This window comes from Coffea arabica, chromosome 6e (genome assembly GCF_036785885.1).
Source record: "Coffea arabica cultivar ET-39 chromosome 6e, Coffea Arabica ET-39 HiFi, whole genome shotgun sequence".
Classification (NCBI taxonomy): Eukaryota; Viridiplantae; Streptophyta; class Magnoliopsida; order Gentianales; family Rubiaceae; genus Coffea; species Coffea arabica.
In genome coordinates this window covers 16790152-16861036 of record NC_092321.1, presented here as the reverse complement: position 1 = coordinate 16861036, position 70885 = coordinate 16790152, and the positions used below count along the sequence as shown (strand labels likewise).

The window sequence follows — 70885 nt, the reverse complement described above, 5'->3', positions numbered from 1 at the left end:
GAGATTAAACTTTAGGGATTCTTTTTTTGGGAACCTACATAAAAAAGGAAGTGCGTTTTTAGAAGAACTAAATGAGTGATTTGATCTTCATCTCAGACCTCTATTACTCTCGATTGACAATCCACATGTTAGATTCTTCAGGCATCTGACCTTTTGTCTTCTCAGTCACCTTTAAACTACAAAAGGACAAACATGGATAAGAAAAAGCGAGAAGGGTAAATATGCTGTTAGCTTACTGAAGAAAGAATTTTTTTACTCAGAATTATACAAATGATTCTATAGTCACCAAGACAATTATTAGTATACATATGTAACACGATCATTTTGTCTTGATGTTAATACGTGGCTAGGGCATTCTTATGTAAAGGTGGACACTACCTACACCATTTATTTACTAGATTAGCAGTGTCCATTTTATCATTTATATGGAGAATAGAACTGCATGCCTGGGAACTGCACTTAACCAGCTGTAAACATCCATTTGGGGTGAAAAGCTGAACTTTTTGCTTCTGGGTGGTTGTACTGTGGTGACGGGGGAGAATGATGTGTAGCTCATGCTGATGAGTAGTTGTGGAGTCTAGTTTCTCAAGCTTTATCTGGATATTAACCTATTTACTTGGAATGGAGGGAACTTGGTTGGTCTCATGCAGCCCCACTCTTGTTTTGTCCCTTCTACTTACATGATTAATTACTTATTCTTTTAAATAACTTCACTTTCAAATTGAGCTATTTCTTTATTACTAGTATACCCACTTTCTTGAAATGGAATATATACAATTGCCAAAATGGCATAAAAAGTTAATTTGGGGGAGTTGTGTACTTTGAAAAGTCTTATATTGCAAATTAAATATCTTAGATTTCTTGAAATGGAATATTTTACATTTTCAGGGTACTTTTGAATTTCTACACTTCCAGTTTGGTTATTTTAGTGATTGAGTTAGTGTGTTAAAAGTCTTTACCCCTGCAAACGAGAAGTTTATTGAAAAACCTCAAATAAGCTTCATCAGAAAGATCCTTGCAAGCCTTCATCACAAATATACATGAATCATGATAACTTGGAGTTCTTCAGTCTACTTTCTGATTGCATGTGTCTGAATGACATTACTGTTATTAAAGTTTGGGGTTGATTTAATAAGGTTCGTGGAGAAGATGTTAATTTTTTAGTGCAACTCTTGTAGATTTTCTGTAAATAGGGATTTGAGTAGAGTAATGCTCTGAATGTCAGCCTATGCCTCTAGCCTGGTTTATAAAGGTGGATGTTTGACTCTTTCGATTTTAACCAATGGCTAAAATCAAATCCAAATTAGTTCTAAATGATAGATCAGAGAAAATTAAGGACAAGGAACGGGGTAAGAAATTAGTTTATCTTTCGGGAATGGATATAGTAAATGTAGACCTTTCCAAAGCAAGTCTGGTTCCAGGTCAGTGACAGATGTACTCACTGTTTGTTTGGAGCCATTATCATGGAGGAAGATGACTGAAATGAGTGTTGTCTGCTTTCTATTTTGTCTCATTAGATAATTCTTGAAGTTGTCGTGTGCAATTTTCTTTCTAATTGTAGCACTTATTTTAAAATCACTTGGAATTTGTGCCTTGGGTAATTTAGTGCATTCCTACATGGATCTCTTTGGTTTAGTTATTCTGATATTGGGCATATAGACAAACTTCTATGCTTTGTGACACATTATTAATGTTGAGACAATGTGGTCATAATGCCCTGTTTCATTGGTAAGTAGATCTTATACTGCGTACTTCAAATTTTGATATGATATATGTCCAGGTTCAGCACCTGAATATAGAATTTTTTTTTTGGGATATTTCTTTTTTGGTGGGAAGTGGAGGGGCTGAGGGGGGAGCGAGGGGGGGGCTGTGGGAGAGAGAGAGAGAGAGAGAAGAGAATCACCAACTTCGTATTACTATCTTGTTACTTTTGACTGTCGTGCGTTGTAAAGTTCTGGCATTGCCCATAATCTTTCAGAAAGGTGAGTTTTAGATTCTGCCTCTGAAGAGAGATACTTTTCTTAGTTCTGGATAAGTCTAGATGTGGGATAGGTTGAGATTAGGAAAATATTTAAGTGCCAAAACTTTTCTTTGTTGTGTTTTATTTTTCTTTCTAAGAATTTTTTGTTTGATTCTTGTGTTTTATTGTTGTTTGCAGGGAAGAATGATATTCCATTTTGTGACCTGAAAGTGCACCATGATCAAAAGCAGCAGATAAACTCCCAATGGTTTATTTTTTAGCTTTCTTCAAATTTGTGTACCTGCAAATGGTCTCTCTTTGGACTACTGAATGCAGGTAAGTCTCGGATTGTTTTGGCCTTTGATTTCAAAATGATAAGATAAACCCCCAATTCATCACTCAGTTGAAAACTCCGAATCCTGACAATACCCTCATTCTCTAAATTTGTCTTTATGCTGTAACATGGAATTCATCCGGAATCAGATTGATACTTTCTGAAAGCTAAAGGAGAGCAAGTGCTGACTGTATCAATCCTTGAGGGAAAACGGTAATGGCTTTGTAACTTCCCTGATACTGCTAAACAATTTAGAAGATCGGTCTGAGAGAAAAAGGTGATGCCTCTGGTTTTTCTGTAGCTGCTGGTGATTTATCAAACACGGAAAGAGTTGCTTTGCAACTACTACTTATCATAAGCCAACTCAATAGATTTGCTGATAACAGTTGGGGGTGTTGCTACCACATAATCTGCTGAATTGCCTCCTGCGTGCGGTTGAATTATAACCACAGAAAGTGTGGAATTTCACAGAATCCTTATATCTAGAATGCACTGTCGTGAATAATAATATCCATATGCAGTTAAATCACCAGCAACATTATGGCCCGGTCAAATATCGAGCTCCACGGCAAAAAGAAACCAACAGAGTACCAAAAATCATCAAAATTTTATCCAGATGAGTCACACTTCCACATTCTTAAAGTTTATAATGGCATTTTCTGTAAAATGGCTAAAAACCGAAGCAGAAATAAGTACGTGCGACTTCTATAGTAACTGAGTATGTTTGCAATCACAAGGGAAATTAAATGGCTGAAGGTGGGAAATTAAGAAACTTGATCAAGTCACTTTTGTTGAGTTTAGAGTACCTTTTGAGGTTGCGTTCCTTTGCCATGGCTCTGAGTTGAGCCATCGACAAAAACTCGAGATTCATTGTGGCCACGGATGTTGTACAAGAGAGTAACTTGAGAGGCTTCTTAACTCCAAATTCATTCGCTGCATGAAAGTTGGAGATCCGATCGATTTCCTCCTTGACCAAACCTTTCAGCCTGCCCTCTTGCATCGTCCGAGTGACTTGGAGATTGCCCAACTCTTCGCCTTTCTTGATCAATGGGGGGAGCACAGATTTCTGCCTGGTCCCTGGTGACTGACAAGCCGAAACAACATTGCAACTTTTCTCTCCACTGAAGTCTATACGAGTCTCCTCTTTTATTTTTTTGTTCATAGAATTATTCTCATCAAGGATCCTCTTGAAACTTTTCATAGTGGGGGGTTTGTACCCCATTTCCATACCAAGGGACGATTCTGGAAGTAGTCCCAACTCAAACATGGGGAAGGGCCTGTCTCTGTGTTCGGGAATCCCTGACTTCAAGGAGTTTGACGTGAATGATTCTGCTCCAACTCCTTCAATATGATGTGTTTGATTCAACAGTTGTGGCTTCTGTCTCTCCTTCAGCAATGGCTCTTTGGTCGTGCTATTGAACACCTCTGAAGATGATTCTCCAAGTGCCCATTCGAAATCAAAAAGCCACCAATCTTCTTGCTTCATTAGGAGGGGAAATTCGGCTTCTTTCGAGTTGGTTATATCAACCTCTTTAACCTTCCGATCTACAGGATCTGTCATGCAAACTGAAGTGATATCTGAAAGCTGGAAGATGCTCTGAAAAAAAAAAAAAAAGAAAAGAAAAGAAGATGCAACACGGTTTCTTAGTCATATAAGAATCATCTCCGAAATGAAAATTTACCATGTAGATATTGAATCCTCCTCATACTTTGTAGGGGGGAAAATTTGTGAAAACCCAAAATCCCATTTTTGCCAAAAGTCTTTATTCGTTAGGATTTTAACAAGTAATTTTATGGAAAAAAATTATTTCTTTATTGAATCAGAATACAAAAGCAATAGACAAAAAAAAATTCAAGAAAAGATAAAGAAAAAATACATTAACGCACATAATTTCATTCTGCAAATGGTGCATATATTCTACATCCTCGTTTAGATATTTAAATGTGATATATCGATATTTCGACCAACACTGAGAATTTCAATTCTCAAGCAGAGTAACTAATAGAATTCAGAAGAATTAGTATTAATATAGTAATTATAAGATATGTTTATTCACAATATAATAACAGGTACAACTGATAAGTCACGTCTCAGTGAGTTAAACGATATGAGGGTGCTCGAAAGGGATACATTACTGTCGCCTCCTCAGCTTGAAAAAAGGTATAGTACATGCTTACATCAAACTAAAGAAACCAGAAACCAAGAGTCTCACAAATGATTAGGCCTAACTTGTTTATCAGTTCGAGTACATAAGAAACATCTCATACCATATCAGTTTCTGTAATGGTGGTTTCGGCGGGATTTGGAGATGGCTTCAACTTAGTGCTTTTAATTCTGAAATTCTGTACTGTGACTGCCCCGCTTGTTTCTTCAGAAAGATTGCAGCCCACTGTTCCACTGCTTGAACCAGCTATGTAGCTCAAGGCATTCGCACTGGTATCCATCATCATAGCAGTTGCTTCCTGTTTGTTGTATGAGAGCAGTAAAGTCAAAAGAAATTTGTACATTTATAATAATTGATTCCTAATTTGACGACCGATTGGTAGGTACCTTCTGAATGTCTGGGGTATACATCCTCTTCTCTGACTCGGTCGTTGAATCATGTATTCCGCTTGAATCAATCTCCATCATTTTTCTCTTGGTGGATGCTTCACTTGCATGTTCAGAAAGATTTGGGAATGAGTTGATGATTGTGGTATCTCCATTCTGATCATTGTTTGGAGAAAACCAATATGAAAATGTAACAAAGAGAAAGGATATCTTGTAGTCTACACGAGTCACAAGTTAGAATTGCGAATTCAAATCTAGCACTTGACAGATTTCGCAGGGCAGCCATGCTAGGAACTGCAAAATAATGCAAAGAGGTTGTCTTTACCTGGTCTTTCTCTTCCGCATCCTCTGAAACTTCCAGATTAAAAGGTTCGGCAATCTCTTCCAAGGATTTAGCAACACAGGCTATTGCTTCAGCATTGCTCAAGCCGGTCTCATCTGTGGACTGGAGAGCGGTGAGCTTCTCACAAGAGGAAGCGAAAAGTGATTGTTACTTAAATGAGGTCTTAAAAGAAACAAATAATACACACAACAAATTCCAAGCACCAAGTCGACATCAAATGTCCAGTGATACATATCGGCAAAGATGGTGTATTTGACATCACATTTGCCAGCAATACCATATACAAATAGTGCAGAAGATGTTAAATTAAAAGAACAAACTACAATTCAACTAGCGTACATCACGTTGGCATGCAAAGTCATGATTATAATTTAAATCCGCAATAGCCCATACCATTATTCCCCAGAAAACGTGATGAACAAGAGGAAGCGAAAAGTGATTTGTTCACCTGATCTAATTCATGTAATCGATGAAGCTGTTTTACTTCCTTAATGCTTAAAAAAATGTTGATTGGTCCTAGAGCAAAAGAAAAGGTTTTCTTTCCCTGAAAGTTACTTTGAATAAGTTCTCAAATACCTCACCCGATAATACTCTTTCAGTCATACATCTATCTGGCTTTTGAGATGCTTAATACCAGTGAACATGGTAGGAAGCATTTAGCAGCTAAGGTCTCAAATATCTTCAGGTATTGGATAGGAAATTTATACATATTCTGAAAAGTGACATGACCAGAAATAATCCAGAACAGGTTTTCAGCCGCTTCACTTCACATCAACTATTGCACTTATTTACAAACAAGAAAAACCAGGGGATAGTAGAGGGTAATATGAAAAACTATGTCTAATCAATTAACCATGCCAACTTGCTTAGTGGGGCAGCAGAGCAACAGAATAAAATTGAGGTATTACACAAACCTGCTTATCTCTGTTTGGAAAGTAGTACTTTTCCAGAAGAGCTTTTAGTATTTCACTCAGTTTCGGAGCAGGTTCTCCATGTTTGTGGTGAGGGACACCCATTTCATGTTCCATTTGTAGTGTTTCATCCTGACCAGGATCTCCATTTGTTTGGAAATTAAAATCCCGCTCATGTTCCGCTTGCAGGTTTTCAATCTGAGCAGGTTCTAGATGTGTTTGGCAAAGAACACGCATCTCATGTTCCAATTGTATTTTTTGGTTCTGAGAAGGTTCCTTACATGTTTGGATGTGAGAATCAAGGTCCTTCTCTGTTTGTAGGCTTTCAATTTTCGCAGGATCTCCATCTGTTTGAAAACAAACATCCAATTCATCTTCTGTTTGTTGTTTTTTATTCTGAGCAGGATCTCCATCTGTTTGGAAACAAAAGTTTAGTTCAGTTTCTGTTTGTTGTTTTTCATTCTGAGCAGGATCTCCATGTGTTTGGGAACTAGACGCCTGTCCTTGTTGCTGTTGCACTTTTTCATTCTTCAATCTCTGAATCGAGATATCTAGCGCCTTGGTCCTCTCTGTCAAAGTATCAAAGCATATCTTAGCCCAAGCATCATCTTCCAAAGCCACTTGGGCCTGAAGAAATATAATTTCTTCCTCAAGTTCCTTTATCTCGGCATCAGCCTTAGGTATCAATTTTTTCAGCACTTCGATACAACACCTTTCATTTATAGCTTCTTCTTCCATGACATCTATGACACACATATAATGGAAAAGAGGGGACCTTAAGTCAGTCTAAAAAAAGTCCCTAAAGAAACTGATTAGCAAACATTGTAAAGGGGATAAACTTACCGCACCCCACACCAGAGGAGAAATCAGACTGCCAATTTCCTTTAAAATCAGCACTGTCAGCTGTAACCAAAAATTACACAAACAAAACTAAGAAATCAGCTTTAGTGAAATAGAAAATTTCCATCTTGCAAAATTCGAATCTATACAGAGTTCCAGTAATTTTTTCAGTCTAAACAACCACCAGTAGTAACTTGAATCATTTAGCTAAAAAAATAACAAGGCAGAGCAACCTTCACAAATTGGTGGATCCCAGAGAGAAGAATCCATAGTCTTAGTCAATTTCGACCTGCAATATGAGTACGAAAATATGATGATAAAATATTTTGGTGATACAGAGAAAATGTTTCCAACAGATATCTGTTGTTGAATCTGTAAATAAAGAAATATCAGTAGTATACACATCCAGATTTTTCAAAGAAGAAAGATGATTAAAAAGCCATCTCAGCATTAACTTAGGACAAGATAGTTCATCCCACGCAACAGTGATCCTGCTAGCATGCAGATTATATTATACCTTGATAGCATGAAGATTATACATCCAAGTCATTGGCCGGCATTCCCCTCCTGTCTAATTTTCACAGTTGGAGAGTCTAATCTAAAACTGAGTCTTTGGTTAAAAGCAAACTTTCATGCTTTCCATTGTCTCATTCTGAGTTCTTCTAGATGGAATATTTCTGAAACATTGCAGTCATTTCATGAATTCTCTTATAGTGTTTCCACCATTAATTATGATACTCAGCATATACTGAGAAAAGCTTTGTCCTCTGGGTCGTGAGGGCTAGTTTACCATCTCATGCGGCAGTTTGGAAACAATAGATATGTAAGGCAAGTCTCATCCAAATATTCAGATATGGTGAGCAACCTCAAGTTATCTTCTGAAAACAGCAAAGATAAAACAAAAGCAGGTCTCACAGCTAAAAGTTGGAATAAAGTTGTCTAAATCCAGCAGTATGTCCTGGTTTATGTAGCATGTTAGGAGTTTCAGTTTTCTAGAATGCTTCTTTTGTTTTTGTGTTTGAATGTTTTTTTCAGTTGCATACAGTGTTGAAGCTCCAGAAGAAATCATGTGAAACAACAGCATCTTAGATTTGGTGACCTGTTTACTTCTGAACATAGCTTTCATTTCCTCCATCTTACATATTAGTTTACTGGAATGAATTCCCCAGGTATCATTTCAACTTTTTCATTTAGTACTAAATGGAAACTAGTAGTACCATACTGTAATTGGAAGAGCTACTAATTGAAGAACACCTCTAATTCCCATATGTTTAAAACAAATACTGAATATTTAGGCAGAAATATCATCTAGCAAGAAAGGATATGGGGAACAAAATGGATGAGTTGTTAACAGTAACGGAGAAGGTGTTGATCAACTGCAAGAAGTGTCTACCCACCCCAATGGTACCATTGCTCTGTAGCATTAGGGAAGAAGATCCTTGTAAGTTATACACTTTCCCCAGACTTGTTCCATTAGGAATTTTGGCCTATAAACCATCCCAAAATTATTCTCCTTAAGAATCTAATTAGCGAGCTCAATACTGGATTGCATACGCAAAGATGAAATATTAAAACATGGCAAATGAAATTGACTTTTGCGCATCAGCTTTCAACTTTTTTCACATTAGATTGAATGGTAAATATGTTACGTACATGTAGCATTGTATAAGGGAACAAAGAAGACATGTACATAAATACTCAAATAAGGCGGCTGTCATTAGAAAAATCATTCCCTTAACAAGAATAGACGGGAATTACACAAAAAAGAGGAAAACAGACAAAACGTACAAAAGAAGAACTAATTCATCCATAGCCACAGCAAACGCTCTAACTAGACCTTTGTCTATTAAGGATGCAAAAATTAGAAACAAAAAATAAGAAAAGATGACAACAGTTACATGACAAAAGATACCAGAAGAATATCAACAGAAATAAGAAAGAAATTTGTTTGACTTTTACTAGAATAAGGCCATGGATGAGTGGAAGAATTCGACAGTCAATTGAAGCATCCCCACATTTGAAATCAATATTACCCCGATCTAATTTTTTTTATAACAAATCTCATCCCTAAAATATCAGAAAATTGAATAATTTAAGCCAGATAAGTTAATTCATTTGTAGCAAGTATAAAGGTGCGCACACAAGTGATACATTATATGCATATGATACATCTTCTTGCATATGCATTGCCAATATATATGTGAAAATTCTCCACCATCTCTGAAGCACATAAACATGCGCGCACGCGCAGACACATTACAAATATGCACATTTAAAAATTTTGTCACCTTTTTAATTACACGTAGAGAGACATACACTTGTATCTCTTCAAGAACTCAGCAATCTTCCAAGCCCACACACACACTCTCTCCATATAATAAGATGTGCCAATAGCCTCACCACCATCTCTAATGCAAGAACAGAAGCACACATTTACATTTTTCCAAGGACCCAACCATCTTTGATAATTGATACCCACGCATATGATAAGAATACATGGCAAAAAACTCCCACCATCTTTCATACACACGCACACTTAAAAACATTTGTATCTAAAATAGACATAGAAAAACAAAATTAAAGATAAAAAAAGATAATTTTACACCTGCACTTATACATTTGCACATAATTCACAAGCATGCACAAATTTAACTGCTGGAAAAAATCAAAATCCGAAAAAGCAAACGGTAAAGGCAAAAAAAAAGGCAGAAAATCCCCAATTATATCAATCATCTAGGCAGCCTTGATAGCATAAACGCAACATCAAACAATTCAGCAATGCAGAACTATGATTACTCATTCCAAACTAAAGAAAACAACAAAAGAATTCGCTAGTTCGAAGAATTTCATATTTCACTCACACAGCCACAAAAACAATCCAAAAAAATCCCATCTTTCCTCGCCCACTCCAACAACAGAGCTCTAATGAATTACTAGCAACAGTAAAAAGCTGAAATTTTGCGAAGTGAAGACCAAAGCATTGTACCTGAAAATGATCGAAAAGACGACGGAAGAGCTCACACACAATCACGCACTGAAATTTGGGAGCGATTGATGGTGACAGCAACGAGGAAGGGGAGAGTTTATCGGGAGAGGACAGAGCGGCTGTCTGCATGCAGAGGAAGTAAGAAGTAAGCATCAGTGGCACTGTTGTGATTATTGGTAGATGGAAGGGCACTGTTGTGATTATTGGCAGATGGAAGGGCACGGTTGGCATGAAAATCTTGTCCGTATGGGAGTTAATGGTAGATGGACCCAGTTGGATTTCTATGACCATGACTTCACCGAGTTTCTTAGTAGGATAATGACGCTTACACATATTTTTGTTGGCATTTTGTTCTTTTTCAATTTTGCTCTTATTTTATCTTAATTTTTTTAAATATTTGTTAGTTTGAATTTGAACCTATTTTGCACTCAATTTTGTTGGATTTCTAAATATTTTCTTTAGTACTCCTATTAAAAAGGATAAAATAGTTCGAATGCAATGATTAAAAAAAAAAAAGAAAACATATCAATCTTATCCACATAGCTATAAATTAATTATGAACCTATGCCATTTAAACTTCTCCAACTAATATATTAGAGTAATTTTTATATACACTGTCAGTGTATACACTATCACGGTTGGATATATGACACGTGAGTAAATTTTAAATTTCAAATTCAAATATTACACATGTGCCATATATCTAATAATAGTGTATATACTGATAGTATATATAAGATTAATCCAATATATTATACACAACTTCATTGTATTCACATTTCTCCAATTCTCCATTTCTAGGATTGTCCTAAACAAATAAGATTTTCGGGTTTCAGATTATGAAACTCATGCCTAACTCACACATATAGTGGAATTTTGGGCCAAATTCAGTTCAGCTCAAACTTACAATTAGATATAATTGTATATAATCAATATTAGGGAATTGAAGGAATGTGAGGGAAAGTGAGGGAAAGGAAAGGAGATGAATTGGAGAGCTTTAATTTTTCTTGTCCGGACTGAATTTTGAGCAACGAAAGGAAATGAAAATGGTTATTTTTATGACCAGAAACGGAGAGCGAAGGAACCAAATTAAATGAAATAATTTAAATTTTCATTTTTTTTAAGTTCTATCTAGTAACTAATGCTTATTGAGGAGGCCTTTATTTAGTAATTAAAATTGAGATCCCAACAATTAGAGGTCGTCTGGTCAAATTCCCCCCCCCCCTGCCCCTTCTCCCTTCTTAAGTCCCACCACTTTCCTGCTGAAAAAATTTTAGAAAAATATGACGCTTTCCTTTCCTTTCTTTTCCTTCCCTAAACCAAACAACAAATCTAATTTATTCTTACTTTTCTTTCTATACTTAACAAAAAAAGAAAAATAGTGGAAACCACTTTCCTCTAGTGGCATTTCCTCTTCTTTTCTATTGGTAACCTTTTGTATCCTTTTCATTTGCTTCCCTTCCTTTCCTTCAATGCAAATAGAAATGAGAAGGTTATCACGTTATGTCAATGGGCTGTCTAGATTTCTTTTCTTTTTCCTTTTCATGCGTTCGATCAATTATCCTTTCACTTATAGTATTAACTTCCTTGCCACCATTGAAGTTGGTGAATTGATTTACATAAAATTTCTTATATTGGTAGTCTTGCATTAAATTACTAGTCAACAGAGGGAGGATAAGAGTTTAAAAAAATCACTTTGTTGTCTTTTAATTTATCAACTGCTTTAAATTTGAATTTTCTTCATTAATAGTCATTTTTGATCTGTCAACACCGAGGTTGATAACTATCATATTTAATATCAATACCAAGGTTAACAACTAAAACTTATAAGATGGTGGGTTAGGGGTGCAAATGAGTCGAAATTAATCGAGTAGCTCAAGCTTACTTAGTCAAAATTCGAGATAAAACTTGCGTTGACTAAGTTTGAACTCGAATCAAAACAGTTCGACCTACTTGATGAGTCAAACTCGAATTTAGCATCTAAAGCTTGAAAGCTTGTCGAGCTTAATTGATCTCATCAAGCTTCACATATATATACATATATATATATATATATATATATATATATATATATATATATATATATATATGTTTTTTTTATTTTTATTAATATGAAATGTTTATTTTGCCTCTTATTTAAATTATATAAAATATAAATTTATACTTAATCGAGTTTAATACCAGAGACACACACAGAAATATATATATATATATATATATATATAGGTGTATATAAGTATGTATGTGTGTGTATTGATATGTAGTTCTTTAAAATAAACTTTCTATATAATCACTTTACTATTAACATTTTCCTACAATGTATTTTTTAAAGTTTTCTTCAAGATAGAATTAAAAACTTCCACAGAGAAAAATGTACTATATATAATTTTTTGTGCCATAGTATCTTTTGAAATATGTAAAATAAACTTTCAAATCTTTAACCTCGAAAAAAAAGAGTTATGTAATAATTTAATAAATTTGATATCAACAAAATACATATACCTTTTGTTACGCTTGGAGCAAATATTGTAATTTAAAAACATATTTATAGCTTGTAGGTTAATTAACACGTAATTGTTAATTTTTATATTTAAACTTATATTAAACATTATCTTTTGATGCTTAGTTTTTCACAAGTGATTTTCAGTTTTTTGTTGATAATGTTTTGTTACACATACCTTTTGTTACGCTTGGAGCAAATATTGTAATTAAAAAACATATTTACAGCTTGTAGGTTAATTAACACCTAATTGTTAATTTTTATATTTAAACTTATATTAAACATTATCTTCTGATGCTTAGTTTTTCACAAGTGATTTTCAGTTTTTTGTTGATAATGTTTTGTCAGCATGTTTTGTTAATATCAAATTTATTAAATTCTTACATAACTCATTTTTTATTCTTTAAGGTTAAAGATTTTGAGGTTAATTTTAAATATTGCAAAAGATATTATGGCATATGGGATTATTTATAGCACATTTTTAACTATAAATGGTTTTAATTCTTTCTTAAAAAATACAAAAGTTACATTATAAAGAAATATTATAGAAAGTTTATTTTGAAGAACTATATATATGATACTTTTCATCAATAATGTTTTAGCATAAAGTATGTTAGTTGTAAATATTAAAATTATATTATAACTTTCTTAATAGTTCAATATATTATATATAGAGTTGCTAATTATTAAAGCAAAGTGTACATTTGTTTTGGCTGAAAGGAACAAAGTGTGAGTAATACTAAGAGCAAAACTAAAAGAAAAATTTTCACATATTTTGAGGACCTATTATTTACTAGGGTAAGGGCGCAAAGTGTTTTTTTTTTTTTTTTTGGTTTTATTCAAGAGGACAAACTGACAAAGTGCGACTACCCGCAAGCTCATGAGAGCAAAATGTTATAACCCAAGTTACAATTTTAATCCGGTGGTGATGCACCTGTTTGGTCCGGTGGTGGTTCAGTCCCCTCTGGATTACCCCTGGACCCCCTCCCATAGTGTAGGATAGATTAGGATATACTATAGTTGTCGTTTCCGAAAAAAAAAGTTAAAATTTTAATCATTTGAAAGCACCATTATTATTATGGGATATAAATTGAGGAAATGATCTCCTAAAATGACCATTGATTTTTCCTTTGTTGTTGCAAGGTCCTAGTATCTTATTTTACAAAGAAAATAAAAAATAGATCATAATTTCTGAACCGAGCAGTAATGGTTGAGCCTGGTGTAGTCCAAACTCGATTGACATTGCAAACGAGTCCAAAATTGAGGCCGAAATTCATGTGAGCTCTGATGAATTAAGGCTCAGTCCAATGACTATAGAGCTAGGCAACCTAAGCTGCAGTAGCCCAGCCCTAAAGGAGGTGAAGGCTAACCATATACTGTGAACTATTTATTTTTATTCGCTTTCTCAGTTGATCATATGTTAAATTCTGATTTTGAATAATCAATTTTTTTAAAATGTTAATTGCACTTCATTTTTTATTAATGACACTTTTTTAATCATATAGTCTAATAAATAATAATTATATGATAAAAATGGTAATGAGAGTACCATTAACAAAAAGTGGAGTGCCATTACCAATTTTCTTTTTTTTTTTTTTTAATGTTCTCATTTGTAAAATCCAAAATCTATCAAAGAGTAACTTTTTCAGATAGCTGATTATTTTATGTAATTACTTTCCAAAATTGACAGTTACAAAATCTACACCAAAAGAGAACAAGGCCTATACCCATATTATAGCAAAGCTTTTAGGACCTCCTCCTAACTTTACCTTTAACAATATATCCAATAGATGGGAAAAAGAAAACAGTGCCATATTTATCTATAACTTCTACATTTTTATATAATATATATTTCAAATCCATAATTACTAATAAGTTTCAATTCTTAAAAACTCTGTAAATAACTCTTACATGTTCCCATGTAATAATTGGTTAAATAACTCTTTGACCTGGTTGCCATAGTTAATAATTGAGTTAATGACATTTACCTCCCCTAAAATTTTGGCAAAATTATCATATGGACTTATAATTTGACGACCAAATCACAGTCAAAATCTTTAGAAATTAGAATGGCAGAACGTGTATCAAGTATCCCATTTGCATCTGAGGAATTCTAATTAGATTATTTACATGCATGTTTAAAAGTTCCCAAGTACCTTATGCAATTTGACTTCCTGATGTCTACTTCCTTAGGGTTTGGAAAAATTACAGGTACGTCCAAATGATAGTCCCAAACATTTATCAAAGTACCTCTTTTGAATAATCAATAGATCTTAACCAATTAAGTTGTGGAGTAATGAATCAGAATTCTAGTCAAATTTTCAAAATGCCCATGAATCCCTAATCCACTTATCCTACTATATTCTGTCATCTCCTTACTAGCATACTCTTGAGTATAACCAGAACCCAACTATCTGCTGTGCCTCACTACTTAATCACATCACCACCCATTAATCTAGTTCAGGGCACCATGCCTTGTCTTGTACCACCTTAAGCATTTAACATTCTCCTGAAGAGTAAATGTAGGAAGAAGCATAGGACATCCCAATGTCTTGAATTTAACTAGCACCTTGATGACAAAGTTTTCAGCTCCACCACTACAAGATTTACTGTTTTCAGTTCTATAAATATTTTACAGCAGCACAAAAAAAATTAATCAACATTCTCTGCCACCCTTTCAATACTGAAAATGATATATGCTGCGTGTCAAAGTTCTGTTATAAATCATTTAAAAACTCCTGAGCATCAAATTCAACAAATAACTGATGAGAGAAGAGTCAGTAGCTGTGTCAAATAAAATTTTTACCGCACTATAATCAGCACAAATAGCCCCCTTCTTCTCGGAAAATCACCAGTTTTGCCCAGAGTGGTATACATGTCTACAACCTATTTCTATTTTCCATGCTCACATTGCCTTTTCCTTCATCTCTTACAATGTTATACCAAATTAAGATGCTTTGGTATATAAAGCAGTTGTAGAAAGAAGAACTAAGGGCTAAAAAGTATACGTCAGTGTACTTGCTGTCCGTTGATGGAACCCCAAGGTAGTTGCTGTCAACTTCCCCTGCCACATTAAGTAATATTCACCGTTGAGTACAAAGAACAGCTAAAACTGAGCTAATTTTTTTCTCCCTGCAAATTGTACATTTTATCATAGAACCATCTCCATCAAATACACGGTAAGTCAAGTCATCCACCCAGATGATTGGCGCACAAGTCATAGCCCAAGTTTCATGAAACCGAATTTCAGAAAAAAGAAATGCATTAGACCACTAGTGATGAGCATTCTTATCAATTTGCTGATGAATTCCAGAACAAGTGTGTCCCAGAAAGAAATGAAATAACAAGATGGAAAAGGATATGGTGTAAACAAAAAGGAAAGGAGAGAGCCATTCAGGATATCTCATCAAATCGGAAAAAAAGTTTGAACTTAAATGTCAAATTAACAACCCCCCTCCCCCCCCCCCCCCCCCCCCCCCCAAAAAAAAAAAAAAAAACCCCTGAACCCGGAAAAATTTTAAAAGAGGCAAAAAAATCGCATTAGATTCATTATAACTGATAATTGACCATTTTATGCAACTTTTTCATCAATTTATTGTGCTTGTGACCAGGAAAACTTGGCTTTGTTCAAGCATTAAGTCCTAAAATAAGTTAAGAAGATTTAATCAAGATACTAGTCATGTTCTACCAAAAATGGAAATGAAATTAGTCAAAAAGGCAGTTTCGCTCTGACTAACCTGCAGAGTATGGGATATATAATTACAGGGCTAGTTTTATAAAGCATCATTCAGGATTAGTTTAACAATTTTCCAGTCTATATACATTATGTTTCGATGCTACAACGTCAGAACCATCAAATATAAAACTGTGCAGTTTGACATTCTTTCTGTTGGGTGGTGAGTTAGAATCTGGATAGTATCTAATCAAGCCTTGTAGACAAGCCTCTCCATGCAATAATCACATAGTAAAATGTGCTTTGAGATAGAACTTAATTTCTACGCTAATGTTAACATGCTATTCCTTTGTGGTGTGAAAACATTTCTAAATAATTAGCCAATGCTGACTAATTTTCATAGATTGCATCCAAAGACAACCATGGTTCCATAAAATTAAAGAGACACCTATCAGAAGGGCTACTATAAACCACACATATATGACAATAACTTGAAATTTATACATTGAAGTACCTTTGAACAGCTGCAAAAATGAATGAGTTACATAAGACGCCCAACATAATGAGCTCGATGATATTTTGATTTTAGTTGTGGCCACTGCACAAATAACTGATCAGCCATGCGTAGTTTGTAAAGAAGCAATGCGCTTAAAGAAAGCCTCCTCACTCTTGCAATGCTTTCAACATAGAATATATATGACCATCTAATTCCAAGAATCTGAAAGTAACATAGAACATAATTAAAGCAGACTCCATCAACAATCAAAACAGTCAAAGTTAAGTGGAAAATGTAGAGATAGAGAGACTTAAATCCTTAACCACCTTCTGAGTTTGCAACTCTGCGCCATCATATTAGTAAATTAACAAGAGGAAGCTACTGACCTATAACTGTATTGTTGTACTAGTAAATTAACAAGAGGAACCTAATGATCTATTAAGAAGTTGGAAAAGAACGTTGAGGTATGGGACACTTGCAGATGAAGGACATAAAACCTTGAAGATGAAAGCAATTGCGCAAAGAGGTATACAAGTTCCAGGTCCATTGCACAAAATCTGCAGAGAGTACAAATAACAGAACCAACAACGCAAAAGGGTAAGAGGAGACAAAGCCAGGACTTCACCAGTAGTTTATAGAGAGAGTGTCGTGTATAAGGTATATGAAATACCACATGAGGTCTGATCTTTATCATTAGCCACAATGCATGAGCCAAAGCGATTAAGGTGGTTCCAACAGAGGTTATATATGATTGACCGACCTCTCGGCTTCGGTATATCTGCATGAATTTAGCAGATCCAACCTCTTCAACTCCTCCCTAAAACAAGAGAAAGCAGTTAAAGAATGCCTTCGTTGGTTCTTCTTCTACTAGACAGCCTAAGTAGGGGAAGAAATCTCCATAGCACATAAACAAACTAAAAGGACCCATCAAAAGTAGCCCAACTCTCAGGTACAAACTTAATGTGTTCATTAAATGAAGAACATATGATGGGTGTTTCATCCCATGAAGACACAAGAATTAACAGAAACATGTAATTTTCTGTTATTAACTACAGAATCTAAACTAAGCACACTAGAAAGTGTTGTATATCAAAAGCTGGATGTAGATAGATTTGACCCAACTACTAAGAAACAGGAACAAAGATAGTGCATTTGGACCTTTGAGACAAACAGAGTTTTCAAGGCTATAAGAAAATCATTTTAAAACAAAGCAACCTGCATGTATAGTTGCAATTCTTGTGGAAACCAAACCTTTATACTTGGATTTTGGAGCCAGGAGGTTGATTCTGATGACCAACTGTTAAATACTGAAAAGAGGCTGTCATTTATCACATGAATGATCCAAACAGATGTTTATATGTCCAATCCGTTCCTTTTCATAAGCTTTACTGGATCACTGATGTAAAATTAATGATTTATCCGATTATCTTTTGTCAATAACAATAGAAGATTAATTCTCTATGCTAATAAATAGTTCAATCTAATATAGATAAATACAACGATTCACATCCTAGATTAGTTGTGCTTGAGTATCCACAGAATACAGTCCTACTAATAATGATAAATTCAGTAATCAAGAACTCAACAGCACAAAAAAACTCAACAGCACAAAAAAAGAACTCAACAGCACAAAACGGGACAAAATACCTCATTGAGCCAAGAGTTTTCAAGAACTTGTGCCTTTTGAAGGCTCATGTTATCAGTCGCAGCGGCAATATAATACCTAGGCGTAAAACTATTTTTCTGAAGCACGTTCAACAAATTAATCATCTCTGCTGTATGACCACCTACCATCACAAATTCATTGCAAGTAAAAAATATTTAAAAAAACCCATTAATAAAAATGGAAAAATCAACAAAACCCACAATCCAAAACTCAAAAATAGATCAAATAATAAATGATATGCATACCCGAACCCAGAACAATGAGGGTACTGAGGGGCTTTTGCTGTGACGAGGCACTACGAGGTTGGCTGCTCCGATGTATAATGTATAAAACCCGGATCAAGATCAAGGTAATAAACCCAATAATTGACAAAAGTTCTAAGCTTGAAGGTGTGATTGAGAGACAATAATGATTGTTGCTATTCTCCATAGGTACAGTTTACCCAACATCACACTGAAATTAGCTAAAGAATCAGCTAATAAAACTAGGGGAAAATTCTTTAATTGGAAATTTTAGATAAAGTAGGTTGAGCAGGGTTGACAAGAGAATTGTCAGGATGGAGAAAAATTAAAGGGTTTTCCTAGGTTACCATGGATAAGGTAAAACGACAAGTTGCAGAGAGTCTTGAAGAAGAGAGGAACAGGAGGGGAAGAGAGCGAAAAAGAAATGAAATAGGACTGGAATTTGACGAGGGAGTGTGAAGAGAAGATGAGGGAGGAAGAGGAAGATCCCGTAAACGGTGGTGGCTAGTGGGTGCTGAAAACAGCGAACCAAAATGAGAAGGAAGCGAAGCCAACAGATTTTGTCGAGGGAACGTCTAAGCTTCAGGCTTTCAGCAGCTGTGGTGGAGTGGTGCCTAACAAAATAATGGGGAAACTGGACGAAGTGTTACAGTTCAATTGGGACTTTCCCCGCTTTTATATACTCGTTAAACGCGATGCGTGAGGCTGCCCAGGTCTTAGGTAGTATTATTAATTGTTAGCATTTCTTTAATGAGACCATTACCTGTTGATTTACTTTAATGGAAGCATTAGTATTCAACATACACTGGGACGGTTTTAAGGATAAAATTATATTGAAAATCAAGTCTGAGTGGATTGCTATTTTTAAGAGTTCTTGAAAAAAAAAATATTGTAACAATTTAACATATACGAGCTAAGAAAGTGATTGAAAAATATGCTTATGAAAAACGTAAAAAATTTTCTCCGAAAAATAAGGGCAACTAATCAAACTGTAAGCTAGTTGATGGGATTCAGTGCAAAAGCAAAACTGATATATATGATAAACTCCAGGATGACTCAGTTAATACATTCAAGAATGTGCTATTACAAGGGCACTAAATGCTACTGGAAAGACTGGTAAAGTTATTTTCATGATAAGAGTGGAAACATGTACTTAGATAGATATAATTGGACCCATCAATATAAATAAACAGAAATACACAGAAAACCCAGGCCTACAAATTGGTAAATTGGAAACCCAAAGGGAGCCGGGGGAGGGGGAGAGGGCGGCAGAAGAGGTGGGTGTGTTGTAACAAACGACCAGAAAGTTAAACTTATGACCACATCGATTTGAACATGCAATCCAACTTGTGTTCTCTGTTTTACGGAAATGACCAAGAAGGAAGCTATGAGAACAAAAATTTCTGAGCTTTAATCTGCTTCGTCAAATGTAACCTTGTTGTTTATTGTTGTCAAAAATTTCATCTAAAAAAGTAGTCAATGGTAAGGAAACCGTTCCATTGATTTATGATCCAATCTAATGGTGAATGTATGATGAAAGTACAAAAAACAATGGATCAAGTGGCTGAAATTTATACGAAAGACAACCTTTTGGAGAAGTTCTATAAAAGAAATGATTAAGGCCCGGTTTGGAGTTGCGTGCTTTTGATAAAAAAGTATTTTTAGTTGTTAAAAGTATTTTTAAAACTTTTGATGAATATCATCTCATAAAATTAGAAATAGAGTTTTTGGTGGTCAAATTTGGTATTTTTTGAGTAGTTTTGTAATTTAAAAAATAGAACATCAAATTTAATTATTTTATCATATATTATGAACCAAATAAAGAAATGAACAATTTTAAAAATTTTCAAATTACACATTATTCAATACAATAAATATTTATTAAATTATATCTCTAAACAATATATTTAAAAGCACTTAAGCATTTAATAAGTATTTTTATTAAAAATTGTACTAGAAAAGTACTTTTCAGTAAGCTAACGCAAGCCCCGAGATCGGAAAATTAATGCATCTTAAACCATGAGCTCTGCCTTCAAAAAGCGCGTAAATATATCATTTGTATCTAGAGAATAGAATACTCTGTTTAACCACTTCTGAAAAAGGAAGAAGAGAAGCTTTTTATCACCTTCTTCTTCAAGCTGGTAATCTCAACTTGATCAAACGATATGCTATTGTCAACTTGTCTGAGTCCTCAAACGAACACAAGATGTCCATCTATGAGATCCTTTGTAACTGTATTCTTGTGAAAGGAAGTTGATGATAATCTTTAGGTTCTCCTCAAGGCTAAGCTTGAGGTTCGGTTTGTTTAGTTCACAGGTATAAAGGGTTAACTTATGGTAAAGCAAACCGCAAGGCAATTACTGGTTACAGACCAACAAAATCAACCTATAGCTCTACCAAGCAGAATCCCAAAGGAACTGATTTTGCAGATTACTTTCAAGTAATCTATATTTACCATGAGACATTTCTAAAGTCTAAACAACACTGCCAAAAGGATCAGAGCCCACCAATAAACCGAACTATCATAAACCAAAGTAGAAATTACATCTCATAAGCGAGCGCAATCAAGGCAATGAGAGAACGCTAATATCGATAGAGAGTAGGAGGCTGTGTTTTTTATTCTCAAGCCAACTTGCATTTCTTGTCGAGCAAATAGGCGGTATGAATGGAAAAAATGAAACTTCAAAAGACCAAATTCCAAGGTCGAACTATCATACACTAAAACACTGAAATTACATCTCACAAGGAAGCACAATCAAGGCAATGAGAGAACGCCAATAGCAATCAAGAGTAGGCTATGGTTTCTCTCAAGAAAACTATCATTTCTTGTCACATCTCGAAGCATATAAGGTAGTAATTCAATGGAAAAAAACAAAAAACTTCAAAAGACCAAACATGAAACTTTATTATATTATCGAATAACACCGCCATTAATTCCCATCACAAACATGGAACACCACCACCAAATCCCTAAACTATACATTTAAAAAAAACACACATACTTAGGAAGCTATTAGGGCCCATGGCTTGGACACGGACAGAAATCAAGCAGACAAACACAAAAGACTGCCAATTTCAAGAGACAGCCTTCAACTGCATATAGATGCAGCACTCAGAAACCACCACGCAGACGCAGGACAAGGTGAAGGGTGGATTCTTTCTGGATGTTATAATCTGCCAAAGTCCTTCCATCTTCCAACTGCTTACCAGCAAAGATCAATCTCTGCTGGTCAGGTGGGATCCCCTCCTTGTCCTGGATCTTAGCTTTGACGTTATCAATCGTATCTGAGCTCTCCACCTCCAAAGTGATGGTCTTTCCAGTCAGAGTCTTAACAAAAACTTGCATTCCCCCCCTCAACCTGAGCACCAGATGGAGCGTTGATTCCTTCTGGATGTTGTAATCTGCAAGCGTGCGGCCATCCTCAAGCTGCTTACCAGCAAAGATCAACCTTTGCTGGTCTGGTGGGATGCCCTCCTTGTCCTGAATTTTTGCCTTCACATTATCTATAGTATCTGAACTCTCCACCTCAAGAGTTACGGTCTTCCCTGTCAACGTCTTGACAAAAATCTGCATTCCACCCCTCAATCTCAGCACTAAATGAAGAGTTGACTCTTTCTGAATATTATAGTCAGCAAGAGTCCTGCCATCTTCAAGCTGCTTGCCAGCAAAGATCAGCCTCTGCTGATCCGGAGGGATTCCCTCCTTATCCTGGATCTTAGCTTTCACGTTGTCAATTGTATCTGAGCTCTCAACCTCCAAAGTGATAGTCTTTCCCGTGAGGGTCTTCACGAAGATCTGCATCCCTCCCCTCAACCTAAGCACCAAGTGAAGGGTCGACTCCTTCTGAATGTTATAATCAGCAAGGGTGCGGCCATCTTCAAGTTGTTTTCCAGCAAAAATCAACCTCTGCTGGTCTGGGGGGATGCCCTCTTTGTCCTGAATCTTTGCCTTGACATTATCAATTGTATCAGAGCTTTCAACTTCGAGGGTAATTGTTTTTCCGGTAAGGGTCTTTACAAAGATCTGCATGCCTCCCCTCAGGCGCAGAACCAAGTGAAGGGTGGATTCCTTCTGAATGTTGTAGTCGGCAAGGGTGCGTCCATCCTCCAGCTGTTTTCCGGCAAATATCAGCCTTTGCTGGTCCGGAGGGATGCCCTCCTTGTCCTGAATCTTGGCTTTCACATTATCAATTGTGTCAGAGCTTTCAACTTCAAGAGTGATGGTCTTCCCGGTGAGGGTTTTCACGAAGATTTGCATCTGCAGAATTTGAAAAAATCCAAACCTAATCAGATCTGATTATGAGATATTCTTCAACCAACAAATGCATGAAAAAGAAATCACTTGAAGAACCAAATTTCATAACCAACTAGGGGGTCAAATAATAGGTATTATGGTTCACTCAAATACCCCAAGCCTACATCTGCATAACAACTACAACACCAAAGAGTTAATTCTTCACATAAGAAGCGGTTTCAATCAAATTCCTGAACCCTAATAACCAAGGCAAAAAAAAAATCGACCAATTCCACCCTTTCCTATCCTCTCTGTAGGAAAAAAAGGCTTACAGCTTAATTTACTAATAATCAACAAAAACTCACAGCAAAATAAACAAATCAGACAAAACCAAAAGATTAAAGGGGAAAATTTTCTCGTTCAACCAGAGTAATCAAATCAAATCAAAACGGATCCGTCAAATATAACGAAAGTTTAATTTAAATTCCAACTCCAGCTGCAATCTTAATTGACCATCCATCTAAAAGTCAAGCATCATCTACATAATCAACAAAAATTCACATAACCGAGAACCAAGCAAGATAATCGATGAAAAGCAAATACCTTGCGAGAGGAAACAGAAGGAAGGCGGCTTTCGATGGAAGATTTGATGAGAGTTTTAGAGGAAGAGATGTAGATTGTAATGAAGATGTGAATGATAAAGCAAAAGGATTATCCGGTGTTATTTATAGGAGCGATCACCGACTCCAGACGCAACAGGTTCCTGTGAAGAGTTGGTCAGTCGTGACGCCTGCGTGCCAATTTGTTAGTTGCCTGCTTTACCCTTACCAAACCCACGCGGTTAGGGCAACTCGTCTGCTCCACTTTTTCCACCTCTTTTCTTTAGTCCTTTTATTGAACGAGTAGGACTCTTGTCCCATTTGCCAAGTGAATTTTGTTAGGTGCTTATCTAAAATTTTATTATAATTTAATGTAAAAGTTATAAAAAAAATTTAAAATAGATACATTTTTAGATATTTTAATATATATAATTTTAAATTTTTGAAAATTTTTTTAAAATTATTGTAGATAAAATTGTTAAAAAATTTATAACAGATAAATTTGACTAAAAACTTACTTGCCAAACAAACCGTTGTCCTGTTTCCAACCTTTCTAGTATAATAATCCTTTTTGGGGGGAATTTGGGTTAGTTTATAAGTCTCCTGAGGAATTTCAAGAGTTGCCGGCTTTTGTGATTTTCTCGGAGGAGTTTAGGTTTGTAAATTAACAAAAGTCATTCATTGGCTTGGAAAAAAGTATAATAATCCTTTTTCTTATTTGTTTATTTTGTTAGGAAAGGGTCAAGGCAGCTGGTCCTTTCTCTTTTTACCTCTAACTTGTTCTTTTCTTGAGTGAGTGACGATGCTTATTATAAAAATTTCCTAACAAAATAAACAAATACAAGAAAAAGGATTATTATACTAGAAAAGTTGTAAACAACAGCTCAACGCGCCCAAGAAAAGGACAAGTTAGAGGGAAAAAAAAAAGGCAAAAACTTGAGTCAACCGGATCCACCAGCCACCTGTAGACCTAGAGGCTAGAGGTATGAGATTTGCCACGTCATCCGCATAAAATTATATTCTTGCAATGACCCCGCCCCTTGTTAATTCAGCCTCAAGACACCAACAGTAGTGGTGCTACTTCTTGATATGGCTCAAGCAACTTGCCAGATGAGTCACAGCCGTCAGACTCTTACTTTTCTGTCTCAATTTCGTTATTACCACGGTACCGCCGTCACCCTCTAGCGCCCCTTTCGGTGTAGGAAGCAGCGTTTGCACGTAACGAATCTTCTGTTTCACACGGTGTCATTTTTATTTTATTTTTGATTATATTACTATCATTTTACATAAATATTATTTTTTATTTTTTTTTATTTTTTTAAAATTTAATAACTATCAATTGAATAATACACATAATTTAACAAACTCAAAAAATCAAAATGCACAAAAAATGAGATTTTTTATGTATTTTATGCTGTATTTTTTAATTTTCTATTATATATTACTTTTTTTAACCTGTTGTATTTATTTTTCACTTAATTGATAATTATTGGATCTTAAGGAAACAAAAAAGAAATAAAACATGATGTTTATGTAGGAAAAATCACAATATAATAAAAAGTGAAACAAAGAGTGGCACAAAGTGTGAGACAGAAGATCCGTCGCGTTCGTATTGCCCCTTTTGTTCAGAAACTTCTCTTAGTTCCATTGAAACCACCAAACCTAGACCCACCGCCTTCGTTTTCCACTTTTCCTCGGTGTTTTCTTTCTTTCTTTCTTTCTCGTAGCACCTACGGTTAGGATTTCAAAATATTTTTAAGCCATATAAATTTTGAAGAAACCCCACTTGTACACCTAATATTATTAAAACAAATCTGACCATAAATCACAAGAAAAAGAAAGTATCAAAGATTGGGGGTTTGGAATTTTTTCTTCTTTTTTTTTTTAAAAAAAAAATTGATTTGGAGATGATACAAAGCGAGATGGAATTTGTGGAAGAAAGCAGGAAGAAATGTTTGCGTTGGAAAAATAACCAAGAATAGAGATATTGGTGACAAAGGTTAACCACGGTTAAGCCAAGAATGAAAATTGTGAAAATTTGAATATTTATTATGTGGCAATTTGTGTAGAGTGTACCACTCGCTGTAGACCGAGTCTACACAAGTTTTTGCCAAAAAAGCGGCACATGAGTTTATACATGGTTTTGTCCAAAAAAAATAATAATAAGGACCAATTGCCTTTAACTTTTTCCCAACAAATGAACATCCTCCTTAAATTTCAGGATTTCTCTATCGCTTAGAACATATGGTGATTTTCTGTCACTTTTTGGTTGGTGAATTCTTTAAAAAAAAAAATTAAAAGATGATCCACCTCATTTAAGAATTCCTTCTACTTAATTTTAGAGATTCCTTTCCTTCTATCATTCAGAACATAATCCGTTGCTTTTGATAGGTGGATTTTTTTTTTGATAGGTGAATTCTTTTAAAACAAACTAAAAGATGATCCACCTCATTTAGAGATTTCTTTTACTTAATTTTAGAGATTCCTCTCGCTTGAAAATATCTTCATTTTTCAATTCTTTTGGTAGGTGGATTCTTTTCAAACAAACTAAAAGATGGTTCCTTAATTTTAGGAAATTCTTATGTCTTCCGCTTGAAAACGTCATGATATTTCCATGTTGGTGGATTTTTTTTATCGCGGGGTAAATCGTATTAAAATTTAAAAAAGATGTTAATTTTTTGTCAAAATCTCTAATTTGGCCTCTTGATTGTGGATCTCTTTGTGTTTTGCCCCTTGATCTTTTAATGCCCACTAATTTAATTAGTAATACTCTTGAGCGTTTCACTCATACCCTTCTATGAAACGTATGTTGACGAATGACTTGCATATGAATGTCGCAGAAAACTTAATGCATGACAAACAATATCCATCATGTATGACAAAAACTTAATTCGGTAATTCATTATACTTTTGATAACTCTAATCAAGTGGTGATGTCATTTTTTCTTATTTTTCTTGCAAATATGTATGAATTTTACACCATAATTATGTTAGTGGATAAGAGAATCTTGTTCTTCAATTTTCAAGGAACTTCAATGGTTTAATGCTCTTTGTACACCGACCTTTATTCTTCAATTGCGCCCATGATTTAGAGTTTCACCAAAAGCTTTTCAAAACTTCAAACCAAAAATAAACAAATAAATAAATAAGGTTGAAGATTATTAAAGAAAAAAAAAAAAAGATCACTAGTTAACTGAACCCTTTTTAGAAGAATATTGAGGACAGTATGCTTTAAACTTTTCCATTTTCCAAACGCCCAAGCTCGAGGTTTTGCCTTGCTGGACTTTTATCTAGTTTACCGTTTCGAGTCTGTGCCTTCCATTGCACAGGCGATGTTACGGGCTTGTAAGACAGTTCATGATAGAGCAAAGCTCAAGGCAGCTACTGGGTGCAGATTACTTCCAAACCTGCTGGAAGCGCAGACAAGATATAAAGCTAAGGAGCATAAGCTATTCGTCAAGCTATAATTGCATTCAGAGAGCATTAGACAAATCCTAGAACACGGCTACAACTGGTTCTTTAAAAATTTGTTTATGCATGAAAAATGATCATAACCCAATAATGAATCGTTAGTTGTGTGATCCACTAATGAAACCAGAAAGTCCTTCATAATGAAAAACGATCAGAACCCACCAATCAACTGAAGTCAACATATTATTAATAGCGATGAACAATGAGCTTGAGTCAGGCATGTGGTGGTTTGCTCTCAAGAAACTCGTATATTCAGTCATGTCAAACTGTGAAAAATGCTAAGCATAGGTCGTAATGCAAGGGAAATACTTAAAACAAAACAGAAATCCAGGGTAAGAATATTTAGAAAATTCTAAATTTTATTAACAAAACAAACAACACTGGCATCACTTCCCGTTACATACATGCATGGAATAACACCACCAGCAAACCCTGGAACGATACTAAATTAAAAACTTTTTAAGAAGCCATTGGCCAAAGGCATAAACACCAAACACAAGTCAGCCAAGCAGGCTGAAACAGGAGGAGCATTTAGAAGCCACCACGCAGACGCAGAACAAGGTGAAGGGTGGACTCTTTCTGGATGTTGTAATCGGCCAAAGTCCTTCCATCTTCCAATTGTTTCCCAGCAAATATCAACCTCTGCTGGTCTGGTGGGATCCCCTCCTTGTCCTGGATCTTAGCCTTCACATTATCAATGGTGTCCGAGCTCTCCACCTCCAATGTGATGGTTTTTCCAGTTAGAGTCTTAACAAAAATTTGCATTCCTCCTCGCAACCTGAGCACGAGATGAAGGGTTGACTCCTTCTGAATGTTGTAATCCGCAAGTGTGCGCCCATCCTCAAGCTGCTTACCTGCAAAGATCAACCTTTGCTGGTCTGGGGGAATGCCCTCTTTGTCCTGTATTTTTGCCTTCACATTATCAATTGTATCTGAACTTTCCACCTCAAGAGTAATGGTCTTCCCTGTCAAAGTCTTAACAAAAATCTGCATTCCACCCCTCAACCTGAGTACCAAATGAAGGGTGGACTCTTTCTGAATATTGTAGTCAGCAAGAGTCCTGCCATCCTCAAGCTGCTTACCGGCAAAAATCAACCTCTGCTGATCCGGAGGAATTCCCTCCTTGTCCTGTATCTTAGCCTTAACATTGTCAATTGTATCCGAGCTCTCAACCTCCAAGGTTATAGTCTTTCCGGTGAGTGTCTTCACGAAGATTTGCATTCCTCCCCTCAACCTGAGCACCAAGTGAAGGGTCGACTCTTTCTGAATGTTATAATCAGCAAGAGTACGTCCATCTTCAAGTTGTTTTCCAGCAAAAATCAACCTTTGCTGGTCCGGAGGAATACCCTCTTTGTCCTGAATCTTAGCCTTGACATTATCAATTGTGTCAGAGCTTTCCACTTCAAGGGTAATTGTTTTTCCGGTAAGCGTCTTGACAAATATTTGCATGCCTCCCCTCAAGCGCAGAACCAAGTGAAGGGTGGATTCCTTCTGGATGTTGTAGTCAGCAAGGGTGCGTCCATCCTCGAGCTGTTTTCCAGCGAAAATCAGCCTCTGCTGGTCTGGAGGGATGCCCTCCTTGTCTTGGATCTTGGCTTTAACATTATCAATTGTGTCAGAGCTTTCAACTTCAAGAGTGATGGTCTTCCCGGTGAGGGTTTTCACAAAGATTTGCATCTGTAAAGATCAGAGAAAGCACAAATCCAACCCTAATCAGATCTGATTATGTGAAATAAATCCTCAAGCCAAAATTGCAACAACAACAACCACACAGAAGGTTAAAAAGAGGACGTATCAAAGTAGATAAAAAGTACCTCAAGAACGTAAATTGCTAGAACGAATACAACACCAGAGGATTAATCCTCATATAAAAGTGAACTTAATTAAATTCCTCAACCCTAATTAAAAAGGCCGAAAGCTCAATCAACCGTTGTTTATCCAAAAAGGGCTTTCAACTTTTATTAAATTCTGCAAATCAACAAACTAGTAAATCACCAAAACAATCCTAGAGTATAGACAGATTCAAAAGGTAAAAGGGGAAAATTTTCTCCTTCAACCAAAGCAATCAAAATAGCTTTTTTCAGATATAAAGCAAAAGATTAATTCCAATTACAATTCCAACTCCGACGAAGCCCCAGGTTAAAAATATACCAGAAATATATTTTTGAATCATCGAAGCACCATACACAATCAATAAAACAATTTCACATAAGAAAGAAGGCAAATAATCGAAGAAGAAGAACCAATTACCTTGAGAGACGAAACAACGAAGGAAGGCTTTTGATCGAAGAATTTGAGAGAGTTTTTCAGAAGAGGAGATGCAGATGACGTTGAATGTAGCAGTATGAACGACAGGGTGATGGGATACTTATATAGTAGTATTGGGTGACCGATGACCGGCTCAAGAAGAAACGGATTCCTTGGATGAGTTGGTCATCAATGGCGTCTAAGTACCAATCACGTAAGGTCGCCTACACGGTAAGAATCGGACTTCCCTTTTTTTTAATATACTAAAATCTTTTAATGCGGGCATTTTCAATAAAACTTTATGCATAAGAACGCAGAACACATTGTGGTAGAAAGGACTGCATTAGCTAGTTAATAATAAGCATTGATATAATTGAAAGCGAGTTTATGTTTTGTTTCCTATCCTTCAAAAAATGTAAGGACTTTGCGTCATCATTGTATCAAACAATAAAAATCATCTTGATTTTTTTTTCATTTTATAAGGAATTTTAAGTGGTTTAATCTTTTTGCGACCATGGTACATTGGCTTTAGGTTTTTAGCCAAATTTATTAGCATATAGTACTATATACGATGTTATAAGATAGAGAATTTCAGTCGAAACGTGAACTAGACCCTTTAATGAAATTCCCTAGATCAAAGTGATTCATGTAATAAGTAATCGAATTATAGAAAAAATATTTGAGTTGAAATTCGAGTGCTAGCTTTCATTGAATTCTTAAAAGCTGTTCTCAAGTTTATACTACCTTACTCCAACTTGATCTCAATCGAGCTTAAGCGACGTAAATTAGAATTTTATAAAGTTTTACGCAAGGGATATAGTAGACATCTCAAACTAACAAAAGTTCAATTTACGAGCTTTCGAACTATATTAATTCAATGATATATGTAGACATCTCAAACTATGAGTGTGTTTGGATTGTAAGTTATTTGAAATATTTTTACTGTAGCACTTTTTGTGATGTGATGTATGTGAGATAAAAAGGTAATTGGGAAGATAAAAAGGTGTATTGAAAATTGTAATGGTGATGTCAGCAAATATATTTGGCCAAATAATTGGCTGTCCAAACACACTCTATATATGTATTTGAAGTTGAATTAATTCAACGAGCTTTCGAATCTCAGGTATTAGGTTCGAACTAAAACCCATCAAACTATTAGAGTTGCTCGAATTTGAGTATGCATTTATCAACTTGAGCTCAAAAAATACTGAGTCTGAATTTTGACCAAGTAAACTCGTGAATAGCTCAATTGAGCTAGACTAGTTTCTACCCTTTAAAATTACTCTTTTTTTTTTCGTGACCCCTAAAGTCATTCTTAGTTGACCTTTTGATAGTTTGAGGGCTAAATAAAAATCTCAATTAAAAGTTCAGGGCCCTTAAGAATTGATAACATTTTCATCAGTAATATTTGCTGCTGCGAGCCTGCGACTACGAACCGCACCAAGTAATCCAGAAGGGATAAGAATAGTTCAAAAAGCTGGCACAGAATGGTTGGAGTATGAGGATGCTGGCAAAGGAGAGGAATCCAAAAGCACACTGGAAACAAGTGAAGCAGATGCAAAGGTACGGGTGGAAGGAAGTGGGGAAGGGGAGCATGTGGAACTCCAGATAGCTACAAAAAGATCTAAAAGAGGGCCACAAGCTAGGAATTGGTATTGTAGCTAAGCTAAATGGAGATCTACTCAGAGCTGAATGGGCTCTGGTGGAGAGAAGCTCACAACTGGAGACTCAAGATGAAGCTGAAGCTGTGAGATTGGCCTTGATGAAAGCAAGAGAGATGAGATGGTAACGGATCAAACTTTCAAGTATGAACGAACATCTTATTGCTTTGATAAGATCGGGAGCCGGAAATGATTCCAATATGGTTACATTGGTGGAAGACGTATCATTGCACTAGCTAACTTGTTTCAAGTGTGATCCTTTTGGGTAGGAAATACCAATAGTATGAATCATTATAATAGGCTTAACCTTTATGCTTTAAACATAATCAGGGATGAAGAGAGAACTTTTGTTACTCCTTAAGTGTCGTGGTACACTTTGTATAGCTGATTGAGCCGTTTTTCAAATACTGTAAAACCTAGTTTATCAATAAAATCTTCTATCGTTTCCAAAAAAAAAAAAAAAGAAGAAGAAGAAGACTACGAACCGCACCAAGTTGCGCAAGCTTGCTCGCAAATTCTTGAGAAGGGACAATAGTCTGAGCTTGGACTCCGTTCTAGGTGCAGTCCAAATAAAGAACGCTTCCCAGCAGCACCTTTTATTCCTTTAATTTTGGGCATTTGGCCCATGATTTAGTTCAAACAGAAGCTCTTTTTAAAAAAAAAAAAAAAAAAGTTTAAGATCAGAAAATTAGTGCATGTAAACCAGGAGGTCTGCCTTTAAAAAGCGCGTAAATCTATCGTTTGTATCTAGAGAATAGAATACTCTGTTTAACCACTTCTGAAGAAGGAAGAAGGAAGAAGAAAAGCTTTTGTATTAACCACTTCTTCAACCTGGTAATCTCAACTTGATCAAACGGTATACTATGGTCAACTTGTCCAAGTCCTCAGACAAATACAAGATGTGACATCCTCGGTAACTGGATTCTTGTAAAAGGAAGTTGATGAAAATCTAGGATTGCTTGTTTCTGTCGGAAAATATTATCGTTTTCCGTGATCACATTTCCCTATCACCTTTTTCCCTCACATATATCAAATCGCTACAATAATTTTTCCATGAAAAATGACGAAAAATACAATCCAAACACAAGCTTGAGTTTCGGTTTGTTTAGTTCACATATGCAATGCGTTAACTTATAGTAAAGAAAACCGCAAGGCAATTATTGGTTACAGACCAATAAAATCCACCTATAGTTCTACTTAGCAAAATCCCAAAGGAACTAATTGTGCAGATTACTTGCAATAAACAGCTATAGTTACCATTAGACATCTCTAAAGTCTAAACAACACTGCCAAAAGGATCACAACTCACCAATAAACCGAACTATCATACACCAAACGCTGAAATCACATCTCATAAGCGAGCACAATCAAGGCAATGAGAGAATGCTAATATCAATCAAGAGCCAACTTGCATTTCTTGTCGAGCATATCGATGGTAATGAATGGGAAAAACAAAAACTTCAAATGACCAAAATTCCAAGCTCGAACTATCATACATCAAAACACTGAAATTAAATCTCATTAGGAAGCACAATCAAAGGCGATGAGAGAACACTAATAAGCAAGTGCAATCAAGGCGATGAGAGAACGCTAATAGCAATCAAAAGTAGGCTGTGGCTTTTGTCAAATTTTCTTGTCACATCTCGAAGCATATAAGGTAGTAATTGAATGGAAAAAACAAAAAACTTCAAATGACCAAAAATTTCCAGGGCGCGCGAATATTGAAAACTTCTGAACTTTATTAACAAATCAAATAACACCACCATTAATTCCCATCACAAACATGGAACACCACCACCAAATCCCTAAACTATACATTTAAAAAACGCTTGAGAAGTTATTAGGACCCATGGCTTGAACACGAACAGAAGTCAAGCAGACAACACAAAATACTGCCATCTTCAAGAGACAGCCTTCAACTGCATATAGATGCAGCATTCAGAAACCACCACGCAGACGCAGGACAAGGTGAAGGGTGGACTCTTTCTGGATGTTATAATCTGCCAAAGTCCTTCCATCTTCCAACTGTTTACCAGCAAAGATCAATCTCTGCTGGTCAGGTGGGATCCCCTCCTTGTCCTGGATCTTAGCTTTGACGTTATCAATCGTATCTGAGCTCTCCACCTCCAAAGTGATGGTCTTTCCAGTCAGAGTCTTAACAAAAACTTGCATTCCCCCCCTCAACCTGAGAACCAAATGGAGCGTTGATTCCTTCTGGATGTTGTAATCTGCAAGCGTGCGGCCATCCTCAAGCTGCTTACCAGCAAAGATCAACCTTTGCTGGTCTGGTGGGATGCCCTCCTTGTCCTGAATTTTTGCCTTCACATTATCTATAGTATCTGAACTCTCCACCTCAAGAGTTACGGTCTTCCCTGTCAACGTCTTGACAAAAATCTGCATTCCACCCCTCAATCTCAGCACTAAATGAAGAGTTGACTCTTTCTGAATATTATAGTCAGCAAGAGTCCTGCCATCTTCAAGCTGCTTGCCAGCAAAGATCAGCCTCTGCTGATCCGGAGGGATTCCCTCCTTATCCTGGATCTTAGCTTTCACGTTGTCAATTGTATCTGAGCTCTCAACCTCCAAAGTGATAGTCTTTCCAGTGAGGGTCTTCACAAAAATTTGCATCCCTCCCCTCAGCCTAAGCACCAAGTGAAGGGTCGACTCCTTCTGAATGTTATAATCAGCAAGGGTGCGGCCATCTTCAAGTTGTTTGCCAGCAAAAATCAACCTCTGCTGGTCTGGGGGAATGCCCTCTTTGTCCTGAATCTTAGCCTTGACATTATCAATTGTATCAGAGCTTTCAACTTCAAGAGTAATTGTTTTTCCGGTAAGGGTCTTAACAAAGATCTGCATGCCTCCCCTCAGGCGCAGAACCAAATGAAGGGTGGATTCCTTCTGAATGTTGTAGTCGGCAAGGGTACGTCCATCCTCCAGCTGTTTTCCGGCAAAAATCAGCCTTTGCTGGTCCGGCGGGATGCCCTCCTTGTCCTGAATCTTGGCTTTCACATTATCAATTGTGTCAGAGCTTTCAACTTCAAGGGTGATGGTCTTCCCGGTGAGGGTTTTCACGAAGATTTGCATCTGCTCAATAAACGAAGAACGAAAATCAGATATATTAAATTGCAAATTCCTCAACCTAAAATTGCCACATCAATTCCATTTATTACTAATTGAAACTCCTAAACCAGCCCAAATCGCTGGCACAAACAAAACAATAGCAAAAGGAATCCTTCTGCAGGAAAAAACAACCAACAACTATTTGACAGACAGCTATCGAAGACACTAGAGCAAACTTGTCAAAATCGAGAATTTATTAAAAACCCTAGGGAAGCATCATTGAATTTCCAAAAAATTATAAAAACCGTAGGCAAGGTCATCAAAATCCAAAAAAAAAAAACTATCGAAAACCCTAAAGCAAAATCATAGGACTAATTGAAAACATTAACGAATAAATTATCTCAGAATAACCCAAACAGATACGTCAGAAAAAATACAAGATTAATCCCAATTCACCAGCAATCTCACAGCCAAACGCCCAAAACATAGATTTAAGAACTAAACAATTTACTCTGTGAATTACTAAAGATTATCGAAGACAGATCAATTACCTTGTTGGGATAGAAAATAGAAAGCCGCTTTTGATAAAAGAATTGGTGAGAATTTCAGAAGACTATTAGTGATAAGAAAGGATGAATGAAAGAAAGAGGGGAAGTTGAGGAAATTTATAGGGTGAAGAGTCTGAGCGATGACCGACTTAGAAGGGGAAACAGGAGTTCCTTGAGGAGTCGGTCACCAATGACGTTTACGTCTACCAAACCAATGCCTAACGTTAACGGCAATTGGTGATATAGGATTATTTTATTATGTAGGTCACCTACCTTAACGAAACTTTTCTATTTAGTCTCCATATTTGAAGGTTCTTCCTACAAGTCTTCATCTTTCATTATCAACCCAATTTAGTCAAAAACGTTTTTAATTAAGGTCGAAGGTACCTGCAAAGATAATCGTAGATTGCGCAAGGAAAATAGGGAAGTCATATACATAGTGCCATTCCTGAATTTTTTGTTTTTGCAAAACGACAATAATACATGTATACATCTATTTCTACTCTTACACTATGAAGAAAATGACACACTACAGGGAAGGGGACATATTCAACTGGATTATAGGTAGTGTCATTCGGGAGTTTGCATCCATTTTTTTAAGACATTAATTTTAGTTCGGGTTTATTTCAACGGTGTCTAATGGACATTTATTAACACATCTAAATTGCATCCAACTTATCTTGTATATATGCGTATTAATAATTATTATTTTTCCTTACATTTATATAATTTTTTTAAGGGAACGCTATTTACATTTTGTCAAATAAATTTTTTGTCCTTCATATTTAAAATAAGTAACTTTACATCTCTTACAAAATTAACTTAGTAAAATTTGATTCTAATTTAAAATTTTCACCATTTTTTATCATGAATTCATTACGTGACCCATACATGGTTTTTTTTAGAGACAAAAAGATTAGATCTCATTTGCAATTAAATAAAGGGATAATTTCAGAAACCTCCCCTGAGGTTTCTGACATTTACACTTACCTCCCCTGTGGTTTGAACAATTACACTGACCTCCCCTGAGGTTACTAATCATTTACAAACTCAGTCCAAATGATTAAAATATTATTTTAGAGAGTGAAATTAGAATTTTGTACCTGATTTGTCCTTTGTGTCACATGTCCAATGAATGGCAAAGTATTACAAATTAATTAACAATTAATAAACTTTAACGAGCGTAGTTTATAGGCAAATACGTATTGCCTATTTAAAGTACCAGATCTTTACATGTATTTTACTTTCAAACATTTACTTTATCACAAATATTTATTCTCAAATACAGAATTGTATTTACTCTCAAATATTTAATTTTTGTTAAATACAAAACCTACCAGTTTTTCTTCCGTAGAAATATTAATATAACATTTTTTCAATTTTAGTCACAAATATTTATGTATTTAACATAAATTAAATGATTCAGAATAAAATACTCATAAAGAGCTAATACTTTACTCGTGTAATGGATGAAAGCCATAAAAAATTAACATTTTATAGGCCATTTCTTTTTCTTTTTTTTAAATTTAAATTTATATTAAATAGATAACCTATCGATTTTCTTTTTGCAAGAATATTATTGTAACACCTTTTAATTTTTAATTACAAATATTGATATGTTTATTATAAATTAAATATTAAAAAAAAAATACCTGTAAAGAGCTGGTACTTTAAATAAGTTATGCGTATTTGCCTATAAACTACACTCCTTACTTAAATCAATAAACTACACCCCTTAATTTAAATCAATAAACTATACTCCTTACTTTAAAAATCAATAAACTACACCCCTTAATTTAAATCAATAAACTATACTCCTTACTTTAAATAGTGTAGTTTATAGGCAAATACGCATATCCTATTTAAAGTATCGGCTCTTTACAGATATTTTATTTTCAAATATTTAATTTATGATAAATATATTAACATTTGTAATTAAAAATTAAAAAGTGTTACAGTAATATTCTTGCAAAAAAAATCAGTAGATTATCTATTTAATATAAATTAAATATTTTTAAAAAATAAATGGCCTCATAAAATATTAATTTTTTATGATTTCCTCCATTACATGAGTAAAGTATTGGCTCTTTATGGATATTCTATCCTGAATCATTTAATTTATGTTAATACATAAATATTTATAACTAAAATTGAAAAAGTGTTATATTAATATTTCTACAGAAGAAAAACTGGTAGGTTTTGTGTTTAACAAAAATTAAATATTTGAGAGTAAATACAAATATGTATTTGAGAATAAATATTTGTAATAAAGTAAATATTTGAAAGTAAAATACCCGTAAAGATTTGATACTTTAAATATGTAATACGTATTTGCCTATAAATTACGCTCCTTAAAGTTTATTAATTGTTAATTAATTTATAATACTTTATCATTCATTGGACATGTAACACAAAGCACAAATCAGGTACAAAATTCTAATTTCACTCTCTAAAATAATATTTTAATCATTTGGACTGAATTTGTAAAAGATTAGTAACCTCAGGGGAGGTCAGTGTAATTATTTAAACCACAGGGGAGGTAAGTGTAAATGTCAGAAACCTCAGGGGAGTTTTCTGAAATTATCCCTTAAATAAATGACCCAATCCATATTCACTTTTGCCCCTAAAAAACTGATATATGACGCGAACTATATTTATTTTTTTCCTAAAAAAGTATGATTTGATCCAATTTATATTTATTTTTGCTACTAAAAGAGTAAAATTTGACTCTTTTGTACATAAAAATTATTGCATGTGAGTCATATGGTAAATTCATGTTAAAAAGTCATTGAAAACTTAAGTTGAGATCAAATTTTGTGAATGTCAATTTGTAAGGGATATAAAGTTAACATTTTAAAACTGTAAGACAAAAATTTTTTTGATAAAATATGATGGACATTTTGAACAAATTTCCTTTTTTTAATTAATTTTAGCTTTCTAAATCCGTTTGGGTTAGCTGTTTTTTGGGGTGTTTTTGAAATTGTAATAGAGTTTTTAGAGTATATTTTTTGTTATTTTTAAAAATATTTTGAAATATTTAAGAGTAGTAGAGTTTTTAAAATATATTTTAAGATATTTTTTAAATATTAAAAATAATTTAAACTATTTTTTAGAGTACCTTTTAGAGTAAAATTTTTAAAAAACTAGTTTTTGAAAAACTCCTGGATCCAAATAGAGTATTCTGCGGCTCAACCCATAAGTCAGCATATGCCTTTTGGGTTGGGTCGTGGGTTTAGTTTATATCCGGTGTGTGTGTTTCTTAACTAAGGTATGAGGGGGAAATAGAGTATTCTGAAGTTCATCTTAGCGAGCATCAATGGACAGTCGTTCAATAAACCGTTTTAGTTTTGATGAAGTTTAATCTCATTGCCCATCTTAGTTGACGGAAATTCACGACATGATGTGTTGATAATGACACATTGACTTAAACTCGTTGTGGAATTCCTGTCAGCCACTAGCTCTTGGAATAACTCGGTCAGTTTGGACTAATTAGGAAAAGGATAGGAATAATTGGACAGTTGTACCGACCAAAATGACCCATTGAGCGTGGTAGTGTGAAACAGATGAGGACTGTTTGGCCCGCATCCCCGAATAGAGAGCGGAATGGGAATAAGAAAGCCAATTTGTATTATTATTATTATTAGGGGAAAGAGTCCCGATGGCCCTCCAACTCTTTTCTAAGTAAAATTTTAATCCTCTAACAATTAATGTTAAAGTTTTGGCTCTCGATCTAATAAAATAGTATATTTATGGTCCTTCTGTCAAACCCAACCGTTAAAATTGACGGGAAGCATCATCTCGTGAGATGTAAGACCAAATATCAAGGGCATTATAGTCTCTAAACAAAGAAAAGTAAAAATACTTTCATCACTGATTTTTTCTCCAACAATTTCCACCCCTTTTTCACCACTAATTAGTCCCTTGCCTCTCCTATGATGGTTGGGTCGCCTTCAACTTCAACAATCTCGAAGGGTGCTAGTGGAAGCCCAAGAGCCACTTCATCGGCCTCTGCTAGTGGTAAAACAGGCCAAGCTTCTTTATCGGCACCGGCCAGAAATCACCTCTTGTTGGTGGGAGGAATGTGCCATCTATTCTTGAAAGCACTCACATCGCTGTAATACTTCCACCAGTGGACCCAAACCTCAAATGCAGCATCAGTAGCAGCAGCAACAATAGCAGCAACTAACAAAGAACTTGCAGCAAGCTCAACTCTTTTTCTCAAATCCTTGTATGCAGTCTCAATCCCCAAATTCTGCTGGTACCAATTCAGTTCCATCTGCTCCTAGTGGAGGATACTATGTACAGAGAAGACGCCCGGATCAACAGCAGCAAGCCCAACCCCAGCAGTCTCCAGGCTCATCTACATCATCTTCAACTGGGATGCTATCATTGTGTCCTGTTTCTTTAGCTGGTGCTAGGGTTTTGGAGCAAAAGGGATGGAAATTGTTGGAGGGAAAAATCATTTCTTTGTTCAGAGACTATAATGTCCTTGATATTGGTCGCGCATCTCACGAGATGATACTTTCCGTCAATTTTAACTGTTGGGTTTGACAGAAGAGTCACGAATATACTATTTTATTAGATCGAGGGCCAAAATTTTAACATTAATTGTTGAAGGGTTATAACTTTATTTGGGAAAGAGTTGGAGGGCTATTGGACTCTTTCCCCTTATTATTATTTGCAAGTGTATCCCCCCCACTCCAACAAAAAAAAAAAAGAAAAAAAAAAACAACTAGTATGGGGTTTATTAATTAGATTTAATATGAAAATCAAATCACAAGTAGGGAATGATTGTGGGCAAGTATTAACTTTTTCACTCCTACGGAAGGATTATTCCGGGTCATTAAAACAATTGGTATGGGTGTCATTATTCATTCTCAACCCCTGTATTGAGGGTGCCTGCATGTAGAGAAGGTATGAAAAATCTTTTTTGCTTTACAATTGCACATGAATACACTACATATAATGAAAAACTTGATATAATCGAATAAGCAATCAAATAATACTTTTGATAACAAAAATCAAATAACTATTGGGTGATCCACTGGTCAGAGAAAGATTCTTAAAATCTTTTCCTTAAATCTTTTCTGCTGTTAGGTTTGAGATTCGAATTCTATGCTAAGGCTTAGATTTCATGTTGGCTGTTAGAAAGTAATCAAATTTAGGATTCGAGCCATGTATGTCAGTAAGAGGAGAATCAAATTCAAGATTTGAATTCTATACCAGGCTTCGAGTTCGAATTCCATGTTTAGCAGTCGGTCATATACTATTATTAGGTATGTCACCTACCTTGCCAAGACTTTTCTATTTAGTCCTCTTTTTGTGAAAGTTCTTCCTATAAGTCTTCATCTTTCATCATCAACCCAATTTAGTCAAAAATGTTTTCAAGTAAATTGAAGATACCTGAACAGATAATCATAGTCTGCGCAAGGAAAACAGGAAAGATATAAATAGTGTCATTCAAGAATAAGAAAAGCCAATTTGTATTTTATTATAATTTGCAAGTGTACCCCCCCCCCTCCCCCAAAAGGAAAAAACAACTAGTATGAGATTTATTAACGAGATTTAATATGAAATCAAATCACAAGTAGGAAATGATTGTAGGCAAGTATTAACTTTTTCACTTTTATGGAAGGATTATTATAGGTCATTAAAACAATTGGTACGGGTAGCATTATTCATTCTCAACCCTTGTGTTGAGGGTGCGTGCACGTAGAAAAGGTATGAAAATTCTTTTTCGCTTTTACACTTGCACATGAATACACTACATATAATGAAAAACTTGATATAATCAAATAAACAATCAAATAATACTTTTGATAAGTAAAATCAAATAACCATTGGGTAGTCCATTGCTTAGAGGAAGATTCTTAAAATCTTTCCCTTGAATGTTTTTTGCTGTCAGGTTCACATTCGAATTATGTGCTAAGGTTTAGATTCTATGTTGGCAGTTGGGAGAGAATCAAATTTAGAATTCCAACCATGTTTGACTGTTAGGCAGCAGGGTTCGAGTTTGAATTTCATGTTTAGCAATTGGTCATATAGGATTATTAGGTATGTCACCTACCTTATCAAAACTTTTCTATTTAGTCTCCAAATTTCAAAGTTCTTCGTATAAGTCTTCACCTTTCTTCATCAACCCATTTTTGTCAAAAACGTTTTCAAGTAGATCGGAGGTACCTGAAAAGATAATCGTAGTTTGCGCAAGGAAAACAGGGAAGATATAAATAGTGTCATTCAGGAATTTTCTCTATCAAGCGTCAACCATTTACTTATGTATTTATTCCTACTCCTATACTATAAGGAAGGGGACAAACCCAACTAAATTATAGATAGTGTTATTTGGAAATTCATATCCACTTTTTTTCACCATTAATTTTAGTTTGATATTTTTTAACGGGTGTCCAATAACATTTATTAACATATTTAAATTTCACTCAACTAACCTTTTGGATATATGTATGCTAATAATTATTATCTTTTCTTATATTTATATAATTTTTTAAATCAATTTTACATTTCTAAAAGTCTAGTATTTGAAATATATCTTAACAACCGTCAATGGATAACCACTAAACAAACCGTTTTAATGTTAACGAAGTTTAATCATATTGCCCATCTTATTTGACGGAAATTCGCGATACGATGTAATGATATGACCCATTGACTTAATAGTCGTTATGAAATTCCAGCCACTGGCTCTTGGAAAGCTGTAGTGATGTACCGACCAAAATGACCAATTGAGCATGGCAGTGGAAAACAGATGAGGGCTGTTCGGTTCGCATGCCCGGATAGAGAGCGGAATGGGAATCAGAATGCCAACTTGTATTATTATTATTTGGAAGTGTACGCCCGCCCCTCTCCCCAACCCCCCCAAAAAAAAAGTATAGGGTTTATTAATGAGATAATTAATATGAAAATCAAATCACAAGTAGGGAATGATTGTGGGCAGGTATTCCTTTTTCACTCTTATGGAAGGATTCTTATGGGTCATTAAAACAATTGGTATGGATATCATTATTCATTCCCAACCCTTATGTCGAGGGTGTGTGCACATTGAAAATGTATGAAAAATCTTTTTCGCTTTACACTTGCACAAGAATTCACTACATATAATGAAAAACTTGATATAATTGAATAAGCAATCAAATAATACTGCCCCTCATGGGTCAGCTCGTTTGCTCACGGTTTCTTTTTTAAAACCATTGTCCAGCTTCCCCACAAGGGTTCGAGTCCCGTGGTTAACGTATTCGGAGGGGATGGGGCCTCTCTTCCCGGGTCGGAGTGGGATTAGTCGGGCCCCGTAAGGATTGACTCGGACACTCACTCCGTCAGCAAAAAAAAAAAAAAATAATAATAATAATACTTTTGATAACTGAAATCAAATAATCATTGGGTGGTCCATTGGTTAGAGGAAGATTCTTAAAATCTTTCTATTGAATCTTTTCTGTTATCAGATTCGAGATTCGAATTATATGCCTAGGTTCAAATTCCATATCTGGCAATTGGGGGAGAATCAAATTCAAGATTCGAATTTTGTACTAGAGTTCAAATTTCACGTCTAGCAGTTCAGTTGGGGGAGAATCAAATTCATGGGACTGAATTAATTCAGGGGAAAATTGGTGAAATTGTCGCTCACATTTGTAACAAGTCCTTTTTTGGTTCCTCACATATGAAAAGTTATAAAATGCTCCCTGTATTTACAAAAAAGTTCTTTTGGGTCCTTGACGAACTTTGCAAAGTTTAGTACAGTATGGAGATCTTCACGAAATGAGACTTTGCCAACCTGAGAGCAAAAGTCCACAACTGCAAGAAAGAAAGATTTAGGAGACTTAAAAGCCAAGTTTGTTAGTTGTAAGAAAAAGCTCATTATCCTGATTAGGGTTATATAAAATTATAAATCAATGTGCAGAGTAAATGAGACCAATTCCTTAAGGGTCCATTTGGTTCATAGGATGACATATGATTGGATTAATTATCTTGTGTCATCTCATGTTTGGTTGTTTTTTACATATAGGATGACACATCCTAATTAACCAAATTAATCCCTCATTCATGGGATAAAAAGATCCCATGGAGGAGGTGGTATTAGTCATCCCGGAATAACTAAAAGATAGGATAATAAAAATTTAAACTAATTTATCCTTACAAATAGTATAAATTCATACTCTTATAATTATATAACTTTACCTTCATTCAATAATATAATATAAATGGACTAATTTGCCCCTACTAATTAATTTAAAGCTTTTTGACTAATTTGCCCCTACTACCAACATAAAAATATTTGAACTAATTTGCCCTTATGAATTATACAAATTTATACTGAATATTATATAACCATTCTCTTACATAAAAATACATTAATAAATGGACTAGTTTGCCCCTACTAATTATATTAAAATTTTTGAACTATTTTGTCCATTTTCATTATTTTAAATTTTTTGAAAAATTTAGTCCTATTAATTAATTTGAATTTTTAGCTAATTTACCCCTATTTATATCATAATAAAAGGACTATATTGATCTTGGACTAAATTGCCCTTACTAACCTTATTTTCTCAACCAAATTCTATATAAATACATAACCTTATCAATTAGGCTTTGCAAATAAGTGTTTCAATAAGCCCAAACTTACTTCAAAGAAAAATCTTCTACATTGACTTGAGCTTGACTCATTTAAAACTCTTAAAATGGATTAACTTTTATTCAATTTAACCAAAATTTAGCCAAAATTTGGCCAATTATTTAATTGAATTTCAAATTTAGATTCAAAAACTATATGTTAAAACCTATTTTTAAGGGCCTAAATGGGATGAGTTTGAGTGCATGCAAATTTTTATATATCAAAACCTTGATTTACTTTATAATTCTACAGTTTTAAATTACTTTATTTTAATAAAAGTTATAAATTATTAAATTATTTTATTAAAATGATCCTACAAATTAAGGGACATTTTAGTCATTAAAATGGTAATCCTATCTCCAACCAAACACAGGATAGGATTATTTTCTAATATATCCTATTCAATCTAAACTAACCAAACACTAGATAATTTGGATTATCAATCCCAGGATGACGTAACCCAGAATTAATAATCCGAGAATGAATTATTCCATCTCATCCAGTCTGTGAACCAAACAAACCCTAAGTTGTTGATCGGAAGAAAGATTACAGTACAAATTAAAATCTGGAATATATACATTTTATTCATTTCTAACTTTTACCTCATTTGGAAAAAGAAAAAGAAAAATAACTTTACCTCATTATTCGTCTGAGTAGGCTGCGCTTATCTATCGCAGCATATGGTTCCTAAAACAAGGGTGGAGAGTTTCTGCTTCAATTGATTCCTATCTATGAAGAAAAAGTGCATCATTATTACAAAAGTTGAAAAATAAAAAAAAAAGAAGTGGAAAAAACAATGCAGGGTCTTATGATAAGTTTTTCTTATGCTTCAATCCTACAAATCATTATGTTGTTATGGGCCATTTCATGTCTCTTCGTTTAGGTTCGCCCCCAGTTTTCTGCAATTAGACTAAATAGCCCCTTCGCAGATCAATAGAACTGGTCATTTTTAGATATATGAGTTTTGACTATGGACAGAACCACAAATGAGGTAATAATCAAGATTAGAGAGGAGACAATTATTGCTCTTTCTACTCAATCCTTATAAAAGTTGCATAGTGAGAACACAAATATGTTCTTCGAATTTGGGATTTCGATACGGTTAAATTCAAGAAGAATTAAAACCTCTGGTTTCGTATATATTATTCCTTGTTCAATTGTATCTCTCACAAATCAAATTTTGGCATCTAAGTATTTATGAGAATCTAGTTTTAGGAGCCCTCAATTGTCCTCATGTGCTATGTTGTTCTAACCAAAGGAACAAATTTTGTCAATTTTAAAAGATTGGAGACTAAATTTCTAAGAGTCTAAGTGCATTGAGCCAGAAACATTTTTTTTTCAAATTTTCTGGCTAAATAATTTAAGTCAGAGAAAATCTTATCTCTGCATACATTATCACGGTTGGATATGCAACACATATGTAAAATTTGAGTTTCAAATTCAAATTCGATTTATGTGTCATGCATCTAATGGTGAACGTGTATACACTATCAGTGTATAAAAAATTAATCCTTCAAGTTAAGGTTTAGGTTTGCAATTTGCAACCAAAACCAAAGTATGCTCCTCTGTGTCTTATATAATTGTCATTATCAATTGCGCCATATATCGTAGGCCAGAAAACAACAAATAAAGGCACTAAGAAAAATCGAAGCACACACTAAGATAATAACGTGCAAAAACATAATCAATTTTTTTAAATTATCATTTATATTTCGTAATCATTCCTATTCATCCAAATTAAAATTAAACTTATTTGGACCACTAAGAACATGATGATGACGAGTCTAGATTCCAATAAACAAGAGGTGGATCTTCTTTGAGCATGAAGAAGTGAAAGGTTAAATTAATGGAGGCCTGCAATGTTTATTAATATCCCTTACGGAATTATGGGTTTGTCCAAGTTTTGTTACTATCAGTGGCCCATAAAATTTTACTTGTTTCGATTTTACTTCGGCAATGATGCAATTTGAAATAGTAAAAAAGTTATATTTGGTGAAGGACACAAGTGTCTCTCTTGGTAAATTACGTACATGACCTTTTTTGTCATTTCCACGTAGTTTCCGGTGGGGAGTGTTCAATGAAGGAGTTCAATTAAAGGCCCTTTGAGTTTTTTTGGATGTTTATTCAAAATTTTATTGTAATTTATTGTAGAATTTAAAATTTCAAATGACTCGAAGAACACACATTAGGCTATGGATTATTCTTATATTTTTTTTCTAATTAATCTTATATTTCTAAAAATCTAGCAATTGAAGTACATTTTATCTAGGAAAAAAAAATCTTTTTTTTATATAATATAATCATCATAATTTTTTTATTCATGAGATTTGCATTAATGGTAGAAAATACATATCATGAACTTTTTTTTTAACAAACTGTTTGAAGAAACTTATTTTGTTATGAGGGTATTGGGCACCTGTTAAGATATATTTCTGGCATCATATTTTTGAAAATATAAAATTAATTAGAGAAGATAAATAACTACAAGGAAAGATAGAAAAGCTTAAATCGAAAAAATATATTAATGCAAGGGAGGGTAATATTATTAATATGCATATATATACATGGTAAGTTACGTGGATTTTAAATGTAGTAATGAAGGCAACCATTAAAAAAACCCTTCCTATAATGAAGTAATTTCCTTTGCTTTACCATGAAATAGAGATGGAGTTCTAAAATGCAATAATATCTCGTGTGCAGTATCAAAGAAAGCGAGTAGTTAATGCATTACAATGAGCATTAAATCAACAACAAAGTATCTGCCAAATTAATTAGTTCCTGTTACTGTTATTTGTACTATGTATAAGGAAAAGAAAAGGAAAAAAAATCAAGATTGTTTCATTTCACTCGTACAATAAGGATTTGGTGTCCCTTGGATTTGAATTCAATGGTAATTGGATTTCCCATACTTGATAATTGGATTTCCCTCTATCCCTATTTCAGACCACAGTGCAAATTGCAAAAACATTATAAAAAAAGAATTTTTCTAACGGGTATTCTTAGAGCCCTCAGTAACACATTTAATATTTATCTAACTTACCATATATATATATATATATATATATATATTAACAATCATTAGCATCTCTTGCATTTATATATAATTTTTATTTAATTTTGCCTACCTCTTCTTATATTTATTTTTTAAAATATAATACCTAAAATATATCTTAATAGAGCACCCGTTAGACAAATCAATTAAAAGAAGTGTTTTGATTTCTCCTTTGTTTTTTGTTTTTAAAGAAATCCTACTTTTCACTCCCAACATGACACCTATAAAATCACACACAAAACACACAAACAGTTGCTCAGTCACAACAAAACACAAACAGCACCCCCTAAGCATGGCACCATCACATTGATACTGTGAGGATACACCCCTTAATGGCAGCATACCAAACCAAGGCCAAAAATAACAGGGTGATAGCAGCTTAGAAATATTTGCCCACCAAAAAAAAAAAAACCCCAGAAAAGAGAAAACTTTCACCTCTTCCACCGCTTCCACCTCAATCTTCTCCTTCGCCTTTCCCCATACGAGAAGAGAGGAAAAAAGAAATCCTTGAATTTCATATGATAAAATAATCCCAGCCCAGATCAGAAAATGTCATCATCATCAGCCTCAGCAGCAGCATCAAAGAAGCAAGCTTTATTCATTACAACACTCATTATCCTATGGTACTCGAGTAACATAGGAGTCATTCTCCTTAACAAATTCTTGCTCTCAAATTATCATTTTGCCTTCCCAGTCTTCCTGACAATGTGCCACATGGCAGCCTGTGCACTCCTCAGTTATGTCTCCATTGTTTTCTTGAAAATTGTCCCATTTCAGAGGATCAAATCAATGTCCCAATTCCTCAGAATTGCAACTCTCAGCATTGTGTTTTGTGCCTCTGTTGTGGGTGGCAACATTTCTCTCAAGTATTTACCAGTGTCGTTCAATCAAGCTGTGGGTGCCACGACACCGTTTTTCACAGCTTTGTTTGCTTATCTCATGACCCTCAAAAGGGAAGCTTGGATTACCTATCTCTGTCTTGTTCCTGTCGTCGGTGGGGTTGTCATTGCCAGTGGGGTATGTTAAATTTTCGCTTTAATATTTTTTTTTTCGGCATTTAAGATCCATTTTTGAAGGATTTTATTTTCATGGTATCTTTCTTTTTTAATTATCTGAATTAATTGCACTGTGATTTGTGCTTTCCTAATGCAGAAAAATTTTGATCTTTTGGGTGGGTTTGTATATTTCGTTGATTTGCTGCTGATCTGGAGCTCAACTTCGGCTATTTAAATTGTTTGTTTGTTTGTTTGTTTTTAAGGTCGTTTCCTGTGGATGCCAATTTAACATTGGAAGATCAGATCTGAGATTTTGTTAGTTTTGCTACTGTATATTAGTTGCTTATTTTGCGGGCATGTGTTTCTTCAATTTGAAATAAAGATTACTTTTTTTTTCCCATTGCGTTGTAGAAGTTTTGGGCCTTTAATCAAATACTAAATTAGTGGACTTGGAAGGCTGTATTATTTTGCTTCTTATGCATGTGGAGTACTAGAGACCTCAAAAAGTCAATGTCTGATGTATGCCAGCACTCTTTAAGAGTATAAGTTTATGCAAGTCTAGAATACTACTATTTCTGAGGACTTCTAGGCTAAATGCTAATAATTATTGAGTGGAAATACAAGATTTTATCTAGGTTTTACTTAACTTTGTGAACGTGTTTAGGTAATTCTATATGAATAAATTGAATCAAGAACGCATCTGACTCAAAGTTATGTGATCAGAAATTTTCTGGTCACGTTCAGGTTCTAAAAGTATTGGATCATGTGACTGCGTTCTTGAGATTATGATTATGTAGTTTCTGGTTATGTGTACAAGCATTGGGTCATGCCTGGCATTTCTTCAGTTTATATTTATGCAACTTGCTGATTATATGTGTGATTCATTGGATCATGTGCAGTGCTTCTTGAGATTTGCAACTTTGCATGCATATGTACATTTTCCTTAGGATCAATTTTTGGGCTGGAGGGAGGCTTTGAAATGAAGCAAAGATAGCTTTCCTTTAGTTGTGGTAAGTGTCATGTCACATGGTTGTGTTGTGTTGCTTGTGCATGTGAATGAGAAGAACCTTTAAGGAAGTCAATGTCAAATGCATGTTATCATTCTTGAGGACTAAGTTCAACATCCGAAAGTGTAGGTGAAAGATTGGGGTGAACTGTCAGAATGAATTAGGGGATCGAAAAGCAAGTTTAGAGTCTGAAGCACTGCACTCAGGCCATAGGGTATTTCAAAAACCTTGGTACTTCCTACACACTCAAGATGAAGTTTTTCCCTGTTGGTGGGGAACATATCAAAGGTTTATTTGTCTAATAACCCTCCAAAGAAATGCTTCATTTTCTAATAAAATGCTGAAGCAAAAGTTTCAAACTTGAAAGAAATAAGTGCAGCATTAAACATATTTAAAGAGGCATTTCAGGTCTGAATAGTTATGGAACAGAGCTAAAAACAATGGGGTTAAAAAAAAAAAGGAGCCAATGCGTTAGGAACAGTCTTGTGCTGTGCGTGAGTCATGCTTTAAATTCAACTAGTGAAGATGGATATATATTCCCTCATATCTTATATACTGATTGAAGCTGAGAACCAGAGTGGTATGGCTAATGAAAAGTGCTTTTCCATTTGTATCTGGCATATAAGTTGTGCTGTTTTATTGTCTCAATTTTTATGTCAATATTCTGGTTCAAGTCCTACATACTTTCTTTATCACCCATTACATGTCTCCTAAGCACGATTGAAATGGATGACAGAGCAAGTAAATAGATCTATCAGTTTTCTTTATAAATTTTCCAATCTGTTCTAAAATACATTAGGATCTACCGAATTCTTTGTCTTCTAAAACTGGAATTTGGTGACTTGTTGATCGTGTTTTCAGAATTTGTGGAACTAAAACTATGCTATATGGTTACAGGGAGAGCCAATGTTCCATTTATTTGGATTTATTATGTGCATTGGTGCAACTGCTGCTAGAGCATTTAAGTCTGTTCTTCAAGGCATACTTCTTTCTTCAGAAGGGTAAGACATTTGCTGCATTTGGTACTTCACCTGCCAGCTTTTTGTTGGCAATGTGCAAACAATGGTTAACAATTCCTTAATATTGTGAGAAAAACAAAAGGCAAGTGTTGTCCTGAATGAGAAATATATGCAAAACTATGTAGATTGACATGTAAGCATAGTCTTCCCACAAAAGGAGTTTGCTGCAATGAGATTACACCTTTATGCTTATTGTGGAAGCAATTCTTGCTCTCCTTGTTTGCCTTCATTTTCAACTTGTTACTGTATGCTATGCATGTCTTTGATTTTATTTTTGGTTTCCTCTCTTTTCAATCATAAACCAACTAAAAATCATCTTGCATATTGTGCCGGAACTGTTAATGCACATTTTGTCTCCGCATGTACCCACTATGGTTTGGTACAGTGAGAGATTGGTTCACATTTATGCAAATCCTCCGAAGAACTACTAGTTGGACCTGGAAATCTAAAATTTCTTCTGTGGATTTCTTTAAATTGTTTGCCATTTGTGAGCATACTGCTTTGATTTCTAGTCCAAGTTGTGCATTGCACTTTTCAGCCCTCAATTAATATTTTGATTTTACTTTGATACATTTATCCATTGTTGTTTCAGGGAGAAATTAAACTCCATGAATTTGCTCCTTTATATGTCCCCAATTGCTCTTGTAGTTTTATTGCCTGCAGCAATCATAATGGAGCCAAATGTCTTGGAAGTTACAGTATCACTTGGGATAGAGCATAGATACATGACGATACTTCTTTTGCTCAATTCCGCAATGGCCTATGGAGCCAACCTATGCAATTTCTTGGTGACTAAGCATACAAGTGCACTAACGCTCCAGGTTGGTTTCGTGTATTTCTTTGTGGGTGTGCCTATGGATGTGCAAGTTTGTAGATGGGGTTGCTTTGTCTAGTAGATGCACTTGATATAAAATTTACTGGAAGAATATTTATCTTGCTTGAGTTTTGGCCAAATAATATTGTCATAATCATCTAATCCTCAATACCCATGTCATGATATAAATGTCATGAATAGTCATGCTTTTCTTTCTTTTCTACTTGAGCTTTTCTTATTCTCTTACCCCCCCATGGACACTTCACTTTTTTGAGGCTGGTGCTCCTTAGGGCTGATTTAGTGCTTTTATTGAACCTTCATATGGTTGTTTCATTAAATTGGAACAGCTTTGGTTTTGGGTTTTTCAATTTCTTATGTAGGTGCAAACCTGGTTGTATCTCCTGGGGCATGGTAGGCCATTAACTCTATAGCATATGATAAAGTGACACTGCGATAACTTTCAAGCAGTAACTGCTCAAAACCAATAGAAGAAAACAAAACATAGACTGGACAATCGATGCTGCTTGGAAAGTTGGCAAAATGCTTTCTTCTGTAGCAGCTTAGTAAGAGGCATGGACTGTAAAAGAAAAAGCATATTGCGCTGGGGCTGGGGCAAAGTAGGGTTAATGATGCTACCACTGAGTAAGTAAATATTACTGTGTTAAATGAGAAGACATAATTGCAGGGTACCTGCTTCCTGTGTTAAAAACATAATGACTATGGTCTTTCGGGGATCTATGCCACAGACTCTAAGAAGCAAATGTTCATGCATGTATGGCTCCAGCTATTCTGGTCCTATTATGATCTTCTGAACTTTGTCAGGTATTAGGCAATGCGAAAGGCGCTGTTGCAGTGGTTATCTCAATTCTTATTTTCCGCAATCCTGTAACCTTCACTGGCCTTGCTGGCTATACGATGACTGTTATGGGGGTTGTTGCTTATGGAGAAGCAAAGCGGAGATACAAATGATGTGCACCGGAGATATCTTGTCAAATGCGGCTTCATACTTCTGATACTCTGAGAAGGTTCAAGAGTTACTACATTTGGGACTTATTCTTTACAATGTCAGGGAGAGATTATTTCTTTGTACCCTTTTTGTCATAGAAATTCATACATGATATAGTGAATTATACCATACATTTGCCATTATTCAGAGGAACATTAACAACTTGTTTTTTCTCTATAACTTTGTGCCTGTACCTATCTAATTACTTCAACTGCCTGCACTTTTGGAGCTTTGATCCATTGCTTGTCCTCCTCCGCATCTTGCCCTGCCTTTGGATGTAAGCTTTTCGCTAAGGGCTTTAGACCGTTAAATGATTATGCTTCTTTGGAGCCAATAAGGAAATCTTACCCTCTGATTTTTCATAACGGAGAGGTGATTTTCACATGCAAAAGGAATTGAGGAAATCCTTCATGGAAAAACTAGGAAAGAGGCTAAAGCCTAATCCAATGCAGTTTCAGATGGTGAAGGAAGCTGTTAAATCTGCTTCTGCAGAGAGGGGAATTTTTTGCTCAACTGGCCAAGGAACAGACAGAGACGAAGACGTTAAATTTTTCCATGGCGGCATCCAACACGACCCTTTCGAGCTACTTACCAGTTCAAAAATCGTTTCCTCACTCCAGCTAATTAATAAATAATATACTTGCAAGATTTCTTGACTTCAGAACAAGGCTGTGTTCCTTTGCTCATCCCTAACTTGCCAGATATAATGTTTGTGCCTTTCTAAATATGCAATAGAACCTTCTAAAGAGTAGTGCAAGCCTCTGATGCAGCAAGAATTTGCTTGTAGCTATCATCCTGGCCTCCACTCCCTGCTCTCGAAACCTTTGTTATGATCATGGCCAAGTGAACAGGCTTTTTCTTGTCATCAATTTTGAGCACAATCATCATCAATTGATGAAACCTGTGCTCTTGCAGGCAATGACTGCCCTGCAACTGCTGTTGCCTTTTTGAAAGGAACCCGAGTGCTGTATTTTTCTGTTTATGCTGCCATTAACTTGTCTCATTGGTTGCAGAATTGTGGAAAACCACGGCGAATTTCTAAGAATATTGTTAAAATTGAAAAAGTTCAAAAAATTGGAGTTACGTGGGGAGGGTTGCTGAATAAGGGGTCGCTGCAATTGAGAGGTGAGGCTACTAGTAAAAAGAGTTTTAATTTTCATTTATTTTGGTTCGGTATTTTTTTTTTTAAAAAAAAAACGCTTCGCTGCTCATCTGATGAACGGCGAAAGGTTGCCGACACCGACAAGCTTGACGACGACTTGATAGGACGTCAGGAGTACTTTTTGACTTTTCCTATACGAGACGTCAGGACTACTTTTTGACTTTTCTTACTTGAGGCCCAAATTATTTGCCTCATAGGACAGGAGGCATTCATTTTTTTTAATAGTTTAAAAAGCTGACTTTTCTTACTCGGACGATGCAAATCAAATTTGCGGCATCAAAAATTTTTTTTTTTCATTGTGATCAACAGACGTTGTTGGCCAAAATATTTTCTTTTAAAGTGAGAAGGCTTGATTTGCGCAAAAATCAATTTTTTTAACTAAAAAAGAATATTTTTAAAATAAAACCGTAAATCTCGATTGCGGCGACAATTTTTAAAAATATGACTTAGGTAAATAAAATTAGTAATTTAATAGCATACTCGATTATCATCTTAATTTATAAATTTAACATTATTCTAATATCATATTTTAAATTTTTTGATAATTTTGGTTTATAATAGAATTTTAGTAATATGATTTAATAATTTTAATTTGAAAAGTGCTACATTGTAATTTGAAAAGTGTTATTATTATCTGAAAAGTGTTAGACTGAACATTAAATAATTTAAAGTGTTACATAAAATTATTTAGGGAGAATTGTAGTTTTAGTCCCCAATGTATTACCCATATACGGAACTGGTTCTCAATCTATTTCAAAAAGTAAATTTGGTTCCTAATCTATCCAATTTTGGGTAAAATTGGACAATTGACAGATTCCTTCCAATTGACTAACGGAATGTGGCGTGTGCACTCACTGTACTAGAACGTGCAAGTGGTTCCAATTTTGCTGTTCCCTGCAACGGGGCAAAAAGGAAATAAGAAAGAAGAATTGGAAGAAGGAGGGTATATAGCAGGCGGCAGGAATCAGAAGGAAAAGAACCACACACCAAGCGATCATAAGCCTCCTCCTTCCATATCTATCAACAAAACACATACTAATGATGGACCCAATTGCGTTGAGACCAGAAGTGATGAGGGACAGTGCCAAAGCAGTCCGATTTGAAGCAAAACCAGCGAACTGGATTATGCTTGGACTATAATACATGACAGTATTGATGCCAACAAATTGCTGAGCCACCTGAACTGTAATCCCAGCATATAGTCCCCTCCGGAAAACAGGATAACTCAAGGCTTGCCTTACTTTTGAAATCAAGCTGCCTTCTCCTACAAAATCTTGTTGGGCCATTTCCTCATCAACTGATGATTTCAGGGCTTGCATTTCCCCCTCATCTTCCTCAGTAGGATAAATCCTCTGTAATATGGATTTGGCCTCGTCAACTTTACCCTGCTTGGCAAAGGGGAGTCGCAAATTACAAAAGGCAAAAGCCGACTGAGGCGATAAAAATGTAATCGAGTAAAGAGCGGCTTCTTTCTTTATGCATTGGACAACAACGGAGCAAGAAGATGGCCAATTCTTACGTGGGTGAAAGCCAAATTGATAAGATAGGAAAGAAACTGGCCTCCGGTAATTAAGAAACCATTTGTGCTAACAAGAGCACCTCTGATTCTGTGGGGTGAGGCTTCCGAAATGTAAAGAGGCTCAGTCATGGATGCCATCCCAACCCCTAAGCCAACAAATATTCTCCCAACAGTGATCATCCAGGGAGCTTGAGAAACGGCCATAACGATAGCTCCAACAAAGAAGAGAATATCAGCCGCCAAAATGGAGATTTTGCGATCGAATTTGTCATTGATCCATTCGCCAAATGCAGCACCAAGAATAGCTCCTGCAACAGCCATGCTGACAATTGTCTCCTGAAAATTTTTGAACAAGAACAGTTTATCTGGAGTAGTAGTAATTGAGCAAGGAGAAATTCTTGAGAGAGGATGATGGAAAGTGGAAGAAAGTCGTGGTACCTAGAGCCATGTCTTCCCGTCAACAGCTTTGAAGTCGTCTCTAATGTAAAGGAGGGCACGGGAAATAACTCCTGCAGCAAATTAGGGATGCAACTTGCAAGAGGCGAATAAAAAAGGATGCAATCTTCTGTGAATGAAGCACGAGGAGGGTGGGTGGGGTGGCTTTCTGGATTACCTGTGTCATAACCAAAGAGGAGATCTCCAATTCCAGCGGATAAGGCCAATCTCATATTCTCATGATGTAGGGTGTCTTCCATGTTGTGCGCCAGCACTCCGTGAATTTAGTTCTGCCGGCTTTTGAGACTCCCCCTTCAACCATCTTGATTAAATTTTCTTTTTCTTCTTCAATGTTGGCTGTTGCAGAAGAAGAACTGAGGGGCTCTTGGAAACTTGCACTAAAGAAAGAAGGAAAGGCCGAAAAAAAAAAGAAAAAAGAGAGAATGGTATGTGAGTTCTGAGATGGGACTGACCAAAGTTGGCTTGAATTATTCTTCTCCTCTTTCTCCTTCGGTCACTTCTCCTTTTTGTGTTTAACTTGGAAGAGAGCAAGGTGACTGCCTTCTCACCTCTCTCCAGTCCGGAACTGGAAGCCAACGTTACAAAATTCTTGAGAGCAATGTGACCGCCTTCTCACCTCAATTTATATGTCGAGCAAAGATTTCATAATGGATGCTTCGAATATCAGTACACTTGGTGTGTGGTTCTTTTCTTTCTGATTCCTCCCGCCTGCTATGTAGCCTCCTGCTTCCAATTCTTCTTTCTTATTTCCTTTTTGCCCCGTTGCAGGGGACAGCAAAATTGGAACCACTTGCATGTTCTTGTACAGTGAGTGCACGCGCTACATTCCGTTAGTCAATTGGAAGGAATCTGTTAATTGTCCAATTTTACGCAAAATTGAATAGATTAGCGACCAAATTTACATTTTGAAATAGATTGAGAACTAGTTCCGTGCATGGGTAATACATTGGGGACTAAAACTACAATTCTCCCAATTATTTACATAAAATTATTTGAAAACCTGTTACATAAAATTATTTACATAAAACTTATTTAATGTTCCGGATGAAAAGTGTTACATTTAATTGGTCGCGCTGCCTTTTATTAAACATTAAATAACTTATTAAAAATTACATATGAAATAATAAAAGGTAGGAAGAATGCTTCGAAAAAAAAAACAAGAATGTATCGCCGCTCATCTGATTTGCGGCGACACATAAAGACAAGCTTCGCCGCTCATCAGTTAAGCGGCGATGAATATGACCAAGATAAATAAACGGTGAAGTGTTTTTTTTTTTTTTTTAAAAAGAGCCAAAATAAATGAGAATTAAAACTCTTTTTATCAGTAGCTTCACCTCACAATTACGGCGACCCTTATTCACCAATACTCCCTACATAACACCAATTTTCTGAACTTTTTCAATTTTGACTATATTCTTAGAAATTCGCCGGAAAACGACAGGCTTCTTTTCAAGCTTCTCTGCCAGATGACTACATATGTACTTTTGTAAACAGTGGTTTTGAGAAGCGTCACATTCGTTTTGGTGACATACACTAGTTTTTCTAGTTTGTCAAATTTGATGTCGCTCTACTTTTACAACATATTTCCAACCCAAAAGGAGGATAATTACTGGTTGACATGCATATCTCTTCGAATTTATTGCCAAAATAACTCTTTTTCCAAAACATATCCTCAAAGTAATCTAATTTTAAAATTTATTACCTTTATTATTCTTTTTTTGCCACTTGGGCTGCATATGTATCAAGATGGATATAGAAACACCCTCCATTTCTCTTTCCATCTAATATCTTCTTTAATTTTCTCTCTAAGCCTTCCCGCATTTTTTCTTTCTATATCTTTCTCTTGTCAAACGTAATTATAAGAAACTAATATTTATATTAATAGCATCTAAAAATATTCTTCTCTAGTTGATAATTTCAAGACAAATGAAAATTATTTTCTTGTCTTTTCAAGGAATAGGAAGGATAGCATAAACAGATATGATAACCTTGAAATTTTTGTAATTGCTTACAATTTCATTGCAATTTTTGTATTAATTTTTTTTTTTGAAAAAACATATGCAATAGGTTTGAAATATTTAGAAAATGGCAATCCGGATAACTAGATGGCAACAATAATATCATTATGGGAATAAAATTTGAGAGTGAATCACATCAGGAATATTTTTTAGCAATAATTTGAATAGGGTATTATTTGAAATATTATTTGGAATAATTACTGTAGCACTTTTTGTGATGTGATGTATGTGAGATAAAAAGGTGGTTGGGAATATAAAAAGGTGGATTGGAAAATGTGTTTATGATGCAAGCGAAATATTATTTGGGATAAGTTTTGTATCCAAACACTCCCAATGTTATTTTGGCAAAAAACTCCATCTCTTCACTTGTTACTTTTAAATCAACTGAAATATATAACAAGAAACTAAATTTCTGTTCAAATACTTCCACCCAAAAACTAACACACTATTTGTTCCTCAATCTAATTTAATTTTGTTTTTAGTGCCACTCGTACCTTCACTTCACCATCACATATTCGGAAAACTTTTACAAGCTTTATGGAAGTTGGAAGAAATGAGAGAACATTTTAAAACTTTCGAATCATTAACATGAAAGAGTCTGAAATCCAAACAACAAAATAAAGGTTTCACTACTTTTAACTTTTGGCAATACAGCAGAAATGAGGAAAATTTCACCCATTCGTATAATCGTGCCTCAACTGGAAACTCAGCTTTGCTATGATTAATCAGACCAAAACTACCAAAACCATATAGACAAGGTCGAAAACCGATCGAGAAGGATGGCTAATGGAGTAACATTTTGGCCTCTCTAGCTGAAGGAAGTAAAGGCCTTTAGCTTAATAGCGGAACCAGCTTTTGCACATTCATGAAATAGAAGCAACAATTTGAACATCCTCCACCATCCCTCCTTCCCTCCTCCCCCCTACCAAACACCACCCACAAAAACCATGTAATAAGCAAAACGATTTCAGCCCCTTCTTTCCACCTAGTTTCTATCTTTCGATCTCCTCTGAGTGCCATCTTATAGGAGGATCAGGTGGCTAACATTCAAGATTAATATAAAGTGATACTGAGTGTCGTAAATAAAAATTTTTCTAGCTGTAACTGCTGACAACAATTGGATCTGTAAAAGGGAAAAGGGGTGAAGTTTACCATTTCCTTCAAGAAACCAGCTCTCTAAGAGCTCGAAGTGGGGAAAGGAGGTTAGAATGTTGCATCTTCTGTTCCTGTAGTCGCCACCTTCAACCTATGCAATGAACTGTTCTTTATTGAAAAATAAAACTTGCAAAACTTGGTAATCCAGTAAATTGCAGTGGTGGTTATGGTGGAACAAGTGAATCATCCTTTTTCTCCATCGGGCTCTCTGATGCAAAAGCAGGGGTTTCTTCTCTCCTCTACGCCTGGTCTGGACCACCTGGGAGTCGGTCATAGCCATCATGGTGCTTAGTTTCTCCTTCAACAGGGATGAACTTTAGAACAACTGCAATCGGCAAACTCACTGCCCCGATTAAAATGCTTAGTAACCATAGCTGCCAGCTTAGTGGAATTGTGCTTGCAAAGGTGCCCAGGAATTCAACTATAATCACTTGGAATACAACCGTGGCGACAATTATACCAAGAAATATCCAACTACCAAACATTCCTTGGAAAACGTTGATCTTCTCCATATCTCGGCTGTTTATTTCATTGAAGACCTAAAAGAACAAAGAAAAAAAAAATGTATAGGTGTTAGCTGAGGATGAAGAGTTAGCTCACAATCATTTGAAAACAAGTTTTTGACACCAAGTTCTGCCACATTCCTGGCCCGGAAAGAAATAAGTTCTCCTTGCATTTGTACACATTCATAAACTATTTTAAAAATGATAAGGACTGCAGATGCACATTAAAGCAAAATTTTGCACAAAGTCATAGAAAAGGTTAACTGAATACCTGGCAGAACACAAAGGTGTTGAAGATAAAAGTATTAAGAATTCTTGTAGCATCTGAACCTTCGAGTCCTAAGATTTGCTTCCCCACAAAATTGAATGAGAGCAGGACAGCCAACTGATAAATACTCTGCCCAGCAATATTCCTCCACATGGTCTTGGTAATGAAACCGACATCCCTTCCCACGGGTGGTCTGTTCATTAGTCCTTCATGGGGTGGTTCTGTTGCCAGCGCCAGTGCCCCTAAAGTATCCATTATCAGGTTGACCCAGAGCAATTGCACAGCAGTAAGAGGAGCAGACCCTGATATACACCGAAAAAGGGCATACGGATCATGGTACAAGGGCATGAGCTAAAAAATATCACCTACTTAGAATATATCAATGAAAGAGAGAGGAAAACCTGAGACGCAAGCAGAAAGAAAGTTGATCATTAGAGCAACAACATTAACAGTTAATTGAAACTGCACAAATTTTTGAATGTTAATATAGACAGCGCGTCCCCATTTAGCTACATTCACAATTGTTGCAAAATTGTCATCCATCACAATCACATCAGCACTTTCCTTTGCAACCTGACGAGAATAAATTTGACAATGATAAGAAACAATAGAAAGGGATTGAACTACAAAAGAAGACGTGCAATTTGACTCATATCACTTTCAAAACAGAGAGTGAATGAACATCTGCTATATATGAGGTTTGGAATTACTTATTACTATTTCAACTTATTTTCTATTTTACCTTACCGTCTTTCAAATTTTCTTGGAGGCCAGCAAAGAAAACTCTAAAGAACTCAGTTGGGTATAAAATTTCATATACTCAGACACGAGCAATGTAGTTTAACATACAAAATAGCAAATTAACACAGAATTCAATTCGTTGGATCAATTACAAAGACTTCAATGTGTTTTTTGACTTTTCATACTAAGCTGGAGTTGTATTGCCTTATGACATCTTTAGAAAATTATGGACCATGCAAAGGAAAAAGTCTACATTAGAGCTAATATTCAAAATGAAGCACGTATGAGATACCACAAATGCACCCTGTACGTAAATGATGTCGTATGTGAAATAGGAAATTCTTGATGTAATGCTCTCGGTAGGATTTCAAGAACATCATGTGACAGTTAAATGCCTGATGTCATGGTCAATATGTATTTACTTGAAAGCCAAGTTAAAAAGGTATTGACAAACCTCTGTTCCAGCTATACCCATAGCAAGTCCAATGTCTGCCTCATGCAGAGCAGGAGCATCATTAGTCCCGTCACCAGTAACTGCCACAACCTCTCTAAACATGCCTCTCAAATTCTTTACTAGCACATGTTTGTCTGTTGGAGATGATCGAGCCATAACCTAAATAACAAATAAATTATCAAAGAATATCAGCAATCTACATTATGTGTATCTACTCATAAAAGCTATTGATAGCAGACCTGAATATTAGGAATTATTTGCCTCATCTCAGCAGGAGATTTGCGGCGGAATTCTGGACCCTCAATAGCAATCCCGTCATCAGTAAGTATGCCACACTCTTTAGCTATGGCTTTAGCAGTGTTGATATTATCACCAGTAACCATTCGCACCATAATTCCTGCTTTTAAGCATGTTTTTACTGCATCCTCAACCCCTGGGCGAACAGGATCCTTAATTCCAACTATTGCAATTAATGTATAGCCACTATCAGGAATGCCGTTTTCAATATAACCATTGCTGATGTCCTTGAAAGCCAAAGAAAGCGTACGCAAAGCTTCACAGGCAAATCCATTGATGACATCCATAACAGCGCCTGCTATCTCTTCGGTCAAATCAATTGGTTCACCATTGCCATCAATAATCTTGTCACACATTTTTAGTACTATTTCAGATGCACCTTTACAAAATGCTCGTGTGTTGCCACCTGGAAGGGCCACCAACACAGACATCTTTTTCTTTTCTGAATTGAAAGGTTCAACTTTCAAGAACTTGGAATCTCGCCGTTGATCATCAAAATCACCACCCAAGCGCACTCCATATTCTAATATTGCTGACTCCGTGGGCGTACCCAAGATAAATTTCTTTTTATTTTTATCGGTTACTACTTCAGCACTTGTATTATAAAATATTGCCTGCAAAAGAATAGTTAATGCATGCCCAGATATCCCTGAGTTGATAGCAGCTATCTGTCCATTTGTTTGTATCTCTTTATCTTTACCAAATGTCCACAACTTATTAACAACCATATGGTTTGTTGTTAACGTGCCAGTTTTATCTGTGCAAATGCAAGTAGCAGAACCCATTGTTTCACATGCAGAAAGATGTCTCACTAGCGCCTTGTCATCCATCAACTTCTTCATTGCAAATGCAAGACTCAACGTTACAGCTAGGGGTAGCCCTTCTGGAACTGCAACAACAATAATAGTTACTGCTGTTGCGAAATAATTTAAAAGTGTCAGGGCATCACTAGAGTACCATTTCGTGAATTCGTGGTGAATTCCTTTCTCCACCAGAAATCTGACTAGCAACACCAAAAAAGTTACCACAGCAAATCCGAGTCCTATTTTACCTATAATTGTGGCAACACCATTCAACTTCACCTGTAATGGGGTTTCATCTTCTCCACTTTCATTCAAAGTTTCCATCAACTTACCCCACTCAGTTCTCATGCCAACAGTAGTCACAAGCATCTTTCCTGACCCATCTTGTACTTTGGTTCCCGCCAAAAGAAAAGGTTTTTTTTCATTTACGTTTATAGGTACACTCTCACCAGACAAGCTTGACTGATCAATCAACAAGCTATATCCTGACACAAAAACTCCATCAGCTGGAACTTGGTCTCCAATGGATAAATGAGCAACATCACCAACAACCAAGTCATAAATGGAAACTTTCTGCCTAGATCCATCTCTAGTTACCTGAATAAATATCTTTTTCTTTTCTCTGTCCAAATCTTTGAACTGCAAAGATTGCTTGTAGTCACTCATAGCCGTGACAATAACAACTAAAAAGATACTAAGTATAATTCCTAGACCATCATACATGCCTTTTGGCCACCCCTCTGTCGCAAGTCCAACACCTATGGAGACCACAGCACAAACCATAAGGATGACAAGTGTTAAGTCATGCAAAGCCTCCCACACGAACATCCAAAAGCTTTTCGAAGGTTTCTCAGTGTAAGTGTTGGACCCATATACCTTTTGTCTGAGAGGAACATCATTTGATTTCACGCCTTCACTTAAAGACACATTTAATCTTATTGCAAGTCCTTCAACTCCTTTTAGTTTTCTCAAGGTCTTGATCTCAAATGCACCAATAATGGTTGCAAGTACATCAGGGTGAATTTGAAATCCTGCAACTCTAGCCTCTTCTGATAGGTTCTTTTGGAGTTCTGCTTCTAGATTTTCATCAACGGTGTCTTCCTCTCTCTTTGGAGGTAACTTGTCTTTTGCATGTTCAACAGCTGCACAAAAACGAAAACAGTTTCACGAGTCAAAAGCAACATAAAGATAATCAACTTGGACCATTTTGAAGTTAAATTATAAGTCAAACAATAATTTGAGCAGAATAGTACCGTCGATAAATTTGAGTGCTGCCATATAAGCCACAAAACCAATCCGTATCTTTTCCTGGTAAGGTGGTACACAAAGCACTTGATTAAGTAGTAAAAATGAAGACAGAAATCATAAGCTAATGTAAGAGACTAGAAACTTTTCAAGAACATTCTGCTGCTGAACTCAATATTTTTTGAAGAGAAAAAGTTTGGCCAAAAAAAAAAAAAAAAAAAGAGCAGCAAGCCCAAGTACGGCTTGTCTCGATTGATGAAAACACTTCATAATTTCGTGAACAAGAATTTACCAAAATTCTACACTGGCTGCTAGAAGTGAATACTTTGGTTAATTAACCAAAAGCATTAGGTTACAGACATGAAGAGTTCCAAGTACACAAGAAATCCAAATCCTGGGTGGAGTAAATCCTTAATAGTTGGTAACATACTGGTTCCAAATTCCAGAGTAGAGAATATCCTCAGACCAAAGGATTTTTTTCTTAACCCAAATTACATGATGTTCAATCTGTTTACATTGCTGAATATTATTTACAACTCAAGAATTGAATAAACCAAAGAGAGGAAAATCCAGACTCGCTGATAAAGATACATCAAAGTTTCAGAATTTACTCTAGTTTGTAGTACTTATGAAATGAGAAACCAAACCAACTTAATGTTCATCTGGAAGAACTAGGCACTCTATACCTTTCAGTCAAAAGTAACCCACCGATCCCATGATTTACTCCAGTAGTCGACTACTAAGGTCCGAAATATTAACAAAACTGAGAGTACATCTTATATTCTCCTCCTATAATACTCTTTGTCACTATATGTCAGAGTGCTTTTGGGAACTTACTGTTTCTTCGGGTGAAATTTTCTTCCTTCATATGCTTAAACAAAATTCTCAGTCTTAACTCTTTTAATTCATGTCAGCTCTAATTCCCAGAAGTAATACACACGTGAATGCAAAAAACATACGTCTTTCGTTCATTTATTCTTTTTATGCAAAATTCTGATAGCGTCCGAGAGCACGAACTTGTAAACTTCATCTTCTTCCTTCTCCATATATACAAACTATTGTCCATAAAATTTTTCATTTTTCTAGAGCATGAGTTTTTTAGAAAGATTACATACTTGAAAGTCGTGCTGAAGTTATAATTAAAACAAACATTTGAACAAAGGCAGAGAAGGCAAACATAATCTTTTCTTTTCATAGTCATAAGCTTGGTGCAACATATTTAGACATCACCCGACCCAAGATTAAGTATAAAATGGATCCAAGATACGGTGACGAGACTGCCAGTTTTAGCTGTGCTAAGTGAAGAATAAGGATTGGGACCATATCTCTTTCAAATCAAAGAATCAATACAATACTGTACATGATTTTGTCCCCCCTCCATCTCTATCGCCTATTATTCTTTTTTTTTTTTGTCAGTTGTTATCATTTATACCATCTTACTCTTATTTTAACCTATTTTAGGAGGGTGACTCAATAGGATCGTAGGAAATCGGTAGGAATTGAACCACCATCGGACTATACGGATGCATTACGCACCCATATAGATCTAAGAGAAACCACATTAAGTAGCAACTTTGATGAAGGATAAAATTTGAACCCCTTGACCTCCTACCTTATAAGACATGTGATAGCCAACTATTTCAGAGGTAGTTGGTTTCTCACCTATTATTTTATTTATGTCCTTTTGTGTACTTGAATATAGTTCTGTACTTTTGTGTACTTGAATATAGTTATGTACTTTTGTGTCCTTGAATGCCGTAAGGAACAAGTAATTGTCCAGCAGAAGTTGCTAGGAAGTTTCATAGATTATCACTACTTAAAAATTTGTTGTCTTGTTCCTTTAGAATGACTTTGACGTATATCTTACCACCCTTTCCAATCAAATGCGATATTGAAATGTATAATTGTGATTGCAGCATCCCCACCTAATCTTTCCGCTGCCAAACACTGCTAACCAACAATATCAATAACACTGCTAACCAACAACGATATCAACTAAAGAATCGACTACTAGCCTGTCTCTTTGCACTTGGGAGTCAATAATATTAATTGCTTGTGAACACTAGGAAACATTAGGATGACGTCACAAAAGGGTAAGATATACTATATCACTTTAGATATCCTTTTCATTCACCTTGGCTTCTGTAGAGTAACCGGCAAGTATTCAAGAATCCCATTTGATATCAACTTTTTTAATCTCCAGAGACAGTTCTTAATCTTCCTCCACTTTTTTCCCAATAAATCTCAATTTTATGAAAAGAACAAGGACCTCCAAAAGATAGAGAGAGAGAGAGAGAGAGAGATCAGCTTTGATTAATAGTCCATAACAAAAAACAAAATTGATATGGTGAAAATAAATTTAAAGAACCAAAGTTATTATCTAAGATAGCTTTTGAAATTTGACATCTATCAAACCCAAGAAATTGATTTTGAAAAATCACTGGAGTCGACCAAAAGTAAGGAAAGGGTTTCATTGTCAAGTTCAAGATTCGCGTAATAGTTAGGGCTAGGAATTGGACAGCTATAACGATCATATCCACACGCCCAAAAAGGGTCGGTCCATCTATTAACGGTGAGTATTTGAGCTTTGCGCTCAGGTCCCCACGTAGGAAAGCAGAACACTTGTTATTGCCTCGACTGAGGGGGGGGGGGGGGGGAATCAACAACATCTTTGACAAAATAAAGGTTAATCAAGTACAAAAATAAATTAGTCTCCAGTGGCTGGGACCCATTTCTTGATTGACCCCATGTACTATTATTATTTTTGTATTTTAAAGTAAATTGACTGTACCACCAATAAGGCTTTTGTTTTTGCAGGACTATAACTATACCACTAGGACTTAAAAAATAAAAAAAGTGGGATTATTTATTCCTACCCAGAGATCCCATCTATTGTTTAGAAATGTAGCAAGTAGTACATTCAACGCATCTTTCCAACCCAACCGCCCAAAAGCTATTGGCAACCGTCAAAAACTTTTAAGTCTCGGTAAACGGGAGATTAAGGGTTCAAATCTTGCTTCTTCCTATTATTATGTCTTCTCCAAAAATATACGGCTTCTCCAAAAATTCATACCATACACTCGTTTGATAATGGTTTAGTTCGGTGAGTTCGCTCAATTGACTCAATTGAATCCCCCTTTAGAATAGGAGTAGAACCAATTGACTCAGTCAAGCCTCTCCCCTTTAAAATAAACTAGAATGGGAATAGAAATAGATGTTGTCGTTTGACAAAAAAAAAAAAAAAATCAGCGACAGCGTTACTATACCATTTCCATGAAAAATAACACAAAATGGGTCAGATTAGATGATGGCAGGCCATGTGAACAGGTGCCGGCGGGCCACTAGGACTTGATCATAAAAGCCAAGATTTCTGAAGTCAGATTTATGAAATTATCACCAAATTTGCCTAATAGTAAATTTTAAACATATTAGGAATTTTTACAGCTATGGGATTTATCTCGGGGCAAACTTGATATTGTACAACAGTTGGAATTATGGCCACAATTCTACAGTCGCATCATGTGATTGTACCAACCTGACTCCCTGAAATATCCAACAAGTTGTTGATAGCTCAATCTTATCAACCCTAAAATTTAAGCCCCTATGCTAACCAAGAATTTCCATCTCGTACACTCCTTTTGCCGTCAAAATTTAATTGAGCACCTCTACTATGAAATTGTTGTCAGAATTTTGAATCTCGTACTACGGGCTCGAGTTCAATTCAAAATCTCGAAACTTTTTTAAATTTTCGATGATATATTATCAGTTACTCCCTCCGTCCCAAATTATTTGTTTTTTTTCTTTTTAAAAACAAGTGAGTTGATGATAATGTTAATAAATTTATTTTTAAAATTACCTTCAAAAATTTAAAATTTAAATTTAATATGAAATATAAATAAAAGTGGGGATACTACTAGAAAAGATATTAGAAATAACTTTTGATTTTTGGTAACATAACAAACCCAAAAAATAAAAAGCAGGACACTTTCAAATGGGAAGGAAGGAATAGATACTAAGGTCAAAGAATACAAACATACTTTATATAAAATATTAATATAGCAAAACTCGTTAAAATTGAAATTCAGATTGAGATGTGTCTCAATTTTGGGAAAAATCTTCCAAGAATTAAGGAGAATTTAGAGGAGTTACTATTGTACTAATAATAAATATCTTTGAATCAAAAGCTATAATAATTGTAGCGGGTCCATCCATCCCACCCGAAAAACGGTTGCTCATTACTCAGCAGCTACAGTTGCGGCAGAATAATAAGGCATCTGCCGGGTGGCAGTCAAGGATTGAAATCTTCAAGCACGCTTTTCAATATCAGACGATACGCGTTTTACGCTTTTCAATATCAGACGATACGCGTTTTTCCATTTATGGATCTAAAAGATGGGCAAACAAAATTCTTCAATTGCATCAAAGGTGCTTTGACTTTCTTAACTACTACTTAAATTCCACCGAACATTTTTCTACCGCTTGACCTGACTCACTTTTCACATTATTGTCCCTGTAGAGTTTCTTATTGAGAACCAAAAAAAAAAAAAATATATTGAGGGCGTAAAACAAATTTAGGAAACTTTGGGTTTGTCAAAAGAGTCATATTGACAGCTTTTGTCGCTGAATCGAATCCAAGATTACGAGATGATAAGATAAGGTAACTTTTTCCCTAGCGAGAATAAATAACATGTGGAGTCACCTCTTGATGCTTCAAGAAAAAAGAATTTAGAGTTCAAAAAAAAAAAAAAAACAGAGCAAGAACGGGAGAGAGATGAAGACATACTCTGAGCTTTTCTATTCGTTCTTTGGCTTCAGTGCGTTTCTCGAAGTTGGGACCGTATCTAAACCGGCGTCGTTTGTTTCTGACCAGAGTGACGAGATTTCTCCAGTTTTTCTGAGCTTCCTCGGACGGGTGTTTTGCCGGGATTTCGAAGTCCTTTAAATCGACGTTTAACAGATTCCTCATCGACATTTTTTCACCTTACTTGTAATAAACCCAATAAAAAAAAAAAGGAAAGAAATTGAGAAAACTCGAAGGATATGTTCAATATTGGAGTCCCCTGCACTAGCGGGAAAATTGGAGAATGGTTGGGGACCGGAGAGAAGTGTCCGGCTGGGGATGGAGGTTTTTTTGTTGTGTCTAGATGTCTTTCTTGGGCTGGTCACCGAAGAGCAGAGGTACGAGCAAAACAGACTGCTAGCAGTGACGACGGAGGGAGGCTGGGGATGGGGTTTTTTAGTGTCCCTAGGTGTGTTTCTTGGGGTCTGGTTGGAAGGCTGGGGATGGAAGTTTTCTCCTATCTTTGGATGTCTTTCTTGGCTGGTCTCACATACCATATATATATAGAGTTGGGGAAGTGGGGCCGGAACACAGTAGTGAAACATTTTTTTTTTTTAACATTTTGTAATTTTTCTTAAAAGATTTTGTATACATGAAGTTGCCGCCGCGAGTAGAATTAACCTATCGTACAAATTGTTACCATGTCCTGAAGTTGACAAAGCTGTATTTTGTTTTAATTGTGAAAAAAAATTCTGATAAATAGTCTAAAGAAAACATGGGCAAAATTTATTATGCATTTTAAAGGTTTCAATGTCCGGAAGACGGGAACAAATAGTTGTAAAAAGGAAAACAAATAGTGTTTGGGTCTATCTAGCAATGGGCATATATTAAATGAAATAATTTCCATGTATTAAATTTTTAAAAAGATAATATTAAATAAAAAAAAGTGTATAAATGTAAAGAAGTGTAGTAGTAATTATCAGTGCACGCGCATGATAAATTTGGTGGATTTTAAATATATTAACAAGTGTCCACGGGACATTTATTAGAATTTTAAAGTTTTATAAGCGGTTGTGCCTACTTTTTATTAAGTACTTTAGGGGATTTCTTGGGAATCGCACAGCAACGCAGATTGAGCATCAATCTAAAAGCCTAAAAGGCAAAAATTAAGACGTATCTTGTTGATTAGACTCGTTAATAATATCTTGATTATATAGTAATTACGCTGCCCTTTTGTCCTAATGTTATTTGTAAAGTTATTATACTTTTGGAAAGTTTCAGCATAAGAATTTTGTATTCATATTAGGAACAGAGACAAAGGTGAAAAATTTATCATTAAATAGCGTTGTAAAACTACACATTTGGTGATGATTTTGATAACCTATTTTTATGGTCAGATTGTGTACAATTGAGCATGCAAGTTTCATGCAGGAATACTTCTCAAAATTTAGGGATTGTCAAAATTCTATGCCAAATCTTGTAGAATGCAATTTTTTTTTAATTTTTTTTTTGTTCAAGGAAAGACTCCAAATATTACAAGAGAGAAGGGGAAAAGGAGAGAGTTTGAAAGTCAAACTAGGACACTTATGATAACCTAATTATAATGTCTATAATAACTAATTAGGTACATTGTTTCTGATAAGTTGTTTGACGCATATATATGATTAATTAAACATTCTTTTATCTTAAACAAGTTTAGTTTTACTATTGGAGATTAGAATCAAATTATAATGGTTTAAAAGAAGAATTAATTTTCTTAAACTGTAAGTTTAAAGCTTTTGCTTTTTAACTAGTCAGCTTAAATATACAAAGAGAATTTTAAATTTTGATACATGTTATGTACCATTTATCTAATTTGGATAGGAGGTTATTTCGAATGATATTTTGAAATAAAATACTATAGTACCTTGTTTGTTGTGATGTATGTGAGATAAAAAGATAAGAGTAAATCTTTCCTACACTGACGGTATATACACTATCACCGTTGGATTCATGACATGTGTGCAAAAATTCAATTTCAAATTCAAATTTTGCATAGTTATCATTCATCCAACGCTGATAGTGTATACATTGTCGGTGTAGGAAAGATTAATCCAAAAGGTAATTGAGAAAATAAAAAAAAATGATTGAAACTTATGTTTTGCAATGTAATAAAAAAAATTACTAATAAGCCTCTATCCAAACACACTCCTTCAAAGAAGACCTAAACATTTTTTATGGGCCAGATTATAGTCGACAATTTCATAGACGAGACAAATTTCATGCTCCTATGAACCTATTAGTGGTACGTATTCAAAGAAAGAAAATAAAAGCTCAATAATCTAAGCAAGACTCAGATTATTATAAGTAGGAGCGAGAAGGATGAGGAATCATCTTAACGTGTCTGCTGGTAAACAATTTTCTATGCTCGAGTTTGGAATTCTTCGTCAATCTAAAGCCAAGCCCCGCAGCCGTCCTTAGAATTTAGAATTTTAAATATGCTGCTTCTGAAAATTGAATTTTTAGAGTATTTGATTTTTGTACTTGAGCTTCCCGCCTTCTTGAAAATTTTTTTTTTAAAAAAACTTCTTCTTTTTTATATTGCACAAAAACGTAAATTTCTATACACTAAGAGTAACTTTAGGTTGTGTTTGGATTGCATTTTCTGTCATTTTTCATGGAAAAATTACTGTAGCGATTTGATATATGTGAGTGAAAAAGGTAATAGGGAAATGTGATCACGGAAAACGACAATATTTTCCGACGGAAACAAGCAAGCCAAGCATGACCTTAGCTTGTAATCCGGGCTATTTCCCTCTCGAAAATGAAGCTTATCCCCCATCGTCTCACTGGTCAATCTTGAATCCTATTATTTTGAGATCATATCTACTATTCAAAGTTTGCCTTAATTTGGTATTGCTCTTGCTGCTTGCACCGAAACAATGCCCTTAGATGTCCAATCAACTGTTGCTTCTAACCACAGCTAGCTTTCAAGGAGAACCGGCTAACTTTGGGTTCGAGTGACATTTTACTTCTAACCACAACTCATCTGTTGATTCTACAATATCAGTCGGTTCAGAACTCCATTTAGTTTTACCCAAGTTTCATCATAGTCATGGATAGATCACCCAAGTTTGGATCCATAAGTAGTGGCAATTGCCCGATGAAGACTCGCTTTCGCTGCAGCTCTAGTGAGTTCCCTTCCTATGGGGAACGTGAGAATTTCATGATTCAATAACACATTAAAATTGAAATTCAAGCAGAAAAGTTCCAGTGAAAAGAAAAGGCACGTTGAAATGTTCGTTGCTTTATAATTAAATAGCAAGTTAAATTAGGAAGTAAACCTACAAAAAATATACTAGAGTTCACTTACAAAAAACGACTCTAAACCATCATATATTATTACGCGATAAATATAAGTATGAAAATCCTAAAATTAAGGATGTGGGTTATTCATTAGTTCGTTTTTGTCGTTTAAATCATGTGTCGGTTAGTATAAGATTTTCTAATATACTATTCATGGTCAAATCCATGGGTGCCGCCAGGACCAAGGTTTTGATTCGTTTGAATAAAAAATCATTGACATTTGTTTGACGGGAAAAAAAATGGAATGCATTTTTGAATAAAAAAATCATTAACATTTGTTTGACGGGAAAAAAAATGATAAGCAGTTATACTTGAGATGGTCATTGACGTAACAAAATATTTGTTGGGTTATTCTAACGAATGCTTCTTGGACACCCGTTAATATACCTAAATTTCATCTAATTTATCCTCTCTTATATTCATATATTTTTCCTAATTAATCTTACCTTTTTTAGAAAGATGTGGTAACAAAAGTGTAATTTAATTCCGAAATTAGAAAGCCATCATCAGTATATTTAAAGTAGTAATGAAAAAGACTGGAGATGACACCGTATGAGCATTGCTTTCTTTCTAGTTTGACAACATAACAAAAGAAATCAATAACGTATAACAATCCACAACGGAAGTTAACTAGTATCCTTTGCTGATATTTTCCAAGAAGGAAGTGAATAAAGGCATTGATCCTAAATTCCTGATGTTATTACCTACATCATCGTTGCAGACATTAAAAAAAAAAAAAGAAGAAGAAGAACTCCAGTGGAAGAATAGTCGAATAAACTTTCTGCACTACATTTCCTCGTCATACTTGTCATGACATAAAATTCAACAGAAAGACAAACTTCAACTGGAATTTTTGCCCACTACCATTGAAAAGCATACAATTTATAAAAGGTAAAAGCAACGTGAAATAGGAGAAACTTATGCGTTCATATATAGTACTGTAGTGTCGATTATCATTTCAAACTTTTTTTGGTCGCTTTTTAATTTGTTTGAAAATTCAACTTTTTAAGAAGGGTTAATTTGGTTGGGGTAGTCGTTAAGATAGGTTTGGATGTTAATTTTTTGGTAATAATGAAGTTAATTCTAAAAAGTATCTAATTGTATGGAGACAATATATTTGGGTGTATTTATTCACGTGATAAGTTATACGTAATTTAATTGCCTTAAAAAAATGAGTGTTTTGGGGCACTCATTACTTCAGCCATCCAAGTAGGAGGTGATGGTTTGGTGATATATTTCATTACTCAGTTTGAGTTTGAGTAGGACATGCATATGATTAAAATGAAGAATAATATATA

The 70885-nt window shown here is 35.2% G+C and overlaps 5 protein-coding genes, 1 long non-coding RNA gene and 1 pseudogene across 15 annotated transcripts in view; 2 read left to right on the top strand and 5 right to left on the bottom strand.

The window, feature by feature from the left end:
- LOC113692319 (uncharacterized) overlaps positions 1-2830 on the top strand; it is a 5953-nt gene extending 3123 nt beyond the window's left edge. For both annotated transcript variants that reach the window (XR_011817023.1, XR_011817024.1), the window contains exons 6-7: positions 2159-2296; positions 2444-2830. This is a non-coding gene — a long non-coding RNA (uncharacterized lncRNA). The remainder of the gene's footprint in view (positions 1-2158; positions 2297-2443) is intronic.
- A 52-nt stretch (positions 2831-2882) lies between these two features.
- Positions 2883-15585, bottom strand: LOC113691655 (uncharacterized). 5 transcript variants are annotated; one of them, XM_072055469.1, is made up of 10 exons: positions 15444-15585; positions 9926-10048; positions 7457-7616; positions 7173-7228; positions 6943-7002; positions 6103-6842; positions 5171-5305; positions 4846-5001; positions 4563-4757; positions 2883-3891 (listed from the first exon to the last, which is right to left on the bottom strand). In XM_072055469.1, exons 3-10 carry the CDS (start codon positions 7465-7467, stop codon positions 3037-3039), a joined length of 2208 nt encoding a protein of 735 aa, XP_071911570.1. In that variant the 5' UTR covers positions 7468-7616; positions 9926-10048; positions 15444-15585; the 3' UTR covers positions 2883-3036. The 5 variants fall into 5 exon arrangements, with proteins under 5 accessions (XP_071911570.1, XP_071911572.1, XP_071911573.1 ...); XM_072055471.1 differs by having other exon boundaries at positions 5171-5290; XM_072055472.1 differs by lacking the exon at positions 7457-7616.
- On the bottom strand, positions 15123-19158 carry LOC140009553 (UDP-N-acetylglucosamine transferase subunit ALG14-like). Of its 2 annotated transcripts, XM_072055475.1 has the most exons (6): positions 18506-19155; positions 18242-18381; positions 17265-17411; positions 17092-17151; positions 16613-16816; positions 15123-15489 (listed from the first exon to the last, which is right to left on the bottom strand). In XM_072055475.1, exons 1-5 carry the CDS (start codon positions 18687-18689, stop codon positions 16640-16642), a joined length of 708 nt encoding a protein of 235 aa, XP_071911576.1. In that variant the 5' UTR covers positions 18690-19155; the 3' UTR covers positions 15123-15489; positions 16613-16639. The 2 variants fall into 2 exon arrangements, with proteins under 2 accessions (XP_071911576.1, XP_071911577.1); XM_072055476.1 differs by lacking the exon at positions 17092-17151 and having other exon boundaries at positions 17220-17411; positions 18506-19158.
- A 2224-nt stretch (positions 19159-21382) lies between these two features.
- Positions 21383-34465, bottom strand: LOC113697287 (polyubiquitin). Of its 4 annotated transcripts, XM_072055468.1 has the most exons (5): positions 34326-34465; positions 32661-33798; positions 31069-31070; positions 27447-28483; positions 21394-22635 (listed from the first exon to the last, which is right to left on the bottom strand). In XM_072055468.1, the coding sequence occupies exons 2-5, from the start codon at positions 33796-33798 to the stop codon at positions 21615-21617; spliced, it is 3198 nt and encodes a 1065-aa protein (XP_071911569.1). In that variant the 5' UTR covers positions 34326-34465; the 3' UTR covers positions 21394-21614. The 4 variants fall into 4 exon arrangements, with proteins under 4 accessions (XP_071911566.1, XP_071911567.1, XP_071911569.1 ...); XM_072055465.1 differs by lacking the exons at positions 27447-28483; positions 31069-31070; positions 32661-33798; positions 34326-34465 and adding an exon at positions 23340-23597 and having other exon boundaries at positions 21383-22760; XM_072055466.1 differs by lacking the exons at positions 27447-28483; positions 31069-31070; positions 32661-33798; positions 34326-34465 and adding an exon at positions 23340-23427 and having other exon boundaries at positions 21383-22785.
- Positions 34466-46258: 11793 nt separating this feature from the next.
- On the top strand, positions 46259-51021 carry LOC113697288 (UDP-URONIC ACID TRANSPORTER 1-like). Its single transcript, XM_072055464.1, has 4 exons — positions 46259-47017; positions 48900-49003; positions 49614-49842; positions 50658-51021. Exons 1-4 carry the CDS (start codon positions 46550-46552, stop codon positions 50802-50804), a joined length of 948 nt encoding a protein of 315 aa, XP_071911565.1. The 5' UTR covers positions 46259-46549; the 3' UTR covers positions 50805-51021.
- Positions 51022-52842: 1821 nt separating this feature from the next.
- Positions 52843-54803, bottom strand: LOC113697468 (inositol transporter 4-like; annotated as a pseudogene).
- A 1797-nt stretch (positions 54804-56600) lies between these two features.
- LOC113694690 (calcium-transporting ATPase 4, plasma membrane-type-like) lies at positions 56601-66788 on the bottom strand. The gene is made up of 7 exons (XM_027213543.2): positions 66246-66788; positions 61471-61525; positions 59357-61359; positions 59118-59276; positions 58324-58495; positions 57926-58224; positions 56601-57690 (listed from the first exon to the last, which is right to left on the bottom strand). The coding sequence occupies exons 1-7, from the start codon at positions 66432-66434 to the stop codon at positions 57391-57393; spliced, it is 3177 nt and encodes a 1058-aa protein (XP_027069344.2). The 5' UTR covers positions 66435-66788; the 3' UTR covers positions 56601-57390.
- Positions 66789-70885: the final 4097 nt, after the last annotated feature.

Coding starts and splice junctions, on each gene's coding strand:
- LOC113691655 (XM_072055469.1), bottom strand. Junction 7,003..7,172: donor GGATCCACCAATTTGTGAAG/GTTGCTCTGCCT, acceptor TTTTGGTTACAG/CTGACAGTGCTGATTTTAAA. Junction 6,843..6,942: donor CTCCTCTGGTGTGGGGTGCG/GTAAGTTTATCC, acceptor TGTGTGTCATAG/ATGTCATGGAAGAAGAAGCT.
- LOC140009553 (XM_072055475.1), bottom strand. CDS start 18,689: ATGGAGAATAGCAACAATCATTATTGTCTCTCAATCACACCTTCAAGC. Junction 18,382..18,505: donor CCTCATTGTTCTGGGTTCGG/GTATGCATATCA, acceptor TTGTGATGGTAG/GTGGTCATACAGCAGAGATG. Junction 17,152..17,264: donor TAAAGATCAGACCTCATGTG/GTATTTCATATA, acceptor TACTCTCTGCAG/ATTTTGTGCAATGGACCTGG.
- LOC113697287 (XM_072055468.1), bottom strand. CDS start 33,798: ATGCAAATCTTCGTGAAAACCCTCACCGGGAAGACCATCACCCTTGAA. Junction 22,636..27,446: donor ATCCCACCAGACCAGCAGAG/GTTGATATTTGC, acceptor GGACCAGCAAAG/GCTGATATTTGCCGGAAAAC.
- LOC113697288 (XM_072055464.1), top strand. CDS start 46,550: ATGTCATCATCATCAGCCTCAGCAGCAGCATCAAAGAAGCAAGCTTTA. Junction 47,018..48,899: donor GGGTTGTCATTGCCAGTGGG/GTATGTTAAATT, acceptor ATATGGTTACAG/GGAGAGCCAATGTTCCATTT. Junction 49,843..50,657: donor CAAGTGCACTAACGCTCCAG/GTTGGTTTCGTG, acceptor GAACTTTGTCAG/GTATTAGGCAATGCGAAAGG.
- LOC113694690 (XM_027213543.2), bottom strand. CDS start 66,434: ATGTCGATGAGGAATCTGTTAAACGTCGATTTAAAGGACTTCGAAATC. Junction 61,360..61,470: donor AGCACTCAAATTTATCGACG/GTACTATTCTGC, acceptor GTTTTTGTGCAG/CTGTTGAACATGCAAAAGAC. Junction 57,691..57,925: donor ACACCTTTGTGTTCTGCCAG/GTATTCAGTTAA, acceptor TTGTTCTTTTAG/GTCTTCAATGAAATAAACAG.